General features: G+C 52.7%; 1 protein-coding gene and 3 long non-coding RNA genes across 5 annotated transcripts; 2 read left to right on the forward strand and 2 right to left on the reverse strand.

Annotated features, from left to right (window-relative positions):
- The first annotated feature begins 3,420 nt into the window (after positions 1 to 3,420).
- Positions 3,421 to 33,411, forward strand: CUNH12orf75 (chromosome unknown C12orf75 homolog). Of its 2 annotated transcripts, none has more exons than XM_063255499.1 (6): positions 3,421 to 3,445; positions 14,198 to 14,222; positions 28,845 to 28,880; positions 29,482 to 29,561; positions 30,411 to 30,448; positions 32,571 to 33,411. In XM_063255499.1, the coding sequence occupies exons 1-5, from the start codon at positions 3,436 to 3,438 to the stop codon at positions 30,413 to 30,415; spliced, it is 156 nt and encodes a 51-aa protein (XP_063111569.1). In that variant the 5' UTR covers positions 3,421 to 3,435; the 3' UTR covers positions 30,416 to 30,448; positions 32,571 to 33,411. The 2 variants fall into 2 exon arrangements, with proteins under 2 accessions (XP_063111569.1, XP_063111568.1); XM_063255498.1 differs by lacking the exon at positions 3,421 to 3,445 and adding an exon at positions 4,286 to 4,529.
- A 4,849-nt stretch (positions 33,412 to 38,260) lies between these two features.
- On the reverse strand, positions 38,261 to 40,037 carry LOC111757720 (uncharacterized). Its single transcript, XR_002792009.2, has 2 exons — positions 39,858 to 40,037; positions 38,261 to 39,408 (listed from the first exon to the last, which is right to left on the reverse strand). It is a non-coding gene; the product is annotated as an uncharacterized LOC111757720 (long non-coding RNA).
- Positions 40,038 to 58,110: 18,073 nt separating this feature from the next.
- LOC134477417 (uncharacterized) lies at positions 58,111 to 61,531 on the forward strand. Its single transcript, XR_010049482.1, has 2 exons — positions 58,111 to 58,322; positions 60,871 to 61,531. It is a non-coding gene; the product is annotated as an uncharacterized LOC134477417 (long non-coding RNA).
- Positions 61,532 to 61,559: 28 nt separating this feature from the next.
- On the reverse strand, positions 61,560 to 68,275 carry LOC134477416 (uncharacterized). The gene is made up of 3 exons (XR_010049481.1): positions 67,949 to 68,275; positions 65,963 to 67,175; positions 61,560 to 65,760 (listed from the first exon to the last, which is right to left on the reverse strand). It is a non-coding gene; the product is annotated as an uncharacterized LOC134477416 (long non-coding RNA).
- Positions 68,276 to 69,276: the final 1,001 nt, after the last annotated feature.

Genomic DNA, 69,276 nt, shown 5'->3' on the forward strand with positions numbered 1-69,276 from the left:
ACTGTCATATCCTGAGCGCTGCACAGCCGGTGTCTCCAGTCCTGGCAGGAAATGGGGTGTCTTCTCAGTAGTTTTCACCCGGGAAAGGGATGAGTTGTTATTTACTTTCCTGTGCATTAAACGCTCGTCATGGTGCTCATTTGGCGCTAGGTCACAGGTCTGGCCACTTGTCTGTGCCTTCCTAGCACAGGTAACGAGAGTCTGCCCCGAGTCCTTGGGAGCACAAAGCAAACAGCTTTGATCTCGTGAGCACACTGCAGAGGGGCCCGGTCGGTCTTTAAACTGCAGCAACATCTGCATTTATGGGAAACACCCGGAGCCGGGCACTCCATGGAGACAGAGAGCAGGTTAGCGGTTGCTGGGCGTGGCTGCTTACAAGGTTTGCTTTTGGGGCAGCAAACCTGTTTTGGGGCTGATTGCACAAGACTGAGAGTGTATTAGATGCCACCAAACTGCACACCTTAGAAAGGTTTGTTTAAATTGTATAAATTGTTCTTCAATTAAAAAATGTAAAGTCATGCGGTGAGGACCAGCTGTGCTGACCAGCGGGCAGAAGAATCGGCAGGCTGTTTTTGGCAGGGCACTGGTCACGCTTCTTGCTGTGAAACCCTAGGCCGATTGTTCAGCCTCCCGCTCCTCCCCACCGGGGTCTCCTTGCACCTTGGGACTCTGAGCCCTGAGTCCTGACATTCTGGAGTGCCTATGTATGACTGAAATGCAGGCCCAAGAGACCTTCAGAATCATTCATCCAGCAGGTGCAGGTAGAGTAGCCACCTGGAATCCCAGCACTCTGGGAGGCTAAGCTAGGAGGACCACAAGTGTGAGCACAGCCTGGATAATTTAGCGTCTCAGCAAGACCTTGTCTCAAAATTAAAAAGAAAGAAAGAAAGAAAAAGGAAAAGGCTGGGGACGGTAGCTCAATGCAGTGCAAAATTCCAGAGTTTAAGATTTAATCCACGGAACAATAACCACAGCCTTACAAAAAAAATTGAGTCTCACTTGACAGCCTTGCAGTGCACCCTTGCTGGGACATAGCCAGGGCAGGTCTGCAAACACTCACACACACACGCACACACACACACACGCACATGCACACACTGGGGAGCACATACGTTATTAAAACTCACATCACCACAGTAGTCCTCCTTGATCCCCATGCAGACATCCCCAGATCCCCAGTGGGTGCCTGAAGCCATGAGCTCTTTTTTATATGTTTTTTCCTTCTGCAAGCAGACCTCTGGCAAAGTGTAACTGGTACATTAGGAATAGTAATAGATCAACAACAATAAACAGTAATGCAATAGGACTAATAAAAAGATTTGTAATAACTGTAATCAAAAGTATGTGGAGAATCTCTCCTGTTTCCTCTCTCTCTCTCTCTCTGAAGACACCATGTCACACTGTCTGTCCTTTCCTTCGTGATGACAGGAAATGGTACCGTCCTGGCCAAGGAGGACAGGGAAGTGTGCAGGCTCTTGTGGCCTTTGTGGGGCAGCGGGTGTGTGAAAGCCCTTGGTCCCTGGCAGAACTCTGCGTGGATAGATGTGGCTGACAGCTGGCATCTTGCAGACTGCTCACGGGGGAAAAGTAGAAAACAAATGAAATCAAGGCTGCAGGCTTTCTGTGGAGAAAGGCTTTCTGCTAGAGGGGGAAGCCAGGCACCGCCGCTGCTTCCTTGTCCTGAGGAGCTGCACTGCATCCCGCACCCCTTCCCTGCCTGCTGCCAGCTCAGCTCGTGGCTGAGGACAGAACTGCAGTGCGGGGTGCATCTCACCCAGGAGCTGCCGACATGGGCCTGGCAGGAAGTGGGGCGTGCAGTGGTGATTTTCATTTGATGGATTCTTTTCAGAAACACGCAAGGACCGTGAAGTTTTGTGTGTAAAATCAATCCCTAAAAAGGGAAACAAGGAGACATCCCAGATTTGCTCTTTACTCACCCTTTCCAAGAGGACTAAGGTCTGTTGCATCCTTGCTTTGTTAGGAATTCCATGCCCTCCTCCTCAGAAGCCTCGGGCTGCCCTTCTGCACATCTTCACCCCTGACTGAGGCTGGGCACTGCTGCAGTGATCTGACCTACCCCCCAGCTCTGCTCTGGCCTGCTCTGGAAACATTCCCAGCATGCTCCTGCTGCAGGGCCCTTGCATTTGCTGTTCTGTTGCCTGCAGTCTCTTTCCTTGGACTGTCACGTGTCTGATTTCTTCTCATCTATCAGCCCTCAGGGAAACACCCTCCCTTGGCCATCCTCCCATAAACAGTGTGGCACTTCTCTCTCAATCCTGGGCTTCTGCTTGCAGTAGATTGTTTTCTCCATCACCTTATTGTAGCTGAAATTATCTCATTTTATTTGATTTTGATCGGTCCCCTCCCAGTGGGGTTTTTCTGTTTGCAATCTAGCAAGCGGCGGAGTGGCTGGCATAGAGAGGGTGACAACAGTGGGTGAGAGAGTGGATGGGTTGCACACTTGGTGGCTTTACCCAACTATGGACACTGATGGGGCTCTGTGACCTCCAGCCAAAGACCACCAGGGTCACCCCTGAGTCGGGCTGGATGGGGTCATCGGAAAAAGAATTCCATCCGTGGGTATCACAGTAAGAGTTCCTCAAGAAAGAAATCCTAGGGTTCTGGTTCTTATTAGGTGATTTTTATTGGGAGTAAGGAAGCAGGACTTTTATTCTGGTTTGGATATTATGAGGAAGTAGGAACAATATCATCGGTATTCTTAATAAATCTTATGTATGGGAGGGGATTTAGCTCAGTGGCATTAGCACCTGCCTGGCAAGCAGGAGGTCATGAGTTCAATCCCCGTTACCAAGAAAAAAAAAAGTCATTTATAAGGCAGGAAGACTAAAATGGATTAAAACCAACCAGCCAACCAGCCAGCCAACCAATGAACAGTATTTAGTAAAGCAGCATGGTTTGTTTTTGTGGGGTGGGGATATTCGGTCCTTTTCGGTTCACGCAGAGACGCAGAGACCTTATCTTTTGTCACAACTTAGACCGACCACTGAGCAGCTTTGTTGTTGTCTCACTGGAGAGTGACCTCAGGGAGGTCGGTGCTGCCTGCGCCACGTGGAACAGGAAACAGCAGGGGTCAGGCCTGGTGGGTCAGGCCAGCCTCTGGATGTCCGGATCTGTGTTTCTCTTTCTTCAAGCGTCCTTACCCTGGTGAGCAGTGTCGGATAGCCTGGAAACATGAGAGAACGTTTCTTACGGCTGTTTAACGGCGCCCCCGCCACTCAGCGCTGGATTCGAATCCGCATGAGCACGGGACTAAGAGAGTAAAGGCCAAGGTAGAGAGAAGAACGCTTTTATTTGTCCAGGAGTTGATATCCCCTCAGGACATGACCGCATAGAGCTAAGCTGGCGTGGAGGATGGTGTGCTTCCTGTATCCTGGATGATAAAATTACCAAGTCCACACCGGCATCTTGAAGGTCATGTTCAAAGGTCAGCCAGGGCCCTGGCTCCAGATACGTTTTTCTCTCAACACAACTGTTTGGATTTGGGAACGTCTAGGAGCCAGGCTCTCTGGGGTTCCCTTGTACCCTGTATTCCTCTGCTGGCACCCTTGCAATATAGCAGCTAATTTGTTTATAATCGGCTGCCAGACGGGACTGTCTCCCACATGTTCCTGTCCCGGAACTTAACAAAGGACTTGGCACATTCTGGGTTCTCTATAAATACTATTGGGTTTAAAATGGAGCTTAATTCCGTTCTTGAATTCACCTTATTGAGTCCCTGTTGTGAGACAGGAGATCACTAAAACAGCAGAGTCCTCACCCCGAGGAATTCGCTTTCACCCCGAGTCCATTTAAGAATGACAGTCATCAGAGCTGGCCTGGGTGAGGTTTGCACGTACCTCAGTTATTGCTCTTACAGGTCTTGGGGCAGGGCGCAGGCTGGAAGCCAGCCTGACTTCAGCGCCTAGCCAGGCAACAGACTTCGCGGTATGTATTTTAAATCTGCCCGAGTGGGACCGACCTGGGGAAGAATTTAGGCCCCTCCCATCCCCCCACGGCGGAATGGGGGAAGCTGCTCTAGGTTTCTCTAGGTGAAGGAGGTGACACAGGCCTTTCGGGCGTCCCCTCCTGGCTGGAGGCGGGGTCTCCATCGCCCCGCAGGTGGGCGACCGGCCCCGCCCCGGACCCCCCCCAGCCCACTTTAAACTCCCGCCCCCTTACTCGCCACCAATGTGTGGCCGCGGAGCGCGCAGGCGGCTGCTGATTGGTCGGCGCCGCGGTTGCCAAGGCGACGGGCGGGTCCGGCGGGGGGGAGAATCCGGGGGAGGGGCGCGGGCGAGGGCGTCCACCTCGCGGGTTCAGCGCTCCGCAGCGGCTGCAGGGGGCGCAGGGGGCGGCTCCGCGTCCCCATCCAGCCCCGCGCGCCCCCCGCCGGGCCCCTGTTTGGCACCGCCCGCCCCACCCGGCTCGGCTCCGCCCCGGGACCGCGGCGCGAGCTCGGAGCGCGGTGGGCAGCGGCGGGGCGATGGGCTGCGGGAACTCCACGGCGGCGGGCGCGGGCGCGGGCCGAGGTGAGCGGGCGCAGGGCCGGGCGGGGGCGTCGCGCGTCCCGATCCGCGCGGGGGCGGCCGCGCCTGGCCAGTGAGCCCGCGGTGCCCGTGGGGTGCTGCGCCCTCCCCCGGCCGCGGACCCGGACTTTTCCGTGCTGGGGTGAGGATAGCGCCCCGGACGCACCCGGCCTTGTCCGTGGAGCGCAGCGTGGATGCGCAGACACGGTGCGGGGCTTCATTGTCAGTAGCTCTGCTGCTCCGGGTTTCCTTTGGACCAAACTTCGTCTTTGCCGCTCCCCTGTGTGGAGAGGGAGGCGAGTCCGGGCTCCTAGGCGGGCAGGCGCGTGTGTCAGGGGGCGTAAGACTGAGACCTTGCGTGCGACCCAGCGCTCCTCGCCGGGTGGGAGGTCTTCCCATCCGTCGTGAGTTGTCCCTGTGACCTGTGACCCAGTCTTTTCCGGTAAGCGCCCCTGGCACCTCCAGTTGAGAGCAGTCCGGTGCCACATCTCACCCCAGCCCCAAAGCCAGAAGCTCCTGGTACTGCAGTGTCTCAGGAGGGCGTGCACGCCTTGCCTGTTACTTTGTGACCTTGGGCCTGTTGCTTCCCCTCACCCAGACCGAACCTGGCTGAGGACCGAACCTGGCTTAGTTTAGTTTATGTGGACACTCACGCCAGTGGGAGTGGTGTGGAAATCTGCTTCATTCACTGGCCAAGTTTGTCCTTTTGGCTGTCTGTGGTCATACCTGTGGGACGTTCGGTTTGCGGAGAAGAGACTGAGACAGATGGTTTTCCAATCCCAGAGGTGTGATGGACCCAGGTTTATCTGTTATAGTAACCTTCTCCGCCTGGATTGAAGTGTGCTCCTGTGACCGGAAGAGGCACCGAGGAGCAGGTCATTAGATTCCCGTGACAGCTGGGGGGCAGGGGGCAGGGTGGTTAGTCCCTGTGCTGATGAGTGCAAGGGCAGGATTCGGATTTGAGAGTGGCCGGAGAGCTGTAGTGGAGACCTGGGCCCATGCCAAGGGAACACGGGAGTGGAGCATTGTCTCTCCGTGTACTGGGTGGTGTGGTCCCAATCAAGCCAGCGCTGTGAAGCCCCCCCCCCCCCACCGTTTAAAAAAAAACACCTGAGAAAAATTACCCACAATTAGGAAAGATGTGTGACAGATTTCTTTAAAAGTGAAGCTGGTACCTCAGGGCATTTACATTTTTGTGAATGAACTGCTGTGGAGATTAGGGGTGTGGAGCAGTTTCATGTAGATGAGAATCAGGGTGCTATCATAAACTACCTCTATGATGTTAGTGTAAGAATCGTATTTCTTGGGAAAATGCTTCTCTTTATGAGTACTTGATTGATTTTTTTAGGAGCACATCTGTTGTGCCATGGAGAGGTATAGTTACGTTGAAAAATGCTTGAAGTTCCTCTTCATATGCGTTGTGTGGCTTCTGTTTGCTTTCGCTTAGGAGGGACAGTGCAGGTGACAGCCTGGATTCTCTCTGTCAGCTGCTTTTTGGCGAGAGTGACTTTCTGTTCACAAAAGAGCAAGGTATTGACCTCAGACTGTCAAACCTGCCTGGTCACCGAGGCTGCGATCAGCTCCCTGCTCCTGCTTCTGCTTGGCGTCTGGCCTCTGCTATTTTCTGTCCGCTGATGGTAGGGATTGCTTTTCAGAAGGGAAACAGAGCAAGAGGAGACTGAAGGGTGATGCAGGGACCCCGCAGCGCATGGCTGTGAGCGCGTGCTCCGGGACCGAGCTGCAGACATGCAGGAACTCAAGCCGCGATGGGAAAAGGGGCACCCAGATGTCCCTGTCCTCCAGGAGCTTGCAGAGCACAACTTCTGAAGCATCCCGGAGTCCTGCGCTTTGGTTGCTGCCTTTTGAAATAAACAAGTGCAGAGACCGGCAGTGGGAAGAGCCCTGGCGGGGTCTTGTACTTTGCCTTGACGCTGTGCTGCTGGTGTTACTGTAGGCACCGATTTCCTTTTGCTTTTCCGAGCTTAGGTTCTTTTGTCTGTACGGGAGTACCCGGTTCTATTGGGCACGGTGTGAAACTCAGAATCAAATGGTGCTGGCAAGCGCTCAGATAGTGTAATTCCATGTCAGACTAAAAGTTGGTAGCCTGTTGGGGGAAATAGCTTCCCTTGGATATTTTTCTGCAAGAAAATGACAAATCTGCTTTGCCACCTAGCACATTGTGATCGTGTTTCCGAGCCTGGAACCAAGACCCTGAGCTTCATTTTGGCTCCTTTAGTAAGTCAGGTAAACCCAGACAATTGTTGACCCTGTCCGCAGATGCCTAGACAGTGGCCACGCTGGGCCTCAGGACAGTGAGCTTGGTTACTAGGGTGACAGACATGCAGTAAGGTACCCGGCCAATCGGATTGGGACACCACAGCAGCGTAGTAACACGGTGCAGTAGCTCTAAGGAGAGGGAGCCAGATCTGCCCTGTAATAGTTTGGGCAGATTTAGCGCAGTGTCTTTCTACCTGGGGCCCCGACATGTCCACCCCTGTACACAGGGCTTTCCGTAGAAACTTTCAGCAGAAAGGTGAGGCAGCCAGCTGTGGATGATCATAGGATGGCATGGAATTGAATCAGGGAAGCCTTCCTGGAGGAGGAGTGGAGCTGTTTGCCCAGATGGGGTGGTGAGAAGCCTTTACTCAGCATTGGTCTTTTTCCTGTCTTGACAGGATCATTGTCTTAAGGTACGAGTTCGATTTTTCCCAGCCTGGAACTATAGTAGGAGAGCTTGCCATTTTGTGCGGATTTGGGACATTTTTCCTGCATAAGTCTAGGCCGTGACCCTAACCTCTGGGGAGCCATCAGGATTAGAATATTCTCTCTCAGTCTCCTATTAATTATAAAGTGGAGCGTTGTGGTACAGTGTGGTGTGCCCACCCGCACCGAGTCCTTATTCTCCTGTTTTTCCTGGAATTATCCCATAATAAGGCTCAGAGATGGATAACTGCATTTTTACCTAAAGAAGTAGCGTCTTGATAGATACACACTGTGACTGAGAACTGTAAACCAGAAAATCCCTTAAAAGTTCCGACGGTCCCCCTCTCTGTAAGAGCCTGTTTCCAGGCAGACTAATTATTTTCCAGCGGGAGAGTTATTTTAGAAGTGCTTGGCTCTTGATAATCAGTGAGGTGTAGTTTTTGCCAGAGCTTTGTAACTGGCAACTGTCCAGCCATGATTTTTGGACAGTTGTCAGAATGTTTCTAACCAGAAGTGGTTCTTCTGCTCTTTATATAACAATAGTCAGAGGAGGAACTTGACAGTTATTCGTCGTATTTTATCAGCGTACCTAGGGACGCTGTAATCCTTCTGGGTCCAGTTATTTCGATGAGTTATTTCCTTGTCCTCAATTAGCTAGATGGCCTGCGTTCTCTTGGGATGCTGATGCCCTGGCCCGGCCTCAGTTGACTCTGCTGGTGGTTTGGAAATGCTGAGATGATGCTGGGTGCTCGGTGTGGGTACCCACCTTGCGGGGACACGATAACGACCTTGTCAACGGCATCTGAGAAGTCCGGTCCATCATGCAGTGCTCCCTGCCCTCACCTACGAGGGCAGGGAGCCAGCTGCCTCCCGGTCTCTAATCACGCTCAGCTCTCTGGTTTTCCCAGGCTGGGACACCTTTTGCCAGAGAGATAACGCTTTATTGCTTGTTTCATGGGTCCCCACTCCCAGCTGGAACCCTGAGAGCCCAGTTTGTGCACAGCTCTATCCTCTGCTTGTAGATTGCCCTCCGAACCTTTAGTGGGACTTTTTTTTTTTTTTTTTTTAAATTTCAAAACACCTGCTGAATGAATGCACGTATTTCTTCACTGAGGGACTTGGTCCCTGATGCCACCACTTAAAAGACAGGTTTACTGTGGATCCCACTTTTGCCCAGAGGGTCTGGCGGAGGACAGCTGCTCATGTCATGGTGGCCAGGAAGCAGCGAGCGAAGAGAGGAGCCGGGTGGGGGAATGAACCCACCCCTGAGTCTTTTGCTGTTTATCTGCTGTGCGATGTTAGGCAGTGTGCTTAGGCTGTCTGTGCCTCAACTGTAAAGCTGAGTGATAACAGAACCTGTGACTTAGGACGACATTGGTCAGTGTGTGCACAAGGCTTGGAACACTGCCTCGTGTGCTCCAAGTGCTCAGTGCACTGTTTGTGCTAGGGAAACCTCACTGCGTGTGCCCTGCGAGCTATCGGGAAAGGCATGTGTAACTGGTGGAGGAGGAGCAGGAGCAGGAGCAGGAGCGGGAGCAGGAGCATTGTGGATGTGTGCTAGGATTTACGGCGGTTGACTGCAGTCTCGGAGGCCCAGGCCCAGACCGTGGCTCCGGCCCGAGTTGGGATGCAGCCTCCCGGGGGGTCCCGAGGCAAGCGGGCCCAGGGGGGCTGCTATAAGGCTGGAGGAGGAAGCCAGGGGGTTCCCGCCTGGGAACTGCACCCCAGGCGGGCAGCAGCACGGGACGCTGTCCTCCTGATGAAGAGATGGGACCTCCGCTCGCACAGTTGTCACAGCTGTGAGGCGGGATCGGCAGGGTCTCCTCATGACTCACGTGCTCCGGGTGCCCAGGGTCACCTCTGCCTCCAGGGGAATAGCTCATGGAGCTGACCCCGGGGAGTTACCCAGTTCTGCCAGGAGCCACTTGCCATTTGGTGTGGCCCTGGCTGAAGCTGCGGTTGAGCTGCGAGATGCCAGCCTGTTCCCTCTGGCACATAGGAATCTGCCCCTAGCTTGCATTTCCCGGAAGTGCCCCTGGGCAGGAGCTCTCCTGGACTCTTCTGCACACCCTGACATGCTTCATATTTCTAGGACGTATCCCTGCCAGTGGCCTGTGGATCTCTCGCTCTCTTTTTCTTTTTAGCTTCTTAAAAATAAGCATTGCTGTGTGAAGTAAGGCGTTGTTTCACTGCTTTTGGCTGAGCTGAGGGTGACCTCGTTGTAGAATTGTTACGGGTCAGAGGAGCCCACGGCAGATGTCAGCGTGGAAGCGAATTCTGTTTCTTTTCCTGTAGTTATATTGATACAGTTCTCTGTGGAACTTTCTGTTTTCTAGAACAAAGAATGAATCATTCCTGCATGCTTTTATTACTTCTCATAAGTCACTGTGTTTCTGATCGGTGGTTTGTAAATCTGTAGGAATTTTTATAAATTTGCCACATAAATCATTTTACTTGCAGTGTGTGCGCACACGTGTGTGAATCACCACTCCCACGGGAGCATGAACTGCGACTTACTGTATAATTTAGCAACTCGTTTAGCAATGAGCATTTTCAGTGTATTTTGTAAATGCTGTAATGCCCATATCATACAGTGATCAAAAAGCCAGTAATAGGCTATTTTTCAAATGTAAAAATGTGTGCAGCCTCTTTTAAAGGAGATGAGGGGATGGGAAAAGTGGCCCTGTGGTGAGAAAAAGTCGTGTTTTCTTCGTGCTAGAGTTTGGACGTGGGAGGAGCCCCTCACAGTGGCACCTGTTCAGAGCTGACCCACTTTGGGGGTGCTCCGGGCCGTTCAGAGACATCCTGGGATCCCAGGGCCACACCTGCCTCCACAGCGCACACAGATGAGCTCTCAGAGGGGTCCCTGGAGGCCATGCTGCGACCCAAACCCACTTATTTATCACAGTGCCATCACTGCGGGTAAATCCGAATACAGTGCTGGGCGACTCGGCTTGCGTGCTGGCAGAGAGGGCCGTAGGTTTGCCACCATGGGACCACAGCGATGGATGCTTCTACTTAAAATACCCGACCGATAGTGCCCTACAGCTGGCTTGTTCCCGCATTCCCCAGGAATGACATTTCTTTGTGTTTATGGAGTGTATGACATGTGGAGTCAATTACAGGCCCCCCCCTAAAATCAATTTGCCATATATTTCTTTTGTTTACTTTTGTGCTATTTTCAGTGATGCTGAGGATTGCAGATGGGGTCCTTGCACGTACTAGGCAAGCGCTGTACCCTAGGGCCACGTGCCCAGCCCACAGAATTGGTTGGTTTTGGAGGAGGGGGAGGCTAGCATGAGAGGTTTCTGGGCCTGCTTGGTGAACCCAGGGAAGGAGTGTCCATATTCCTGGTCCCAAGATGCGCAGTTGGACAGGGGCTCTGCACACACGCAGTGAAGGATTTCAGAGAGGAGAGTGCACTGGGTGACCCAGGTGAGCACCTCGGCATGCTTGTGAGAGGCGGGAGCAGAAGGACCCCCTTCCATCCATGTGGACCCCTGGGCCAGGCTCAGGCTTCCATCCTCTGGGACTGTGACAGCTGTCACGCCTCGCCCTGGGAAGTGGACACAGAGGCTTCTTTTCTGCAGTTGTTGAGGAGTAGGTAAGTCAGCGTGGAAGGAGAGGGTTCTGAAAACTGCCTGCCAGGAGAAATGCAGCTCAGCTCAGCAGCTCTGTCATTCAGGAAGCAGCCACCGTGAGGCCACCATGTTGTTATGGAAGACACAGGTCACATGTCTCGGTGGTGTTTCCTCTGACGTGGCCCGAGGCCCCAGCCCTGGCCCCACCCCAGGGGAGACACCGCACCCACCTTACACTGTGGCATCGGGGTCCAAAGTGGGCGTCAGAGAGGCCCGGGTGCCTCTGTCCTCGGAAACCCACAGCTCCCTGGGCGCAGGCCTCTGAGGTTTCTAAGCCTGCCGAGCTCCACCTCCAGCCCTGGGTGCGGGGCTGTGAGCCCCAAGCTGCCCGGTCACAGCTTGGGGTTTTGGTGAGCAGCCCCGGCCACCCAGGGCAGTGCACTGGAGGGAAGAAGGCTCCTGTTATCCGTGTCACCTGGGAAACTCCAAGGGATGTAGGGGCTCCACGCCAGCAATCAGAGAAAAAGGCCGGCTCTCCTTCAGTGCTATCCTGGTGTCAGCTTACGGGTTTTGAATGTTCAGATACATTGGATTGCTTGCATTTTTTAAAGTAACTGAGCTGTTGACATTGAGACTCATGAATAAAATAATAAAATCTTGCTGAGGGTGTAAAGTAAAAGGTAAGCACTGTCCTGGAAAGATTTAGTGATGCCCTCAACACCTGGCAGTGTTTAAGAGGTGTTAAACATGTCGCCTTCCACGGGAAAAGTCCCCAGCTGTCCTCCTCCCTCCCGGTGACTTTGTTACTTAAACTGCGTGTGGTACTTTTCTGAGAGCCAGCCTTCCCCTCTCCATTTTTTAGGAAGATACTTAAAATGGTGACTATTATCCACAGAGCTTTGGAAACTACCAATAAAGTCTTGACACCCAGAAATGTTCCCTGTGCTTTTTAGTGCTTTTCTTGTTGGTACCGTCCATCTCTTTCTCCTAAGGCCCGTTATATTAAGCCACCAAGGCTATGTTTGAGAGCCAGCCTGTCAGGAAATGAAGTGACATTAACAGGGATGAATGGGCTCTCTCTCCCCGGGGCCCAGAGAGAAGTGGACCACTGTAAGTGCTGCTTAATAAATGCTGCCTCACGTGACTTGCAAACACAACTTAAATGGGATTGTGTGGTTACCCAAATAATTCTGGTCAAAGTATTTTTGCATAAATTATCTCAGAAATCTTGATCTGATCAATTACATAATTAAAGAAGGTGACAGAAACATTGTAGCAAGGGCAGTGATTTTTGTTTCAGATCTCGGAGTTTTGCCAAGGTTTCTAACTTTTTTTCCTGTGTGAACTTCCATGCTGTCCTATTGTCCCCTGGTTATATTAACCGCCATGTCACCCTGCTTCTAGAAACCACATTTTCTTCCCTTTTTGGAGATGGAGTACATTTTCCAATCACACAAATGTGCTCTAGGCAGCGTTTCTGAGTCCCCAGGGCTGCAGTCACTAGGTGGATGCTGCCTTTTCAAGCCAGGGCCCTTTCAGGAGAGAAAGGACAGCTGGCTGCGGGGCTAAAGTGACACCAGCCTCTCTGGGTCATTAAATGGGGATCCCAGCAGGAAAGGCCGTTCAGCAAGGTGAGCGCTGGCAGTTATTAAAGTCAGCTGATGGTGCATGTCGTTGTCTCTGCCTCCCTGGCTGTCACCGTGGGCGCAGTGTGTCCCCACCCGGGAGGCTCAGGAGCACAAAGCTCTGCTGACTGCTGGGTGGACTTTGGAGGAGGGCCGGCTGTGGTCTGCTGCGCCCTCGGACCTGACCGTCCACCCTCCTCTCAGGCTGAGCTGGGTGCCCCTGGCTCAGGAACTCAGGATATTTCTGCTTTCTTTTGCTAAGACTTAGGACTCGGTTTCTCTTGAGCTCTAAGCCTGCCAACCTTAAAGCCGTTCCCTATCTTTTCCGTGAAAATAAAAACCAGAAAAGGATATTATTTTCTTACAGGCTTCCTTTCAGATTCTCCGCGTGTTTTGACTGAAGTAAAATGCTGATGCTCACAGGTGTTTGGTGGCGCTGTGCTACACTGGCAATGTTTCTTTTCCCTTTTTGCCTCCTCCCCTCCCTCCTCCCCTCCTTCCCTTCTTCTTCAGTACAAGGAGCAAACCCCAGTGCACTCCCAAAGTGATAGCTCCAGCCCCTTTCTGCTTCTTAATTTTTATTTTGAGATGGGAGCTAAGTTGCCCGCTATCACCTGGACCTTGTGATGCACCCCCACCCGCCCCGGAGCGGGGGCAGCAGGTGGGCATCGCTGCACTTTTGTTTTTAAATTTTAGCATTTTGGTTTAAATGCTCTTAGATTCCAGTGTTTGTTCCCTCCCCCTTTGACTTTAATTATAGCATCACAGAAATAGTTCTCTTTCTTGAAGAAACTTTTTACTAACTTTATTACAACGTTCAGGTTTAATCACAACCCTAAAACAATGTATTTGCGCCATAGTTTTGATACTCTGCACGATGAGCTTTTGGTTTGCAGCGTTAGGCACCCTAAGATAACATCGAGGGTGCGCGGCTTGCAATTTGGAGAGTTACTTTCCCTGCATTTTCCTTTACCTGGTAGCACATCTTCCTTTGCTTTCAGATGTCTGTGGCTTGCAGAACTTCCTTGAATTTCTGTTTCCTCGAAAGGAAACTGAGCTCTTAGAGGCGCCTGCTGACACTGACTTGTGCGTGTGTTTACCACAGTCCGCCTGCATCGCCACAGGAGTCTTCGGGAAAGTGCTCTTCTTACTTTCATTGGCCCCGGAAGAAAGTGGGTTTTAAGAGGTTACAGTAAGCGTCATGTCAGTCTCTGTCCTCTTGATGCACACCTGGGGGGAAAGGTGCAGCTGCGAACAGCAGCCGAGGACAGCCCTGGACAGCCGAGGACAGCCCTGGACAGCCGAGGACAGCCCTGGACAGCCGAGTTAGCGCTGCCCGGGACTCCTTTCGGAGCGAGCCTGCTGTCCCCGAGACTTCTGGACACTTCCACTTCGTCCTGTGATTTTGCAGGCGCTTTGTGACCAGCGCAGGATGCTGACTTAGAATAATGTGATGCGGCATCAGTGTAGGAAGCATGAAAATGCTCAAACCTCCAGCTGCCTCGCCCAGGAAACGGGCGATGGGAGTCAGTGAGCTCGGCCACTTCTTTGGAGCCAGCACCATGCAGAGGCATTGGTCAAAACGGCAGAACTTGAAACCCACGAACTGCATTTCCTAATTTCCTTGCCCTCCCCGTCCTGTTCCGAAATCATGTCCCAAAACCTTGTCTCTTTGAGGATATTCTCAGTTAGGTGTCGGGCTTCATGTGCTTGTGACAGTGCTTTCACGCTGATGCAAACCTGTCTCTGTTTTTCTCCCCAGGCCCTGCAGGAGCAGCCAAAGACACGTGAGTACCTGCTCTGACCATGTTGTCTGCTCTCTTTCTGTGACCTCCTGAGACCTGCAGTGCTGGCCGAGAGGAGCTGGCAATCCTTCCCGCGCTAGCACGTGTGAAGGTGTGGCCTGGCTGGCGAGGCTGTTGGAAGACTCTTCTCAGGTGTGACTTTTCAGTTTAACCTTCCTCTTGTGCTGGCACTTTCACTAGAATCTTGGGAGAAGGCAGCGTTTACTTGTGTTTCTGTCTCGCCAGGAGCGAGATTTCTTCTAGTTAGACGTGGCTGAGACTGAAGATTGTATCTCCCATGACTGTGGGGTTTGCGGGGAGGGAGCAGGAGAGGCGGCAGCCAGGCCTTGGCCTCATGCATGCTGATTGCTTTCAAGCTGACAGCCAGACACTTGTGTGACTATGGACAGTCATTCGTGTGGTTTGACTGGGGCCTCCCAATACTCACACTGGAAACTTTGCCCTCACTGTTGGGTGTTGATGGTATCTAGAGCGAGGATTTTGGGGGGAGAAGGGGACTGGATGAGGTCACGGGGTGGCTTCAGTGCTGTGACAGGAAAGGGAAGAGACCAGGGCTTGTGTGCAGGCCCTTTCCTACTGTGTAGAGCCCTCTGTCGGGTTACAAGGCAGCAGGGAGGCCTTACAGACACCACACCTGGCCTTGGACTTCTCAGCCTCCACCTGAGGCTTCTTGCCCTGCATCCTTCCCCTCATCACGTGGGTATCGGTGCCTGGCGCTGGGATCAAGCCTCCTACCCTACCTGGGTCAGGACGTCAAGACTCATGGAGCCAGACAGCATCAGTGGTGTGAAGAGTTGTTTCTCCGGTGACGAGGCCTTTGGGGAGAACAGGGCGGGACCCACAGTGGTGCACCAGCGAGTTGTCTTCCCGTGGCTGGGAGTTAGGCTGGCGAGGGCTCTTCCCAGGGCCAGCGGTTTGATCTTGCAGCTGGGGCGGGGAAGAAGCATTCAGCTTTCTCACTGGTTTGCACAGATGAGGGGCAAAAGTCGCAGCACTGGGGGCTGGAAGCTGTCAGCAAACCAACATTAAAAATAGAGTCCGACTTTTCTATCACAAAGATGGATTCAGAGGAGATTTGAATGGATTTCGTGTTCTCTGGGAATGAGATATACATTTTATAAGTGACCTCAGGCACAAAGGAGCAGCTGCAGATGGCGTCCACGCCTGCTTGCTGTGGTGAGTCTGTCAGCAAACATGCAGCACCCGTGGGTCTGGCTTCTCCCTGTGCTTCGGCTCTGGACGCTGCTGTAGGTGAGCTTTCCTCAAGCCCTGTTCTGTGTTCTGGAGACTTCTGCACGGAACCTCTCTGACCTCATCCACTGCCCCCTGCATTGAGCACAGAGTCACTTGAGACTTGGGAGGCCACTCATTTGTTCCCTCTGCCTGTATATTATGCAGTTTGTCATTACTGTGACAAGATTCCCAAGGCAGCTAACTTTATAAAGAGAAAAGATTTGTTTCAGCTCACAAGTTTAGACTTGTGAAGTCCAGACAGCAGAGAGGAGGCGTGGGAAGGGCCGTTCCTCACTGTGTCGCTGCCCGGTATGGAGGGCAGTTTTGGGGGACGCACATACTGGAGTGAAAGGCTCACATCTTGAATGGGGTGGGGGAAGGGCTAGAGGATGAGAATGTCCCAGAGTCCCTTGGGGCATGCACCCCATGGTCTCAGGACCGGCTGGGTCCACCTTCTGATCACTGCCCCTTCTCCGTGCTGTGGATGGGCCATCCTGTGGACGCAGCCTTCGGCACATGGGGGCTCGGACACTGAGCATCCAAACTGCAGCAGCCTAGAAGGACCTTCCCCAGGGGGCTGCCCTCTTCCGGGTTTGCGTCTCTTTCCCTGCAAGAAGCTTCCCGCTCTGCCACGAGCTGCAGTGCCTTGCTCCCCTCACGTTAGACCTTTGCGATGAAGCAGCGTCCTGGGTTTTTGGTGTTTGGATGACAGTTGCCATGTGAATTCTTTCCTCAAAGAGAGACTGGCTTCATGGCTTCCTATCTTTGGAGGCATGGAAATTTCTAATAGAATGTGCCATGATTTGGCTCCAGAATTAATTACTCTGGAGTGTGAGACACAGTTTAGCGACTACTTCTTTAAATCTTGAGTTCTTTAAATTTAAATGTCCTCTGGCTATATCTCATTAGATGTTCTATTACAGAAAAGTAGCTTATTAAACTCATGACCCTTTAAACAATACATGCAGGCTGGGTGTAATCCCCGTAATCCCAGCACTCGGGAGGCTGAGGCAGAATTGGCACAGTTTGAGGCCAGTCAGAACTGCATAGCAAGACCCTGTCGCAAAAAATAAAACAACAAACACAAAAAGGACAAACATGCAGTAAATTTAACTGGAAAAAATTAGAGAATATTACTGCATTACTTTTCCTTGCCAAAGAAAGATATATTCAAATCTTCTATCTTTTAAAGTAAAAACTGTAGACTTTTAAGTATTGACTGTAGTGTTAGATGTTGTAAGTATTGACTGTAGTGTTCCATGAAAGAGTGAGCTAAGAAATTAAGATGACTTGACTATTTTATTATGAAGATTAAACTTTTTAATTACTTTATCTAAGAAATTAATTTCAAACTAGAAGAAATGACCAAAATAGCACAGTAGCTCTGGGGGGTGGAGGTCTTACACAGGGCAACCACCCTATTACACCGACCCTGGAAGAGTGCTGTGGGAAAATTATACTTACTTTCGGAAGCCAGAAATATTATAATTATTGTTTTACTCTGTACTAAGATAGCAGTTTTTTCGGAAGACCTGCGATTTTTTTCCTTCGTATTTATTTACTTTTTCTACAGGTAAGAAACTAGCATGTAATAGCAAATAAAATATTTCCATACAACAGGTTTATTAAAACATATGGTGAATATTTAAATATTAAAAAATTATGATACTAGAAGACATTGCCATTAAACTCTTCAAAACCCCCGTCACTTCTCACGAATGCATCCTGTCATTGTCATTTTCTGAGGTTGCCCTGAGAGTCCTCTTTTATCAGTGCCTTTCTTTATGAGGCCTGACAGAAATATGGCGAGTGTCACCACCGAGTGCCATGCAACAGAAAGGCAGCTCCTAAAAACATGACACTGTGTCCTCATCCACCGTATTCGTCAGATCTGGCTCCGCATGGCTTCTGGTTCTTCCCCAAAGTCAAAATGACCGGAAGGGGAGACCTTTTGAGCCGGTTTGGTACAGTGAGGCAGCCGGGACAGCGCGGCTGAGGACACTCGGCAAAGGAGACTGCAGGGCGGCTGCCGACAGCGGCAAGAAGGTGGGCTGCGTGCGCTGACAGGGAGTCCTTTGAAGGGGACTTGTAGTGACATAGTGACCATTTATAGTGACATTTTTTAATAAACAGACAGCACATGTCTTTTTTTTTTTTTTTTTTTTTTTTTGTCTTTTTCCTTTTTATCGGTACCAGGGATCGAACTCAAAACTGCCTGCTTGCAAGGCAGGTGCATATGCCGCTGAGCTAAATCCCCAGCCCCTATAGTGACATTTCTTTACTTTAATAAATGTAAAAAATTTTAAACATTTGTCATCTTTTTTGAACACTCTTTCATTAGATCATTGTCTATTGAGGACCAAAACACAGTGTGACAAATGCTGATTATGAAAACAGAGTTCAGTGCCGACCTGGCTGTGGCTGAGTTCCTCAGAGAAGGGGAGGGGTAGGGAGGGGAGAGGGCAGAGATTGCAGGGTTAGATGTGTGGATGGACTGACTGGCCAGAGAGCAAACAGAAGGGGGCATCTCTTATGCCAGGGAAGGCAGGAAGAGAGGATGATTCCAAGAGGCCAGGTGAGCTGGAGCAGGAGGAGAACCATTGTGTGTCCTGATGGCCCGGTGGGGTGCCTGGGGGACTTTGGAATCAGAGCAGACTCCGAGGAAGGAAGTGGGCAACACGCAGTGTCTCTACAGTGTGGCCAGTGAGGGTGGGAAGAGTGTCAGTTTAAAGAGGAAGCACATTTGAAAAATAGGCATTTTTGGTGGGTGTGGTCATGGGCACTTGTAATCCCAGCACTGGGAGGCTGAAGCAGGAGGCTCACTGGGAGTTCAAGGCCAGTCTGCACCACACAGCAGGACCTGTGTCATTAAAACCAAAAAAAGAATATACATTTCTACTACGGAAGAAATACCATAAAATGCAGACAGTACAACAGAGAATGAGATTAGCTACTATCCTACCACAAGACAACCACTATTCATGCTTTATACTTTCCTTCACCTTTTAAAAAATTATTTCTGCCTGATTCTGTGTGAGGATGATTTTGCATATTGAAGTCTGCTTTGCTTTTCCTGTTTATTGCTGTAAGTGAGGAGACTGGGGGGTAGAACCGGAGATCAGGAAAGCTGGGCCAGTCTGGGTAGGGGCTGTCTGTGGTGAGGAGACAGCAGACTCCAGAACAGGTTTAGGGTTCAGATCGGGGAAGGGGGACTTAGAGACGCGCAGCCGGGGTGAGAGTCCCTAGAGTTTCAGCCTGCACAAGCGGGTCTGTGTGTGGGCCACAACCAGCATTTCCGTCCCCCTCTCTGTCTCTTTAAATCTCAGCGCAGCAACAGAAAACAAAACAAGTAAATCCAAAGCGGTGACATCTGGCTGCTTTGAGTTCTTGCAGAAATCAACGATGCTTTCATTTTAGCGAATTCTCTTAGCTTTTTGGCACCGCTAGATTGAGTTGGGATATTTTTGTTCAGAAATGGCAGAAGCCCAGCTTAAACTGGTTTAAACAAACAAACAAAAAAGAATTTACTGGCACGTGCCGTGGAAAAGCTCCAGGGGTTTGGCTTTGGCCACAGCTGGATCCAGGTTGTCAAAGGACAGGAGAAACTCTCTTGGTCGCTGCTGACCTGTGTTGGCTGCGTGTCAGATGGTGACGGCTTGTTGGTTTTGTGTCCCACTATCCCAGTGGTCCCTCTGGAACAGGAGCTTCTCATCCTCGGCGCTCTGCCAGGCTCTTGGTGCCACGTGGGCCAGGTACCTCCTGGGAATCAAGCCCCCAGACCAGTGGAATGTAAGATTCCGATTGGCTAGGCCTGGGTCACGTGCCTTCTGCCATAGCCAATCCGAATCCTCAGCCTCCTCGACCCATCCACAAGCAAAGCTGGAGAGACTAGCGATTCCGAGTGGGAAAATCGGGTGCTGCTCCCGGGAAAGGGAGCAGTCGTCACAGTTTGTTCTGTGTGCCCATACTTGGCGTGGTAAAAACACTTCTCGGGGTCTAAGCAATATGAGAGTATGGGTCACATAAAAAGGCCTTAGACATACATTTAATGTTTGCTGTTGAAAATAATAGAAAAACCACAACCTCATGATGGAAACGAGATCATTCCAGCACTGCTCCCTGCTTAGGAAGTTTATGTTCTTTACGGTTCCTTTTGATAAAACTATGTTACTGTTGCAGAAGGAGCAAGTCTAGAGAAAAAAGGCGCAGATGAAGCAACATAAAACACACGAACCATCTGTCTCTTTAAAACACGAAATCATGAATGTCTGTTTTTAATTTCTCTGTATGACAGAAAACGGACCGCACAGGGGAAGAGGGCACAGAGGAGGTTTAGCAGGCCGTGTATTACACCGGCCGGCTGACACAGGGCATTTATGGGAGAGCAGGCAACGGAAGAGCTGGCAGGAGGCACCGAGATAGATTTGCACATCGCACTTGGAGGACTGAGTGATGTCGCGGGTCCCGTGGGAGTTTACAAGGCTCAAGTCACCTTGCAGGGACATCGGTTATGCAGCCACGTGGGCCACACAGCAGGAAATGTTTTGTGACCAGGCTCGTCTGGACACGGACAGGTCCGCCTGGTCTCGGCGGGCATCCTTGGCTGGCTTTTATTTAAAATTTAGTTTCTCCTTCACCTGGAGACTTCTGTGGATTTCCCACCCCTGAGGCACCAGGTCTGCGCGCCCCTCCCAGCGTCCCTGGACTCGCGCTCCCTGTTCGTCTGCGCAGGCGCGGACGTTGCGCATGCGCAGGCCGGCTGCTCATAGACGAGGGATTGGGCGGAATGTTCCAGAAAAGCTGCCATTGGGCGGCAGAGGGCCCTCGATTTACAAGTCCCTAGCTACTTACCTGCTCGCTAACACGGTGTCCTCAGTGTCCTGGACGTGGTCTTTGTCGTTTCGCGGTGGCCGGGCCTCACGGGTTTCCCGCGCTGGGGCGCGGGTCGCAGTGCTGCGCTGGTGTCCCGACCGGCCCCCGAGAGCCCCACGGCGGGGGTCGCTGCGTCCTCCGAGGGCCTCTCCTGGCTGGGCGGGCACGCAGGGCGGTTTCTTGCAGGCAGGAGCCAGCGGGGCAGGAGCAGGACGGGTGAAGGCTGGAGACCCCAGGCGGAGCGGCGGGGAGCCACGGATGAGCGAGGCTGCTCCCTCCCCCACGACTGCTGGGGACCCCGAAACCACAGGCTTGGCGTTTCCTAGTGGGACCATCGGAGGGAGCGGTGCAGGCTGAGTGCTGCTGAGACCTGGAGGCACGGGAAGCATGAAACCCACAGTGTGAATAAATTCAAGAGCAACATAAAGGTCCATGTACTGCAGATAGGAAGATGGGTCTTTTGCAAACGAGAAGGGAGGGAAAAAGAGGGATGGGGGTGCGAAAAGATGGTGTGTTGTGCAGCTGTACGAGCTCCCCGCGGTGCAGGTAAGCAGTACTGGCCGCAAAAGCCGACTTGGAAGGAAGAATTATACTTTCAACTGGAGATTCCGGGTGGAGATGCAAGCAAATATTGTCAGTGAATAAACGTATTCCCAAAGATCATCTCAAGCGATAGCAAAAATACATCCCCGGTGCTCCCGGCGTGGTCTCCAGAGGCTCCCACACCACATTTGTGCTGCTCATAAAGCAAAATAAGTTCAGCCTCATTAGTGGCACTGCACACATGGGAAAGCAAAGGCCACAGGCTGCCTTTCTGCTTAGATCAGCTCTAGTTAGATCAGCTCTGTATTTAGAACGTCTGGTGGTGAACGAGGAAGAGACATGGTGTCTTTGCCAGAGAACTGCAGGAGTTGTGGACGACAGAGAGAAACGAACACTTTCTGAATTTTCTTGCAGGCTGTGGCTAAGAGGAGTTGGAAAATGTTCACTGGGGTTGCCGGCTGCTGTCTACTGCTTGTCACCTGTATTTGTCCCTTCACATGACAGGGTTCCAGTTTTTTTCTTAACCTTTAGGCCCCTAGGAGAGCTATTCTGTACAACACAAGTTCAATGATAAAAATGTTTTGATTACCATGTATGACAGAAAGAAAAAGTTTATATTAGATGTATTAGCTTTGAATTAAGATTCCTTTTAGCAAAAACAATATGACACTGTGCCTGCCTCGCCTGCTGAGTGTTGGGATGACCGGCATGCACCACCACACTCAGCTCAGCTGGTGGGTTAGGAGGAAAATACTGCTAGTGTTCTCTGTTTTACCAAAGTCAACCTGACAAGTGGCATGCCAGGAAAAGAAAATGCAGGAAAAAGAAAAACATGAAGCTGACTAAGGCCACCCACTGGGACAGTTAGATGGCAGAGGGACAGCTCAGGGCGCCTGTCAGTCCCTCTTCTGGCATCCTCACTGGGAACTTGCTAAACTCAGCATGGTGCTCTTCTTAAGCTTCGTAGATCCAGGGTGGATACTGATCCAGAGTCTCTAGGAAATTAAGCACCTCTCCGTTACACAGCAGGCTGTAAGATGTTCCGTAAATGGACCAGAAAGATTGAATTTCTCCCTCTGCACAAATGTGCTGTGCTAGAAGCCAGGAACCCTTTAGCAGTGAATTTTACACATGACCATTTAAAGCCAAATATCTACATGGAACCCCTGGACTGTTCAATCATGTTATGCTATGATTGTTGTTCTGTCAGTAACTGTTGCTCTCCTGGCCAGTTAGTTCAAGGGCAGCATGGACAATAAAATGAGACCCCTCCCATCTAAAAATCCCCCCTCCCTGAAAAACCACAAACCTTAAACCAAAAGCAATAGAAAAACTATCAGCTGAGAGGTGTCTTCCCAGCTATCCCAGATGTTGAAAGTGGGGGAAATTTGGGGTACTGGGGTTCACGCTACCTTCGACGATCCTGCTTCTGCTCCGATGAGGCTAACAGGCCTGTAAGCACGCCAGTGTATCTGGGAGATTGCTGTGATACGCAGTGGGTGGCCTTGACCTGGGCACGCTCTGTCTCCATGAACACCTGCTCTTTGATAAAAGAAGCTAGATCTTTGCTAAACAAAGAGAGGGCGGCTGGGGATGTAGCTCAGCAGCACAGCGCCTGCCTGGCAAGCACAAGGTCCTGAATATGATTCCTAGTACAAAAAAAAAGGAAAGACCCAATTTCCATTAAATACTCCATGTATTTTCCAAACTTGGTTCAAAATGGTTACTACATATTCCACAGTTTTAGGACATGGTCTTGTGGCTTAGGAGGTTTTCTTCTAAAATGATATGTGAGGATATGATTTACATATATTTCACTCTTAAATTTCTGATCAAGAAATGAGACACTGGCTGCACTGCAGAGAGCAGTTTACCACCCGTGAGGTTCCTGCTGTGCGCTGCTGGGGGAAAATGCATCACGCAGTGTGGTCTTTAGGGTGGGGCCTGGGTAACAGAGGACAAGGAAGTCCTTTCGGGCCATGTGCCCTGTCCCTCTTTGGACTTCAGAGACCAGACTTGCTGCTGGGATTGGTTCCGGATGCAGCCCTGAAATGGACAATGTTTCTGCACAAACCCGGCTGTCGGTTTGCATCCCTCCCTCGGACCTTTCGCTTCTCTGGTTTGATGCCTCTCCCTTCATTGCCTCCGCTGCCTTCATAACTGATAATAGGTAATTTGCGCAGTTAGCCAAGAGGTGAAATTAAACAACACTTAAACCTCAGCCTCTCCAGGCCCTTAAAAGTGTTCTGATAGGGACAGAGAAGTCAGCCTGCCTCTGGGCCTCCCCTCCCATCCCTTTGCTCCTTGATTAGCTGCGGAAGGTGGACACTAAGGCAGGCCCTGGCCCTTTTCGACCTATGGTCCTGATAGAGCCTTGAAGCTGTGTCAGATGGGGCTGGGGTGTAGCTCGGTGGCAGAGCACTGCGTGGCCTGTGAGGCCCCGAGTTCAGTCCCAAGCCCCAGGCAGGAGCGTGCTGTGCAGTGCAAGGGTGGAGTCCACTGCTTTGCATGCAGTTCTGCGTGAGGGATTCTGCAGCCTCGTGGCTGCCGTTAGGGCTGGGACAGCTGTTGTGGCCTCTGCTGTTTCCCTTGTCCCCTCCCAGAACCACTCCATTGGCCTAAATGCGACCCAAGGCAGAACTCGTGGTGAAGAGCTCGATTTCTTGCCTTACTATACCAGCCAGGAGCTCTCCATGTCCCAGCAGGGACCTGGAGCGCCGGGCAGGTGGTGGGTATGTGGGGTGCAGCGGTGCAGAGGGGTCCCTGCGCAGGAGTCACTCACTCCAGACTTCTCCCCACAGCTACTCCAGTTGCCCTCTGGTTCTGGGGTCCAAAGTCAGACCCATTCGGGCCCTGAGTCCATGTGGTCAGGGCTGTGGAGCTCAGTGTGGCCCAAGGCAAGGACGGCACAGTTGGCCCAGGAGCGAGGCGGGGCTGCTGCCGCCCAGCCAAGAGTCTTGTCATTGTCACTCCTGGGAAGGGTGTGAGGCTGAAGGCCAGACAGGCCAGAGAGACCCTGAGCCGGTCGGTGAGCAGCAGACCCTGGAGTCATGATTCAGGTGTGTCGGATGCTGAACGGGGAGTGTGGGCTTGCACGGGAGCAGGGGAGACTGGCAGGGGCTCCCTGCTGCCAGGACAGCTGGAGACAGGAGGGACTTGTCACCGCTGCAGAGCCTGCTGGGCCCTTGTCTCAGTGCTAAAGACACTGAGGAATGTGCTGGGCAGTTAGGGTCCCTGAGGAGCTCCAAGGTGGCCTCCTCTGTGGGCGAGTGGCCGTGGGGATGCTGCAGCCTAGGTGGGGTTCCTTCTGCCTCTTGCTGGGCACAGCTCCCTGGAGGCAGAGGCCAGGGTGGAACTGTGCCCAGGCTGCCAGGGCATGAATCCTGGGACAGCTCCCAGCTGGCACAGGGCAGCCTCCTGATGTTAGCCCTTCACCCTTCTTGATATGTCTTTATTTCTATTCATTTCATTTCCATTTTTGTTAGTATGCAATGACCACGCCCTGTGGGGGGTTGGTACATGCAGAGGGCACGTCTTAACTCCGTGCTTCATCCCCTTTCTCGTTCCTTCCTTCCCCTGTTCAATTGTTTATTGCAGTAAAATACACAGAACATAAAATTTTTGTGCATTTCTAAAGGAGGCAAATTCAGGGCCTGTGGGCCAGAAATTTGATGTGAGTCTTCACGGCGTGAAGGGCGCAGCCCTGCATCCCAGTGCCAGACCTGAGGCTGAAGGGGTCTGGGGTGGAGCAGGAGGGATGGAGACCCTGTCTCAAAAGTCCAGCCTCCCTGCAAAGCACAAAACCTCTGAAGCCTAACTCCCACTCCTGTGTAAAAACCCTTGGCCTGGCAAGTCCTGCATTCCCGTACCAGTGTGCAGGGGTGACCAGGAGCAGTGTCCACCTTGGTCCTGCTTTGTTCTGTGAATGCCCTGTGTCCTCTAAGCTCCTGTGTTGCAGGATTGTGATCTTACTGATGTGCACAGCCCGCCGTGCAGCCCAGCGCACCTGTGACCTTGACAGCACTGCACCCAGCGGTTCTTGAGAAGTTCCCAGGTGCCCTGTGAAGCCGCGTGGGGACCTCAGTCTGGCCTTGAACTCACTATGTAGCCCGTGCTGACCTCGGGCTCTTGATCCCCTGGCCTGTCCTCCTGGGATTCTCGGCATGCACTGCTACATCCCACACCCAGACCACTTAACAGAGAGACTTCACTGTCAGGAGATGGTAAGCAGGGCTCGGGGAGTTAGAGATGGAAGAGAGGACTGCAGGGGTAGCAGGAAGTGGCTGTCACTGCTGGGCCCCCAGCGACCCGACCCGGCAGGAGGTGGGGCCATCAGAATGGAGGAGGGAGTGTCTGGAGGCTGGGACCCAGGCTCTGAGTGGAGAGGGTCACCTGCAGATGCTGGCACCTCAGAGCCTGGAGGAGGGGCCGGTGGCACCGACGCAGTCAGGACAGATGTTTGTGACCCTTCAGTAATGACAGCTGTGGGCTGTACTGCAGCCACCCTGAGCTGCAGTGATTGGAAAGGACATGGGACTGTCCTGGGAGCACTGTGAGGGTGGCAGGAGGCTCTGGGAGCAGAGAGCTGAGCTGGGAGAGGAGAGGAGCTCTGCGCCACCCTCCCCCTGGCAGCTCATCCTCTCCCCTGTTGGTGGAACTCACCACTGCATAGTGACAAGGGAGAAGGTGGTCTTCAGGGGCCCAGCCCAGCAGCACCAAGTGTGCGGGATGCGGGGTGGGGCTCTGGAGAAGCGGGGTGTTGGCTTCCTGTCCAGCGCGAGTCTGCGGGCAAGAGCAGCTTTTGTCTTGGCTGGCTGCATAGTTGCTTCCGAGCTCCCTGATCTGAGTAATATGATCTAGGTTCTTTCTTGCTTGCTGGTGGCTTCCTCTGGCTCCAGGCGAGCATGGCTGAGGAAGACCCCAGGAGCCCCAGGGGGAGGAGGTGGGAGGGAACCCGGCAGAGTTTGGTTTTCCTGTCTTGCACTGAGCATCTCTGCTTAGGGGTGCCGGGGTACGGGGTACGGGCTCCTGGCTCCTCCCCTGATCCCCAGGCCTTACTGTGGTGGGAGGTTTGTCCTGCTCCTTTCCCCCAGGGTGAGGTTCCTGGTGAGCTGACCTTGGAGCCTTGGGACCAGTTAGTTCCCCAAGAGCACTGCCCCCCGCAGTGGCGCCTTCTGGTCTTCTGCTGGGTCCTCGATGTGGACCAGCCTCGTTTTCAGTGTCTTCAGCCTGGGGTAACTCAGTCTGCGGCTCTGCTCTCCTGGGAGGGTGCTGGGCGGTGAAGTCCTCTGGTTCTGAGTCCTGCAGCCTGGTCCTCAGGACCTCCTGGGCTGTCCCTCCTTGGACAGGGACAGTGCCGCTCTGCCTGCTGCTGTCACCCTGCTCTTGTCACTGGTGTGGGGGGCGGATTTTGCAGTCTCAGCTGGAAACTGCACAGCAGAGGCAGCCTCCCCTCCTACCCAAGAGGAAACATACCCTGAGCTGTGAGGCCCCAGGGGCGCTGAGGGGTTTCCCGCTGGGCCTGTGGTGTCCTCAGCATCGAAGGGTCCGGGGAGGTGTGTTTCTCTGACTGGCAGCAGCACGGCCTCACAGCTCCAGAGTCGGGGTTTGGAATCCTGCAAGTTTGGATTTGAATTCCGGCCCTGTTAGTTTTGGAACCTTGATCATGCTATCAGCGTTCCCAGGCCTCAGGTTTTCATTTTAGGATGAGGTCAGCTGCTCTCTTGCAGTATTGAAAGGAGTAACAGCTTCAGCAGGTGCAGGCTGGGAGACTCGGGTGCTCAAAGCTTTGGCGGGAGTGACGCGGGGTGGCTCCTCCTTTGGAGAAGCACCTTGCTGACCTCCCACTGGGGTTGTCTGGACTTCTGCATCTTTCTCCCCGAGAAGCTACGAGGTGGCCCAGACACAGGCATTGGTGTCGGATAGGTGGGGTCCGAATGGCGCCTCTCCTGTGGGTCTTGCTTATCTGTTAGCTCTGTGGCTGTCTGCACCCATTTCCTGGGCCTGACCTCCCCAAGCTGTGGTGTGGAAGAGTGCTGACCCAGGTCACTGGGCGGCACCGATGCTGAAGTCCTGGTCTCCGTTCAGACTAAGAATAACAGTTTGTAGAAGGTCTAGGGAGAGGCCCAGCACCATTCAGGGGGCCGATATTCAGGGGGGCAGTGTAACATACCTGGAGGGACAGGAGAATGTGCGTCCCAGAAGCCATGCTGCATTATAGCTAAGCTGAATTTCGTTATCCATGAAATAGGGTGGCTACATTATCATTTCTTGCTGGTTAAAGATGTAAGGTGATTAGTTTTATACAGGTTGATTACTTTTATACCGGTTAACACAGATTTTTTTTTTTTTTTGAGACAGAGTCCTGCTGTCTAGCTAAGGCTGGCTTTGAACTCGCTTGTATAGCCCAGGCTGGCCTCAAACTCACAGCAGTCCTCCTGTCTCAGCCTTCCGAGTGCTGGGGTTACAGGTGTGTGCCATTATACCTGACCAGGTTGGACTTTATAGGCTACTGAACAATTAATATAATAGGTTTAAAATGCATTTCTATTTTCTTACGTAAATTATGTTTTCAGTATAATTGCACAGAAGAGAAAGAGTTAAGATGAACAGATATGTAGGTGGGTGTGGAAAGAATCATCAGTGGGGGAGCTCATGAGGAGCTGCTCACGTCCGAGCCCACCAGCTGTATCTGGCTGTCTGATGAGAAACAGTCCCATCATGGTGTCATCATTTACCCGTAGAAAATGCTGTACTCATCCTCACAAGTTTGTCACCGTCACGTCCTCATCCCCTGTGGTAAAGGTTTATAAATCCATTTTAATTAAAAGCAGGAAGCAGCACTTTGGGGGCCACGTCAATAAGCAAGACACCCTTTTGAACGCAGAATGACTTTGACACCTCTGAATTAAAGGACAGTTTCACTTCAGCCAGAGGCTCAGGGGTTGATAATTATCTAGCAGATACAGGTTCTGTGCTCAGCGTGGGGAAACTGGGTCTCACGGTGGTGTCTCCCCCAGTGGGGGTCGTGCTGATTTGGTGTCCAGAGTGTACCAGGTCGCTGCTGGTCTTATCTCCTCCTCTGAGGGCTTGGCACTTGCCAGGGGTTCCAGTGAAATGCTCCAGGCAGCTGCATGTGCAGTGTGCACAGCTTTCAACTAGGGGACCACGGTTCCCCTAGAACCAAAAGACCCAGCGCGTCTGGCCTGCCTTCCTCCTGATGGACAGCCTTAGGGACAGCCTTAGAGCTACGTGTCGGGCTCAGCCTGGTTTGTGTGTTTGTTTCAGAAGAGTAACGTGCGTGCTCACTAGGGCCCTAAGGAAGGTTCCTTTCCTCTTCACAATATGCCGAGGGGTTCCCTTACTCAGGGGAGGAGATGGTTCGTTGTACAGTAGTGCCTCCCTGCGAGAGTATCCGCTCCTGTCTTTGTGTGTGCATAGAATGTGTGTGACATGGCTCCTAACTTCACGGGAGAGAAAAGCCAGCTGGCATTTCTCTTCCTGCACTGAAGAAATCCTTCGGTACCCATGGTTGTGCCACTGAACTGGTACAGGAGACACAAAATTGCAGCATGTAAGGACCGGGAAGGACTTGGCAGTCGGCTGGTTGACCACATACTTGATATTCGAGCTTAGGCAGCCTGCTCCCGTAGTTGGGCATCTGGGGAGTGCCTGGCACAGCCTGTGAGAGCCCTGGCATCCTGGCATCTGGCTTATGTGCTCTTCCCCATCCTGGCTGCCCTCAGTTTTTCCTGTAGTTCAGTAGCGAGTCTTTTGGGAGCCCCTCTGGGTTGGCACATTTCGTGAGCTGCAATCCTGTGCCACGGAAAGATGGTGGAAACTCTTGAAGTGGACGCAGCCCGCTTCCTCCCAATGAGCCCTTTTTTCTCAGCACCAAAAAAGAAGTCTCTGTCCTTGTCACCAAGTGGCTCATCACACCTGTTTTTGATCTTTTAGGACAGAAGAATCGATAACGGAAGATGACAAGAGGAGGTAGGTTTGGGGTTGTGGCTGGCGTCGTGTTGAGTAATCGAGGCTGCCCCTGCTGATTTTCCACCGGCGGCACATTGCCAGGGAAACAGGTTCCACTGGGAGGGTCTTCAGCCCAGGGGGCCTGGGAGGGGCTCATCCAGAGGCCACACGGAATTCTTGATAGATGTTAGCCATTTCCCGGGACAAGTCATTACCCGTGTTTATCACCGTGCTAACTCAAGACGTTCCAACTTCTTATTCCTCATTGCAAGTAAAATATCCGAGAAGTCTGAATTCAGTAAAGTTTTTTTTATGTAGCATCTTTCTAATTTGTATCCCTTCAGCCGAGCTGGGGGTACCCGCTTGTTTTCCCAGCACTGAGGAGGCTGAGGCAGGAGGATCACTGTGGGTTTGAGTGTCAATGGCCATTTGAACTACATGGTGAGACCCTGTCTCAGACAAAACAAAACAAAACAAAACAGAGTTACATTTCCAGGAACAAAGATAGTTTGGATTCAACTTTGAAAGACCATGTATTGTGTCAATAATTATGTAACTGTTTGGAATGTTGCCTCTTCTCTCTCGGTACGTACCATTGAAGTCGGTCTGCTTTGTCTCATAGAAACTACGGCGGCGTCTACGTGGGCCTGCCCGCCGAAGCTGTCGATGTGGGGACCAATCAAACCAAGACTGCCCGAAAAAGTAAGGACGGTTTTGGGGTGTGTGCTCCCTGCAGCTCTTTGCGTGTTTTGTGACAATATGAAATTTCTATGTCTGCTTAGCTGGCTTCTACTACCTCGTTTCAGGGAGCCGGAAATCAGTTTGTGATAGGCGTTCCTTGAAATTGCTGCTTGTGTATTAAGAGTAATTCCAGAGCACACGTAGCTTTTATTTGTAGCTGTGCTCCATGGGGAGTTTTAATTTCCTCTTGCAAAGCTCGCCTTCAAGTCAGTTCATGGAGGTTTTGTGGTGCACCAGGGTAGATTTCTGGGATGCCTTTTTTCGTTTTGTTTTGTTTTTGACTGATAAGGGGGCTGATGTGGAATTCAGGGGAGTGTGGTTCCCTTTCCTGGGTTGTAAGTTAGTAGCTCAGGTGAGTGAAGAGCTTTCCAGATAAGAGGCCCGGTGGACCACGGCCATGGGTCTTGCTTACGTGCATTTTAAAGTGAGGCTCACAGTGAGAATGCGGATCTACTGCGCACTCCACTGATTTATTATAGAATGTGTGGTTTTATTTTTCACTCTTTATTTAAGAGACAAAGGACACAGAAAAGAAAAACAAAAAGCAAAAGAGACAAACAACAACAACAAACTGCAAACAATAACAGTGTAGGTGCTCAAAACGAGATGACAGGGATTGAACGTAACAGTCTGCTGTGTTATGTGCTGTCCCTCGCTGCTCTGACACTGCTGTGGTCTGGTCCTCGTTGCTATTCCCCTGTGATGTAGAACAGCGAAAGTGTGCATCTTAGCTCGTCTGTAGTTTTGTGGGAAATCACAATGTGTTCTTTACAATCTGGACATTTAACTTTTCTCTAATTTTTCTTTAAGATTAGAGGACGCTGGCACCGTGGCCCAGTAAACGAGAGGTACTGTCTATTTTTCTAAACGGTTTTATATATTTGCTCTCGGTGATGAATAAAGGGTGGATGTTATTGTATTTCAGACAGTCGGGTTTGATTACGGGGGGCTTGCTTCCTTTTCCTCAGCCCTGGCTTGTGGGGCACAGTGGTCACGTTCATCGCGGGGGCCCGTGTGTCGGTGCTGTCCCCTGATGAGGGGTCTCATCCTGAGGATCACTATAGAGAGGTTACTGCTCTGGTCACCTGTCTTTGTGGCTACTTCTTCACTTCATTTTGTTTCCAATCCAATTCTGTTAGTAAGAGCAAGCTGTGTGTCTGCCAAAACCATCGCTCGGGGCGTCCCGCCTTCCTTGCAAAGACCCCCAAGGGCACGGGGCTTGAGAAGGGGCAGGTAGGGGCGCTCAGTGGGGCTGGCTCAGTGCGAAGGCTGTGGCAGCAGCCGGGGTGGGTGAGCAGCACGGGGACGCGGCCCTTCCCGGCCAGCGCTCCAGCAGAGCTGGGCCGTCCACACTGCGGCACGAGGGACAGAGGGACAGAGGAGTCTCGGCCCTGGGCCCACTGGGGCCCTGGGACCCCAGCTGTGTCTGTCTCAGTCCTGGGGAGCCACACCTGGCTTCACTGAAGCTCTGCTTCTCGGGGTGCCCTGCCTGCCGGGCAGCCTGTTTGGAAGTTGGTGGCCGTGGTTTGAGTGCAGCTGTTCTGCAGGCTGGCTGGGCAAGCCCTTCCCCCTTGTGGCCTGGCTTCAGAATCCGATGCTGAGGTGTAGGCGATTGTTGGGGTTCATGGAAATGAATGGAGGGTGGCTGCCGTGGTCTGTGTCACCATCATCGTCACCACCCCCATCAGCCTTTTGTTCGTGTCTGCGATTAGAACCCGGCCCAGAAGCACAGGGTTTGCAGTTGAGCCAGTGGCTCAGCTGTTGGGGAGGGTGGGCAGAGTCAGTGCACAGGAGGCTGCGGCTGCCGGGACCAGGACAGTCCTCGAGTGGTCCGCACGGCTGACTGCTCCAGGCAGCAGGGAATCTAGCTGGAAGCCCGCGTGCGCTGAGCGCCCCTGCCCGTCTTGGGGAACGGGTGCATTTCCAGAGCATGGCTCGGGGAGGAGCCCGGGGTCTCTGCAGCCACACAGAGCCCAGGGCCTTCTCTCAGCCTCACTGTCCTCTTCTGAACTTTCAGGATCACAGCCCGGCAGCGTGGCCAGTGAGCTGCGTGGCCTTCAGCCGATAGCAGTGACCCTCAGGCCGGCGATGTGTCACTGTGCCTCCAGGCCGCTGTCTTCTCCGTGCCCCTCTGCTTCTCCCATAGTCCATTTGCTCTGGTCTCTCTTTTGCCACCTTTGGGTCCCCTGCAGGGTTTTGTCAGGGAAGTGGCTGCCACAGGTGTCTACATGAAACCCTGGCAGGGTCACACGGCGTGCAGGACAACAAGGCCTTTTTGTGGCGGCCCTGGGGACTGAACCCAGAGCCTTTGTCCTCAGCATTTTAAAGTCCTTTTAAAACCTTGGAGACAAGCCTCCCAAGCTCCTGTGTAGCCCAGGCTGTGCTCCAGCTCTCGATTCTCCGCCCTCAGCCTCCCGAGGTCTGGAATTCCAGCCTGCAGCACACCCTAGGCTGGAGGGGAGGACCGTGGGATGCAGGGTCAGTCACACCTTTTCTTTCTTTTTTTTAAACCAACAAGAGTGTGTGAACTGAACTTACCCACTGGCCAAAGTTCCCATTTGGTTTGGTGATGAGGGGACTTCAGAATCTAAATTACTGACCCCACAAGGCGGCAGGTACTGGGGCTTCAGACGGAAGTGGAGTCCCCGAGCGCTGGGCCTGCCCTGGTCCTGAGCGTGCTGGGCAGGGACGCTGTGTGGCCCAGCAGTTCCTGTGTGTTTGGTGTTGCTGGCACGTGCGTGGCCAGCTCCAAGCGGGCCGACAGTGCCGGATTTTAACTGAGATTCTCGTCTCCACCTGGCTTTGTCACTCTATGTGAATGTTACCGTGCTTAGCACCACGCCAGCCACTTAATAATTTTAAATAAGTGCTGGTTGATGTTGGATATGTGCAGGCCCAGCGTCGATGCTTTAATGGCAGCCATGTGTCCTCAGGTCCGCTGATCTCTTCTCTCCTGTCCTCTCTGTGTAGTTTGCTCGTCGATTCAGAAGAGCTTTGGCTCCAGCGACGCTGTGCTTCGCACAGACGTTTCCGAGGAAATTCTGAACAGTTGCCACCCACCTGTCCCCGACCCTAAGGCTGTCATTAAAGCCACGGCCCAGGGTCCGTGCTATCACAGAAGGAATCGGGCTGACGCGCTGGTTTCTGACGCCGTCCGTGATCCCGTGTGGAAGAGGAGCAGCACCTGTCCTGGCCGGCGTGACTGCAGCCTCGGTGTGCTCACGGCCGCTCGGCCCCGTCGTGGCCGGGTCTTTCCCCAGTGCTCTTTTGATAGTTTTATATAACAAAACCCTTATTCTGTTTATAATTGAGGATAGTAGGGCACTATAAATGAATCACCTAAAGTGATACAAATTCTTATCTTTCACTGTTTCTACTCTATATTAATTTTTAGCTGTAAAATTGGTAACTGGATTCTTACTACCATCTCTCTCCCTTTAGTTTGGTTTTCAAATTTTATTTAAATGTTGGAGGATTGCACTGTTGGGAATGATGTATCACGCTTCAGTATTTAAACCTGTCGGATGTGCAGTTTGCTCGTCTAGAACACCTGTGGCCGACGGCCTCTTTGGTTTGGTCGGAGGCTGACGCAGCCACAGGTATCCCGAGCCAGTGAGTCTAGTCCTCCCCGCCCAGTCCTGCAGTCGCCTGGTGTTAATTCTGCGCTATTTTTAAGGATCTCCGACAGATGATTAGCGGGATGTCTGGGAAGTTCTTAGATTTGCTAGTGAGGTGTGTGTGTACACCTCTGGCAATGTAAATCACTCAGTTTACTAATGTATTTCAACAATTAAACATTTTTAGCCCTCTTTCCCTGGATTGCTTAATTATTTTCTAAAGAACAGTCTCATAGACGTCATGCATGGTACTGAAATATACAGATACACGGTATCAGTGTATAAAGATAAGGCCTACATTACTGTGAGGAAGGAAATTTGTTTGCCAGGAGAAAGGCCTTATATATTTCGGTGCACATAATAGCCACAGGAACATCAAATCAGTGAAGGAAAGAAAACTGACCAAGGAATTACGATCCGAGTGCTCTCACAGCGTCTCCACAAGTACAGCGTCTACAGGGGGACGAGCAGCAGTTTCTCTCATTAGAGAGAACAAACAGATTGAGTGTCGGGAAAGCTCCCAATCTTTAAAGAATTTTAGATTTAGGGAAAGTGGAAGGATTGCACGGGGTTCTGGGGCGCCTCCCCGAGCGCCCCCAGCGAGTCTGGCCGCCTGCAGCACCTGTCAACACTAAGCAGGTAAACAGAGACACATACCTACGGCCTGCAATTTGTTTTCCCGTGAATGCCCTTCTTGTTGGTCCTGGAATTGAATCCAAGATCACAGTGCCATCTGCTAGACTTCGTGCATTTATTTCTTTCCTGACACTTTCTTGGCTTTTGTTTCTCGTGGCTTTGATACTTTTTAGGTTCGCTGGTTGGCTGTTTTGGAGAACGTCCTCCAGTGGAATCAGCTTTCTTATGGTTGGGCCGGGGTGTGTATGTTTGGAAGAGGACCCGGAGGTGACATCTCCCCGACTGCATCTTCTGCCCCGTGTCTTTACTATGTCTTACCACTGGTGACATTTACCCTGATCACCTAGTGACTCTGTCAGCTTTCCCCACTGAGAAGTCTATAGCTTTCTGTTTCTAAAAACTCAAAAGTTAAAACTTCATTCAATTTCATTACAAATGAAGCGTCTTCCATCTACGGCAAGCCTAAACATTTCCCTTCATCTGGACTGCATTCCTGCTCAGGCCGCTGTGGTCCTCACGGGCTAATGACCCTTCCGCTCACCCACCTGGCCTCCAGCAAATGGTCAGCACCTTCACCGCACACTGCCAGCCCCCTGCACAGTTTAGAGAATAAATTACTAAAGATCTTTCAGAACAGTGAGAGGCATACCCTTCACAATGCATTCCGGAGTCAAACCTTCCCGAACAGTACATTTCTTTGCAACATTATTTTAAAACTAGAACAGAGAGATGGTCTCATTAAAGCCTGCTTGTCTTAAGAAACCTTGTAGCCAGCAGGTGCTCATTCTCAGGGTGAGCTAAGAAGCCTGCTAGGATTTACCTTAGGAGAAACTGCTGGAAACAGGACCCCTGGGAATCCAGTGCTGGGGAATCAGCCAGCCCCCCGGGGTGCTCCCAGTCCCTGCCCCGAGAACCGCACCCCCAAAAGCCCAGGACCGAGCCTCGTGCGGGTGAGAAAACAGGTGCAGCCTCACAAATGGGGATCCAAATTGCAAACTGTGCCCACCGCCAGAGTTAGAGGAATTTCAGCAGTGGCTCTGCGGAGAAAGCTTTCCTGGGTCTCTTTGCTTAATGCATCTGCGTAACCAAACAGCACCACGATGATGACGCCAGCGATGGACTTCCATGGGTGGTGCGGCTCTGCAGCGCCCACTTCTGACCTTCGCCCTTCTGCTGCTGTTGCCAGTCGAGTTCGTGCTGGGCCCCGCTGGGCACTGGGCACTCCGGGCTGCAGGACTGCGGGGCGCACGCAGCAGCAAGGCCAAGGTGGGCACAGGTCAGTTGGGAGCACAGAGCGGGGACAGGAAGGGCAGGGCGGCAGGCGAGGAGACCCGGGCCCTGACAGCGGGGGAGGAAGCGGTGTCCAGCAGCCCATTAGGGAGCTTTGCTGTCACCCTCACAGAGAAGCAGGCCCAGCGGCTGCTGCTTGCAGGAGGAGAGGTTGATCGGGGCTCTTGGTCTGGGCTCATGTGTGGCCAGGGTCTGAGCGCTGGGCAGCCAGGAAGCAGAGAGAGAAGGAGAGGCGGGGGACAAGGTGACCCCGCCAGCCAGCCAGCCCGTCTCCTACAGCAGTCAGTGACCAGACTCCTCCAGGGAGAGTCCACTGATAATTGGGACACTCCATGACCCAGTTGCCTTGTGACTTTGGGGGACATTGTAGGTCTAAACTGTACGAAGCGGACTACAGGGGCAGAGGCCCCAGAGCCCCGGGGACCTCAGTGTGACCTGTGAGCCAGGCTGGCTGGAGGGGGGCCAGGCGAGCTCCTGAGGAACCCAAGTCTGGGGGCAACGACTCAGGGCCCGGGTTCCTCTCCTGCCCTTCTGATTTCTCCGACAGCTGTTCCGTGGATCTGTCTGCCCAAGGCACGGCTCTGTGAATATGTGGCTCTCCCGTTTCACCGGTGACACGGAATGCCTGGAGCTTTCTGTGTGGCTAGAGGAGGCCCAGCAGGGCACATGCTGGGAGCACAGTGCCAGGGACGGCGTGCTCAGCTCAGCACCAGGCGCGCCCAGGGCTTAGCCGTCAGGCCCTGCCTGGCTTCACACCTGTCTCCTGCACCATCCATTACACACCGTGGAGCCCTGCTCGGCCATGGAGATAAACGTGAGGCATCTGCGGGAAGACAGGTGCACCTTGAGACCATAATCTTAAGCAGAATAAACCAGACACGCAAGCTTGAAGTTGCATTGTTCCTCTTAGGTGAGAAATCCAAATCTCCCGGGAGCAAGCCGGTGCAGCCCACCATCCTCCCTCCTCCGGGGCCCTGGCCTCCCGCGCCCATCATCCTCCACTCTCACCCGTGTTCCACTCTTTAACAGCTTCTCTCCCTCCCTGTGGCCTCACTAGATTTTTGGGGAAGAGGCCAAAGTGGTGTGATGCCCGGCCCAGTGAACAGGGCGGGAGGACACAGAGTCGTGGGTTTCCGTTGGATGGCAGGGCCGCAGCAGCCCTCATCCCATCCCACAAAAACCCTCGTGAAAGAACACTCCAGAGCTGCTGCAGAAAGAGGCAGGGACCGCGGCGTGTGTCCGCATGGAGGGGAGCGTTCTGGGTGGGGTTAGTGACAATGCATCATTCACTTCAATATTTTAAAAAGCTTTCATCCTCCACTGTATATTTCAGTTATATCTCCCAATTATAAAAGCCATGCTTTTTGAAGAATATGTAATTTATGGGAATCCCTCGGTGTGCATAGTACATTTAAGAATGCAGGTTAAAGAACTGTATATAAAATTATCCCCGATAGGATCTAAATGTGTGTATTATATAAATATATATACACCCTCTAAGCCAATCTCATGACTTCCTACACATTTATATATCTTGTGTATAATATACAAATATATATAAATTGTAAAAGTGCATCTATAAAAGAGATGAACACTCTTTCAGTTGTCACCGAGGAGCAGAGGGCAGCACTGTCCCCTGCCCGCGCCATCGCTGGTCTTTCAGCCCGGAAGGAGGGGTGTGGAGGGTGTGACCATGTGCGGGGTCCCTGTCCCTCACGGTCCGGTGACCTTCACGGCAGCTCAGCGCAAGGCCAAGCCCAGGGATTTCTGTGCATGGTCATCTTGAGTCCTTTCAGCAGTCTTGCACATTTTAGGGTGATAGAAGATAGGGAAATAGTGCGCAACACTTTACTCTTTAATAACACCCCAAAATCTGCAAGGAAGCTTTCATTCAGTGTTTGACATTTTAAGAACAGACGTCCCGTCTAGAAGGAAACGTGCGTGTGCTGCCCCCTGGTGGAAGCAGCTTACCATAGCCGCTCGAGTCCCCTCTGTTGGGGAGCAGTTTTCGTGTCCCCCATTAACTGATGGCCTCTGGGTCGGAGCAGTTTCTTGCTAAAAGGAAGGGGTTGAAAACTCCTCCCTGCCTCTCCTCTGTCTTTGTGTCTTTCTCTCTGTGTGTGTCTTCGCCACTTACTTTGCTGTGTAGCTTTGCAAAGTCGCGGCACTTCCCTGGTCTCAGTTTCTCGTGTGTTACATGGAGACTTTTATTTACACGCATCAGCCATTACGTGTGAAGCTTTTGCCACGTGCCGTGTACTCACGCGCTGAGTTCCACGAGCAGCTGGTACATAGGAACAGGTGGCATTTCCACTTACAATCGAGGAAGCCAAAGGTCCAGAGAAAAGCAGCCCCCTTCTCGAGAGGCTGGGGAGGCCCCAGGGTGTGGAGGACAGTGCCCGGGAGAAGCCTGGGGTGAGGTAAGGGTCCCACGACGGCCTCGCTGTGGACGGGGTCACAGGACGGGTGCTGTGACAGTGGCGTTGTCAGGGACACACGGACCCTTATTTACCTTGGGTTACTCTCACGTTTAATCGGTGCTGGTCCTGGCAGAGAGAAACGCGCACTGTATTAACAGCCAGCCCTGCTCGGGTGTCTGGGTCTTCCTGGACCTGTTCCCGAGGTCAGGCTGCCACCCTGCTCATTTCCCCGGGGTCGATGGCACCTCATCCCGAGGCAGAAGAGCAGGTAAATAAGAGGCAGCCGAGAGAGAAGCCCGCCAAATGTCACAAAGCCAACAGGCGGAGGTCACTCTGGCCCCTCAAGACCTCTGAGCACTTGCAAACCAGAAGGACAGGCGCGTGGCCTGTGTCCAGCTCCTCTGCATTGGTTTTTGACCCTGCCCCACTGGACACCTTGACACTTCCTCCACAGACCCTGCAGGCTCAGGGGCTTCCCCTCCCGACAGGTCCCTGCGTCAAGGGCTCCACGGCATCTGGACTTCTGTCGCCCCCAGTTAGAGAGCCTCCCCGAGCCCCAGGACTTCAGGAGACGTGAGCTCCTCTCCTGCGCTGGCTCCCACCCTGTGGAGTGTACTTTTCCTTTTAATAAATTGTACTCCTGCTGCTTGCTGTAGTCGGGGTTTGCAAGGGAATACATTTAAAGCAGGACACATAATTTATAGGATAATTGTATAATATTCATTCAAAAAGTCACATGCAGAAGAACACAATAGATCTGTCCACAAACTGAAGACTCAAAGAGTCCAGCTGAGGGCCTAGAGTCCATGACAATGTCCTGTGTGAGTCCAGCTGGAGGTCGAGAGACCACACCAATGTCTCATTGAGTCTGTATTGAGGGTCTGCACTGGGAAGGCCCAAAGGTGAGTGGTGGAAGCTAGAGAGTCTGTGCCAGGGGCATGCAGGAGCTGTGCCGGCAGCCTGAGGGATCTGCCCTGGAGCCAGGAGGTGATGCTCAAGGTAGGGACCAGAGCTTCCCCGAAGAGAACCACAGCCATTCGCAGCGACAGCCAGGACCTGAGCTCCTCTGATGATGATAACAGCCGAGCTCTTCACAGGAAAGCCGTGGTGACAGCTTCTGCAGGAGACTGACCAGCACACCTCCTCCCTCTGTTCTCCTTCTACATTGGCAGAAGTCCTCAGCTGGGCCCGCCACTGATTCGGTTCAGCTGCTGTTGCAAGCTGACCATTAGTTAAGCCACTATATACCCTTTCTGGGTGTCCTGCTCAATTCTTTGTTGAGGACTCCAACAATCTGAAAACCACCCCGAGAGGCCCCCATTTCATAACAATCCTGTTTCACTCCTGACTGTAGTGATGGAATAGTGGGGAAAGGAGATGGAAGGTGTTGGTGTATTATTCCATTTTCGATTGCTATAACAAAATACCTGGAGTTGGGTACTTTATACTAGGTCCACTCAGGCCATAATTTTAAAGGCCGAAGAGCATGGGCCCCTGTCTTCTTGGCTCTGGTGGGGAGCATCCAGGGAGACAAGAAGCAGAGGCCAGAAAAACGAGTTTTTCACAGTTCATTCTTGTAGGCAGTAATGGACTCTACAACCGTTCCTGAGTGGAGCCCTGACTTAGTCGCTTCCATGAGACCCCAACATCCTGGGGGCCAAGCTCTGGACTCGTGGGCTTGTGAGGGACACACTAAAGCCCACATCCAAATCACTGGCAGGTGTAGTGTTCCTGTATCAAACCATGGTCTGGGAGCCATGGAGGCTGGCAGAGTCTCCACCCATTTCCGGAAAACTCCCCTAGGTCCGCCTGCAGGGAGGGTCGGGGAGTCCGGTGCCACTGGTTCTGTCGGGACAGGAAGAGCCCAGTGAAATGCCATTTCCCTTTCCTGCTGAGCTCCGAAGCAGCCCGGAAGTGAGACAAAGTGTGAGGTGAATGAGAGCTCAAGACACCGCCTTTCCTTCCCTACCGAGGAGGCCGACTGCCCAGTGCTGGACGGGGCGCCCGGCCTCGGGTCCTCATCGGCAGTCGGCTGTGACTGTGGTGAAATGGCCCTCCTCCCTTCCCCTCCCTTTCCTCCTCTTCTTCTCCCTCTTCCTCTTTCTCCTTTAATCAAATCACACTCCTCGCACACCATTTTGGAAGCACCGATTCTTGGCACCTGGACTCATGCCCTCCCCACGGTGGCCACCTCCCCTTGGGCTCAGATGCACTCTGTTCTCACTCCCAGAGGGCTGCGCTGTGCCCTTCAGGTGCCAGTAGCTTGTTCTGGTTGTCACAGGAAGCAAACACACCTGTAGAGCAGCTTGGAGGACATCTTTCTGTTGCTAGACAGTGGGTGCCTCCACGCGCGCCATCCGCCTTCCCACCCAGAGTAGCAGAGGTTGTGCTTTTGGTGCCAGGCTGCCTGGCAGGAGGGAGACACACTGAGCATGCCCAGTTCTGCTTCAGCCTCACCAGCCAAGAAGAAAGATGGACGTTGGGCGGCTCACTAAATTCCTCCCACCGGAAACATGATGAGTGGGAAATAAGAGTTCCTACCCCAAAGGACAGGCCTCTGATTTGTTTTTTTCAAAAATCTATTTGACCCTGCAGCCAACATTAAGAAATTTCATTGAAAACACTGAATTCAATTTAGAGAGTGGAAAACCTGGTCACGCAGGGCCCATGCTCCCTGTGAGATGACCAGAGGCTACAGAGTGGTCCCTGCTCACTACCTGGCCTGGACCACATGTCCCAGGGCCAGAGGAGCCCCGGCTAGGTCACTTTGCCTTCTGGGCCCCAGTGGCCTCATTCGTAAATAAATCTAGACCATAGCAGAACTACCTGAGGGGCGATTTTGAGAATCGAATGATGTAACCTCTGAGTCTTTCTGTAGCCACAAGAGCCACGCAGGAGAGGGGAATTTGTGTCACTTTGAAAGGCAAAACCAGGCCACGCAGGCATGGAAGGGCAGAGGAGGCAGTGCCTCTGGCTTGGTCCCCGGTGCCTGGTTTTAGCACTGCTCAGTCCCCTCAGCTTCCAGGAAAACATTGTGATAAGCCAGCTGCCCAGCAGCCCTCTTTTCTGTAGTGGGAAGTCCAGGGGTGGCTCTGGGAATGAGAGGTCCAGTGAAGGGGGTGTCCCCTGCCCACAGTTTAAATCTTGTCTGGAAGGAAGTTGTAGTGAGGTGGGAAGCTCTGGGTTCTGGCTAAATACTTCAATGTCTGGGTTTTAAAATAGCTTGGAGCTGATGATTGCAGACTTCCTTGAGGTCCTCAGAGGCCAACTCAGCCTGATGGATCGCCTCTCCCCGGAGGCCCAGAATGATGGAAGATGCAGAGGCAGCTCATCAACTCCAAGTAGCCTCTCCACACAGAGGCCAGAGAGCACATGGGGTCCGCACAGAGATAAGGCGACCCGAGGGAAGTTGTTGCATGAAGAACACGCAGACTTCTACTGTGCAAAGGAGTCCCAGCTAGGAAGCCGGGGCCCCACAATGGTCGGAAGCTGTCGGGGTCCCCCCAGCTCAGCCCAGGTTTGCATGGAAGTGGCAGCCCAAGGATGGTGAGGACTCCTTAGAGACAGGAGCTGGGAACGGGAGCGCGCCAGCACAGGTGGGAAGTTTGGGTAGAAGTGAGCGCTGATGGGGACAGATGTCTGCTTGGTCATTCAGGCCCCGGCTCAGTAAGCCGTCTTCCCGCAGCTCGTGCAAAATGCCACTTTTGTCACATCCCAGCCTGAGTGTGCATACAAGGTGTGATAAAAAAAATAGGGTGGGTGTTTCAATTTAGAAACTTTATTACAGTGAAAGATACAGTGTGCTTTGAGTTCTTTTATTATTTTAATTTTATATCTCAAAACACTCCGCCTTGGCTTGCACACACGTTTCCCATCGTCCTCGTCACTTTCTGACGCCACTGTGGACGTTCTCTTTAGTCACGAGTGTCTTTCCTGTGGCTGCTGCAGTGTCCTGAGCTGATTCACAGTGTTTGTCTTTATGGTGGTTTTGCGGGGTGCCAGCTTTGGTGGGTGCAGTGGAGGGAGGCACTGGGGGACGCTTCTGTGGATAGAAACCGCTGCAGACCAGCACTGATGGAAAGTTAAAAAGAAGAAACCGCCGTGAATATAGACTGCAGTGTAAATTCAGAAAGCAAGGTAAGCGTGTTTGAGGCAAGGGAGGGGATTTGTCGGGGGATGAATGGAAATGTATCAGTGTAACGATTTTAAAAATTTAAAAATTCACTCATATTTTTGAACACTGTGTATTTGGGTTAATGTCTGGTGAGGTTCTTTCTACCCCCTCTGCCACTTGTCACTGTGATGGGTTAAAGTGTCTTCCTTAAAAGACAGGTTTTAAAATCCTAACACCAACACCATTTGGAAATTAAGTCTTTCCAGAGGTGATAAAGTAAAAATGTGGAGCTTAGAGGGAGCCCTAATCCAGTGCGATCTGTGATCATTAAGGTGAGAGCTTGGATCAGGGACAGTGGGGCTCACAGAAAGGAGCAGCGCGGAGCACTGGGGTGATGCACCTGCAAAGCAGGAGTGCGGGGCTGCTGGGCACAGCGGGCGCCCAGCAGAGGCGGGAGGAGCGCGGAGGGTGGGGCTCTTCCACGCGGTACCTTCAGAGCTGTGGCCTTCTCTGAGAGGCCACACCTCCCCCAGTTTGTGTTCTCTGCCAGGGCAGCTCTAGCAAACTAAGTGGGTGCTCCAGGACCTCCCTCTTTTTTAATTTTTAATTTTTAATTTACTTTTCCAGGTTCTTTTACTGATTGTCAGCTTCATCCTATTTAAGATGCCTGCTCAGATTCATCCCAGAGCAGATATTCTTTCTTTAAATGAGCACAATTAGACCCAATGTAAATGCTAAAATCACCTAAAATAGCATTTAAGAATCAATTTTAATAATTTAGAAACCTCATTGAAATATACGCTTAAAATGAGTTCCTTTTTAATTGCATTTTAATCTCGTGTCTGCATAAAACTGAACAAAAGAACCACAGAAACCACACAGATTCAAACATGTCACAGTCCTGTCACAGGGTGGACCCCGAATGCTCCCCAGAGGGGGTTAGACCCAAGGCAGGTCCTGAGGTCACAGAGGGTGCCCCGGAAGGGGGCTCTGTGACCCAACCCCTCCCCGCTTGCTCTTCTGCTTCCCAGCCCTGAGCTACATGACTTTGTTCCACCTCAGGTCCAAGACAATGAGTCCGACCAACCATAGGCTGAAAGCCCCAGGTTGGTGCACCAATATCAACCTTACTTCTTTATAACCTGATTACCTCAAGTGTTTTGTTGTAGTATGAGAAAGCTGAATGATAACACAATACCAGTATGTAACAAATGGAGACCTCTATCATTCAAATTGCTTTTAAATATATGGTGCATGGTTTGTGTAAACTTTCATCTAGAGTCCTGGATATAGCTGTAATTCCTGTGAACCTCTCATTGACTTATGGGCCCGGGGTGTTACGCTAATATTTAGAATCACTTTAGGTTAGTACTCAGCTAAGTACCTCAGACTGTGCATGGGAATCAGTTCTTAGGACACACGCTGGGGCTCTAGTACAGGCTGGGCAGGGCTCTGTCTTAACAGGTCAGCAGAGTAGTGACCGCCAAGCTGTGACAGGAGGATGTCATGGGCCATTTCTACAGGTAAGGTTTTGTGACAGTTGTGGAGTGGTCTCCATGTAGCAACACAAACCTCGAAATACTTTCACACCTACAGGAGCATTTAGGGCTCTGCCCAGGTAACTAGAAGATTAAATGTTTGAGTAAATATTCAAGACAAAGTAGGTTAGACGGCTTGGAAGGGCTCATGGCTATGTGATTGCAACAGGAACTGGGACTTCTAATAAATAAATGTCACCAAGTGTGTCAAGATGTATTTGGAAGGTTTTCCTTCCCGTGGAAACACAGTTCATTTAATTTGACTACAGATCTTGTTCATCAAATCCCGTCTAAGTCAACACTGAATAAGCATGGTACCGTCCTCAGTGTGAGTCCCTGCGACCTTTCCCGGGGATGTCGGTCTGTCCCAGCCTCTCCTGGGAGGGAGTGAGAGCCGGGTGGCAGTCTGTTAATCGGGGAGCCCAGAGGGGCACCCACAGACATTTGCTGCACAAGTGGAACCTCACACACTGGGGACAGAGCAGCGGCCCAGGCCTAGCACCTTGCTTACAGTCACATCCCCAATAAGCCGGGAGCTGAGACTGGACCTTGTGCTTAACGCTTGGTCACAGAGGACATGTGGCGTCCAGGCTGCCTCTGTGGCTGCTGCTCAGGGCGGGAAAGCCGTGGATTCCACCGCTGAGCGGGAACCCTGGGCCTGCAGGGCGACCCTGTGGGACCAGATGGACACAGCCTCGGACTCCGAAGGAGAGGACGCGCCCTCGCGCTCCTCCCTGGCAGCCTATGTGGCCCACACAGGTTGGTTCTGGACGGCGGTCTCTTCCCACGTCATCTTCCCCAGGGGTCCGCGCTGTCACGGTGGCCGAGCTGGGTCCTCGAGTGGCTCTGCAACCGGGGATTTCGGTTTATTAACTGATCGCCCAGTCATTCCTTGTCTTGTGAGAAAGAACAAAGCGAGCTGGGTTCCTGGCTCTAAAATGTGATGGGCAGTGAGGAGGTGGCCCTGCCCTGGTCACCGCGCCAGGCCCTCACTGGCACCCACACTTTGCGCTGCTGTGCCTGTGCTCACATCAGCAGTGCGCTGTGTTCCTGTCAAACCTATCGGGCCAGGTATTCTTCTCGCTGTGACTAAATTACCAGTGATGTACAAACTGATGAAATAGAAGCGCAGACAGTTTTAAAAATAAAAATCAGACTGAATGTTTCAAACACAAATAAAGAGGTGCTTGGCTGTGCATGGTGGTAGCACCCCTATAATCCCAGCACTGGGGAGGCTGAGGCAGGAGCATTGCCCGGGATCTAGGCTGGCCTGGTTTTGAATTCTTTGAGACTCTGTCTCAAAACAAATAAAAGCACATTAAGAGGTGTTTAAACATCTTACTGTTGAAATAACTGTGGGACTGAAATATAAATAAAAAGTTTAGGAAGATTCTGAAATTAGATTTGTTTCACAAGCATCTTTAAGATCCTGTTCCATTTTAAATGAATAAATAGAATATTTTGATCATGTGAAATATCTGTTGATTTATGCCAGAAAGCAGAAAAAAATGGAACTCCAGTGAGCACAACTTCAATATTAAAAGAAAAACTCCTGCCCAAAGACCCAAAGATCACAATATTTATTCATGCTTTGTTCTCTCTCTTTCTCAACAAATGACTAGTGTCTTCTCAATTGTAATAGCAGAATATTTCATGATATTATGCATAATAGGCTATTTCATGAATAGGTGGGTGTTTTAAGCTAAAATCTCAGTGTATGCATACATCACTTAAAACTGGTGCCCTGGTTTAACCGCCTTCCTGACGGCTGATAACTTCAGTGCTCAGAGGGTGGAGTCTTTCCTTGTACACATAAATCGTGGTGAGCAATTTTTAGAGCTCTCCAAGATGCAAATCATCAGAGGCTTTTAGCTCCACCTGCAGTCAATCGTGGAGAAATTATAGAGAGAATAAGGAAATACAGGCCAAAAAGAAAAAATGAAACAAAACCCAGCAACTGATCAACCAAACATGCACATGACCAAGCCTTTTGAGAAACCTCTTGGGCAGCAGAATGAGGCTTTGAACTGTAAATTTGAGGCCGGGCGAGGCGGGGTGACGGAAGTGGCAGCTGTGGCTTGGGACATTACTGACTTGGGACAATGGCTTTGTGTCCCTCACTGTGGAAAGAGACAGAAGCTGTATGGTTAGGACGGAGCCAAAGCCCTTTGCGGATGAAGAGCTGAAGAAGAGAGGTGGCGATTGACCGGCCTGGACGCTCATTTCTCAGACCTCCTCCCAGGGAGGCTGACCCTGGAGGGCAGGAAGGCCAGATCCTGGACAGAGGGAACGGGGCCAGGGCTGGTGACCCCAGGCTACCCCCACGCAGAGGTCATCTCCCTTTCTCTCCTGGACTCACCCTGGCTGACATGGACTTGGGTTGGAAATTCACCCCTTCCAAATGCCAAATCAGATACTACACGGGGACTCTGCCCTCAGGCCCAAATAGGGAGTGACTCAGGTTCTTACCCTTAAAAGAAACGGTAAGGATCAGTGTAAAACGTAGCAGAACAGCAGGTTAACATGAGCACGGCAAGGACCAGTGCAGACTGGCTTTGAACTCACTTTGTAACCCTGGCTGGTCTCAAATTTACAAAGATCCTCCTGCCTCAACCTCCTGGATGCTGGGATGACAGGCGAGGGACACCAGGGTTTGAGACCTTGTCTCAAAAAAAAACAGATGGCCCCACGAAGCTCGTGGCCTGTGTTCATGCTCTCATGTCCTTTCCCACATTGGACAGGGCCGATCTGTGCAGTTGATTACGTACTGCACAAATCACCCCATGTGGCTGATAGGGTTAGGCGTGAAGGTCTCGTGGCTTCCTCTGTGCTCTTTCTTGGTGGATTTCCTCTGGGAAAAGCAGTCACTGTGTTGCTGGAACCCTCAAGCCAAGCAGGGAGGAGAACTTAGGTCTCTTGTAAACAAGTTCCAGGTGCATGGACCACGCAGCAGTGGGCCCCGGCCCCAGCCAAGCCTTCAGGTGAGTGCAAATCCAGCCAACATCTCCCCACAGGCTCAGGAGAGACTGGTGCAGACCACTGGGGTGAGCCGCCCCAGGGCTCCTGACCCACTCAGACTGCGTGAAACCGTACTTTTGTTGTCGTTTGGGAGGAGCTTGGTGTGCCTCAGGAGATACTCGTGCACTGCTGTTTCCTTGCTTGAATCCCTGGGTTCTTTTCCTTTTTCTCTGACATCGGGCTGTCAGGTGTGTATCAGTGCAAAAGAGCCCATTCCCAGGCCCGCATTTCCATGCACTGTGGGCACTCTGCCGCTTTCACGGTGCCTGTTTCAGAGAAGGTTTTTGGTGGTGAGAAATACTTTTCTCACTGCTTCATCTTTCTACCCAAATGCTGGTGCGGGGAGCTTACCTGCCCCTCGGGAGAAGGGAGGACAAGCCAGAGGGTTTCAGGTGCGGGTCTTTCTCGGTCACCTGGGAAACCATACACAAGGACGCAGCTCGTACTGGCTCTGCGAGGAAGGCTGAGGTTTTAGTAATCAGTGAAAGGCTTCTTTTGTCAGCAGCAGAGTGTTTGCTGATCCATCGTGGTGAGTGACTTCCTTTCCTGCCCAGCGGCTTTTCGGATGACCCTAAAGCGGTGCATTGGACATGTGCAGTTGAGACCAGACTTTCAGGAAAGACCCCAGGCAGCCTGCGGACGCTCTGATGAACGTGTTTTTCTCTCTAAATTTTCCACATGGCCATTTGTGTTCATTTCTGAACACAGAAATATTTGTTCAAATTGTTCACTTTGATGGCTGGGAATATAATGTTCACTAGGATTCACATTTCTGCCCTGCCGGCCTCAGCATCCGGGCACTTTTCATGGGAGGGGAATATAGGTTTTGTCTCCACCTGATCGCTACATCTGATGCTCTTGTGTCTGCTTCTGATGTTTTGTTGGGGGTGGGCGGGGCCGCGGTGGACTTGAGTTTTCTACACTAAAGTGTTCTTGTGCCTTCCAGTGAAACAGGAGCTGCCCTTTCCTCAGGGCGTCCTGTGGGCCAGGCCCTGCGTTAAGTGACCAATCTGCTTTGCAGTCTGCCTGAGCAGGACACACTCGAGGGGCGTGAGCACCATCATGGAGACGTGGAAACCAAACCCGGGACTGGTACAGTGATTTGCCCGAGGTCCTGTGGTTCAGCAGTGAAATGCAGATTCGTTCCTTAGGTTACAGGCACAGTGAGGTCACCCTTGCCATGGCAGTGAACCATCTCTGGCTGATGTCTTTAACCAGCGCTTCTGGAGCTGCTGTTGGACCAGCTCCTCAACACCAAGCATTGCTTTTCAAAGAAGAGTGTAAAATAGTAGCCATTATAACCCTGAGCATGGGGACACCAATGTGGGTCATTCAAGCAATTCTGCTCTTCTCCAGCAAAGTGTAGACTGAGGAGGGTATTTGTACCGTCTTAGTTACTGTTTTGTTGGTGGGGAAAAATACCTGATGCCTTCAAGTTAGAGGAGGAAAGGTTTATTTTAGCTTACAGTTGGTAGAGGTTTCAGCCCATAATCAGTGGCTCCCAGGCAAGATGGCGCAGCTGAAGGGCATCACAGAGGAGAAACATCCAGGCAGGAGGGAGCAAGCAGCCAGCTCCCGTACCCCTTTACAGTAAGTCCCTGGTTTAGGAACAAGTTCTGTTCTAGGAGAACGTCCATAAGTCAGATTCATTTGAAAGTCTGGCAAAGTGAGTCTTATAAATACTTCTGATGCAGATAAACGATGTAGGGCTTAAGGAAACCAAACACACCCAAGTACAGTAAGTCCGGGCTGTACTGTCCTACTCTACGGTAAGCACACTGCAGCACAACTGTGACAATGTCCAGCAGACACACAGCCTACTTCTGTGATGTGTTCACGTCTACAAATGTTCATAACGCAAGGTCTGCTCACACTTGTGAAACTTCTCCACTCAAATGTTCATAAGTTGGGGGTTGACCGCATCCCCTTAAGAATACAAGTCTTTCGATGGGTACCGCACACATCCAGGATGAGCCTTTCCATTCTCCGTACCCAGAAACACGTTAACCCAATCAGCAGACTTATTTAGGCACAGTGCCCCCTTAACCCATATTCATGCACCATAGATCCAGTCACTAGTGAAAAGCCCCACCCAGGAGGGCATGAGGCTTTGGGGGAATACCTAGATACAAGCTATAACACATACTCCTTCTTCTCTTGAGGAATGTGTGTGTATGTGTGTGCAAGTGTGTGCAGATATGATGGCTCAATGATAAGACCTTTACTCAAATACCCTTGCTAACTCTCTGTTATGGCATAGATCTAAACCCTCCCACACCCCCAGGTATAGGAAGATAACTGTATCAGGGGGTGCTCTGCTTGCCAGTGGATTAACCTCTAGCTGTGTTTATGTTTGAATGTGCTGCTGGAAGGTAGGGCTTGGCTGAAGGTGAGTAACTGGCAATGTTTCTGGGAAGGTGTAGACTTGTCCCCAGCTTCCCTCTTCTTTCCCTGCTTCTCGGCTACTTGGCAATTGGCTACTAACATTCGCTCTGCCTTGCCCCTCTGCCATACCATGTCTGATTCTGAGACATTTAACCTTGACCTGAAACTGAGAGTCAAAATAAACCTCTCCTCCTCTAAATTACCAGTGTTTAGTATTTTGTCCCAGGTATGGGAAAATGGCAGATGCAAAAATTGGTATCAGGAGTGGGGTCAATGCTGTGACTGTACCTGACCATGTGGTTCAGAAGCCTTTGGAACTGGACTTCAGGAAGAGTCTGAAAAGGCTGGATGCTACAGAAGCTCTAGAATGTTGTGAGCAGTGCTTGATGTGTGATACTGGTCAGAGCTCATAAGGTCATGGTCAGGAAGTTTCAGTTGGGAAGAAGGACTCCACCAGCAGTTGGACTAGAGACTGTTTGCCTATGTTCCATCTATGTCCTGATGCTTTGTGGGAGACCAAGATGAAGGATGGTGGACCAATTGATCTAGAGAAGAAAAAGACAGCCCAGTGGTCAGGATGTGCCATGGGCACTGCTGGTTACTTCTAGTAAAATTTATAATGAGAATCAGGAGCAAAAAGCAAATTCTAATGATGGGAAACTTGGCCAGACAGGAAGCACCTATAAAATGTGAATGGAGCAGAATGTGCTTCCTAAAAAATTAGCATTAAAAGGAAGCCAGCCACTTAGCACAGGACAGTCAGAAAGATTGCCTGAAGTCCTCTCAGAAACTGACCAGGTGCCACTTACAGTAGACTCAGGGGTGGAAAAAGTTAAACTCCTCTGTAAGACTTTGCTTTGAGAAGAATGCTCCAGGCCACTCTCCTCCTTCAGGTTACACAGGGAAGTGTTCCCCCATGTACATACACCCAGGCACTCAGAGGCTTCTGCAGTCTTAGTCCAAGAGACCAAGCCACTGCTCGAGCTGGTGGCAGGCCTTGGCATCACTCTCATATTGCTGGTTTTATGCACATGCAAGAGTTGTAGGATCAGGGAGGCTTTCACCCAGGTTTCAGAAGAAAGTCTGGAAGGCCAGACAGTGAGTATGCTCTTCAGAGGACCGTGCACAAAGCTGTGAGAGCAAAGCCAAAGGAACAGTGGACACCCTAGGACATTGGAGATGCCAGGAATGTAGACTACTTGCTGAGGAAAGTCACAGGCACTTAGTGTGGCCAGCCCGAGAGAATGTCCATGTGACCTGCAACCAGCAGTGCTCTTAGGGTTGGGTCTGCCTAAGCCCTTTGGAGCTCATATCTTTCCATAGCCTGCACTAAGAGTTGAACATAAACCTACAGAATTTAATATTTGCCTTGCTGGGCTTTTGTCTTGCATTGGTCCAATTATTTTCTATCCCTTAGATCTCCCTTTTGGAATGGGAATATTTACTGTGTATCATTGTATGTTGGAAGAGTTTTGATTTTTACAGGGATTCCATTGTGAGACTTAGAGCTGGCCTTGAGTATTAGAGGGACTTTGGACTTGGAATTTTCAGTAATGCCAAACTTGTTAAGATTTTAGGAACTCTTAGAGAGGGAGTAAATGTGTTTTTCATGAGATGGACATGAGCCCCATGGAGACCAGCAGTGAAATGTCATGACTGAAATCTAAAATGTCCCCCCAAAGTCTCAGGCGTGTTAGGAGGTAATTGGATCGTGAGGGTGCTGTATCATTAGTGGATTCATTCCCTGGTGAGCTCAGGTCTGAATGTTTGGGTAGGAGCTGGGCCTGAGTGGTGAGTTGGGGCACAGGGGTGTGTGACTTGGAAGGGCTCATTCTTGTCCCTTTCTCTGTCTGCTTCCTGGCTGCCAACGGTTGGGCACATTTTCTCTGCCAGACCCCTCCACCGTGCCTGGGAACCAGCCGACCAGATATCTGTTGGAACTGTGAGCCGAGAGCCTCTCCTGGCCTTCAAGTTGTGGATGTTGGGTATATTGTCCTAGCAAATGCATCCTGGCTACACTGGTCACCTCTCTGAGTGCTGGTGATGGCTGCTTTGACTCCTCTGCCTCACCTGGGGCCTTCTCTCCTGGGGGCACCGCCCAACATTTATAGCTGACCGACCTGCTCTGCTCCCACCCTTCCTAGTGGCGGGGAGGTGTGGTCCTTCAGCGAGGGGCTGTGGAATCAGGCTGCCTCAGTTGGCCGCCTGGCTTTCCTCCTGCTCACTGCGTATCCGTGGGCATGATGTCAGCCTCTCTGAACTCCCCCTCCCCATATGTGAAACGGAGACCCCACTTCTGGCAGCGAAGCCTGAGTTGGTGATGGATTTGTGCAGTCAGTCCACAGCATCATCTGGGAAAGTGAGGCCTTTTCTTTCTTCGCTCCATGTCTCGGAGACAGAGGGGACGTCTTGCCTGGAGACTGGCAGCTCCATCTTTCCTGGTTCTCACAGATGATGGACAGGCAGGGCCTTCAGCTGCAAAGCACAGGAGTTCCTCTGGGCTCCGCCACCCCTTCCTCTCTAATTAGAGGACGAGGTATGTGCCATGCTGGCCTGGAGGTTCCAGGCGCCTCTTGCTCCCCTGCAGCTGCGTGTGACGTTGGTGTCACCCCACGGGGACACCCACACTGTGCTGGCTCTGTTGTCATCCTCCACACAGTTTCCCCTGGGGTTAGGACAAAATTCCAAGTTGTGAAAGGACACTGGAAATAAAAACAGGCCCAATTCTCATTCCCTGGCTGGAAAATAGTCACAGGGGCTGGAAGACATCTTCAAGATGTTGAAAATCATGAGCTGTGAGTGCTAACAAGGGCTGTAGTGCAAGTTCCACTTTACAGAGAGGGAAACTGAGGCCTAGAGGGCGGGGCAGTCTCGTGCTAGCAGAGACAGAGCAATGCCCTTGGTTACTGGCTCTGTGGTTGCAAGGGTGCCACCATGTCCCTGGCTGGCATCTTCTTCCCCCCTCCATGCTGTGGGTCAGTGTCACCCCATCGGCATGCTGTTGCTATGGAGACGAGGAGGCGAGGCCTGTCTCGCCCACACCTGGCACTGAGTGGCTTCAGCTCCGTCACCTCATGGACCCTTGGCCTCCCTGCACTCCCTCCTCCTCATCCCCTGTCCTGGCTCCATCACACTGTCAGCTCCCAGGGAAGCCCCAGCTTAAGCCCCGCCTTCCTCTCACAAGCCCCGCCCTCTAGGGTATGGGGTGGGGTTTGCTTGTGGTTCTTTGAAGTTTTTGTAGAACCCAGAGTCATACCTGCGGTTCACGCATCGGGGATGACTTTGACTCCTGCCGCTTCTTTCAATAAATGTGCCAGTAACGTGCGTCTAAACCTGAAGTTTCCCTCTACAAACCCGAACAGTATGCCTTTGTAATAAACGCCTCCCTCCCATTTAACAGGGATCATCCTAGCTGGGAGGAGGGGTGCGTGCTTATAATCCCAGCACCAGGAGGCTGAGGATGACGATTTCAAGGGCAGTTTAGACTCAGCAAGATGCTAATGGATGAGAAGAGGGACCAGGAGGAGAGGGAGGGGGAGGGGGAGGAGGAAGAAGAAAACAAAGAAAAAGCCATTGGCTGTTCTTTCATGGCTTTAAGTCTGTGCCGTCTTCCGTGTTTGTGGGCAACTGTACAGTCTCCCTGCTGTGCCCCTGGGGTGTGGCTGTGGCTGTGGCTGGTGGCTTCGCTTTAGAGGAAACCAGCGGTGGCTTGGACACTTGACGACTGGCATTCTCTGTTACAGCCTCTCCTCCCACTTCACAGCTTCGTCTCAGATGGAAGAGTGTCCAGCCTTGGTTTTTAAATGGCTTTTTTTTTTAACTTGAGGGTTGGAGGTAGTGGGTGGAAAACCAGGCAGGGCGGAGGAGGTGTCTACTTTCTAGTCTGGTCTCATTTCAAGGACTCCTTCTGCTCTGCCCTGAATATTCTGGTTTCCCCATTTTTCTTTTGTTAGTGGTTCTGCCCTGTCTGTTTATCTTGGGAATCCTGGCCGTTTTCAGTTTTTTTCCAAAGGGAATGGTCTGTGCTGCCTCCCGTCCCAGCTTGGCGGTGTGCTGCTGCCCTGGGGCTCGGAGCCTTCTCCCCAAGCGGGCCCAGGCTCCCTTGTGTCCACAGGGCAGGGCGGGGTAACCAGGCGGCGGGATGCAATCCCATGCCAGGATGCTTTCCTGGCGGTGGAGCTGCGTGCACAGGGTTAGAACAGAGCATTATGATGTGGGTGACCGGGGCCTTTAGGGTTCCTGCTGCTTGAGGTGGAGCTAGAAGGGAAAACGCCTCACACTGGCTTAAGTGAGGTTCGGGGGAGCTTCTGTAAAGGCCACCTGCATGGAGAACCAAGATGCTTGGGGGCTGGGATTAGGGCGTCACTCTGGGGCTCGGGCAGTATGGGTCCCTGCCTCCCCTTTCTCAGGGGCTCAGGCTTCCCATCGAGGGTGAGGGCTGCCTCAGTGGTGAAGACCCCGTCACCATCCGCACTAACCTGAACTCTTGGAGGATTCATTTTCCAGGTGGACATTGCCCGACTCTAGGGTTAATCCCGTCAAGTACTAAACACAGTACTGGGCTAAGTGGCACTTTGAACAGTGACACCTGTCTCCTGTGACTGACTTCTCTGCTGTCAGTGCCACCAAACGTGGTCATCACCGGGTGGCATTAACACTGCCAGTGATGAGGTCTTAGCTGGAAGCTGTTGAGCTTCACTGTGCGCATTTAATCTCTGTGGCTTTTTTTGGACTTAAAACTCCCATTAAAATCACCTTGGGACAGCTACCTTCAGAATTTCTTCCTTCAGATTCTTGAAGGATGATGCTGGACTCAGCCCAAGCTACAGATGTTTTTCCCTCTCGGGTTAGCTGCCTGCCTGGGGATCGGCCAGCTGTGGCCAGAGCTGGGGTCCAGCAAGTCCACGGGAGCCTCAGAGGGGCCGAGAGCTCTTCCCAGGGTGGGGGCGGGCAGAAGAGCCTTCCTGAGCTCCACCCCACCCTGCCCCGAGCCCAGCACTGCAGGTGGCCCGCCTGCCTTCCTCCTGCGGCTGCTCCTGGCTCGGGGCTCAGGCTCGGGCTCAGGGCCCTTCCCTGGCAGGCTGCACCCGGCCCACTTCTGGAATCCATCTGCCCGGCGGTGCTGGCGGTACATCCAGTGCCCGGCGGCTGCCAGCGGGTGCTTCTGGGAGTCCAAGTGCCCACTGCACTGTGCCCGCCTCTTGCTGCATCTCCCTGCCTGGCTCTTAGAACGGGCTCTGATCTAACCAGCCCCAGGGACTGAGCCCGTCTGCCCGGCAGGCCCCGCAATCTCGGGCCCACCCACCACGGGTGTCCATGCCCGGGGCACCGCATACAGCTGTGCAGCTCAGATGTGCTGGGTCCAGCTCTTCCACACGACCCCCACCTGTCACATCAGGCCTCTTTGCGTACATAGTTTTGAACTTTTATGATGGAAAATCTTACATGTGAAAAAATATTCAAGGTCATCTGGTAAATCATTATGGGCTCACTCCTGAGTTTCAGCAACGATCAAGTCGTGGCCAAGCTTATCTCCCTGGTGTCACTGGGGCACAAACTCTGGAGTCAGAGCGCTGTCGCTCTAAGTGCTCCAGTGTGCACCTCCAGAGTGAGAGCTGCTTGTCTTTAGCATAATCATGAAACCATTGCACACCTGAGCATATTATCAATGATTAGTGACTATCGATTAATATCGGATAATCTGGCCAACGTTTGTATTTCCAGGTGTCTCATAAATGGTTTAAAGTTGTCTTCAGCAGTCTGAATCGGTATACAAATGAGGTGCATAGATTGAGATTTGGTGATGATCTCGCCGATTTCTGTCTGTGTTTCTATTTTTCCCCCTTGTAATTTATTTCTGAATGAAACTGGATTGTCTGTCCTGTGGCATTTTCTGGTTGGGACTTGCCCATGGACCTTCGCCATGTGACCTGGCATTTGGGTAGAAAGTCTTGGTTTTTTTAAGATTTCATGTCTCTCGGTAAGACCACTTCAAAGGTGGTGCCAGCTCTTCCACTGGGCAGGGCTGGTCAGGTTGTCTCTTTTGGCTCATGTAATAGCCACTCATGCTTGATGCAAAATATATTAATGGACGAGGGCTTACAAAAACGGTTAGCTTTGCATTCTGTAATGGCTTCTTCATTTCTTAGCACACTTTTGGAAAAAGCAACTTTACCTCATCTCCCATTTGGGTCTCCAAAGGCACAGAAAAGGCAGAAGAAATGCCCCGTCACTTCCTTTACCCTCCTGCTTTATGACAGCCTCCAGCCGTGAGCTATCAGGTTTTTTGAGAAGTGTTATTAAATTAAAATTAAATAAATATATTTAATATCTTTAAAGATGAATATATAGAGTATATTTGGTACGTTTTAATGCATTCTGGTCTTTCTCTGTGCGCAGACTTTGCCGTCTTCAGCCAGGAAGGCTCTTCAGATTGACCTGAGCCTTTGTCCACCTCCTCCCACCTTCCGTATCGCAGGAGCCTGGACTGAGCCCTTGTCCCAAACCCTTGCACATTTAGCACAGTGTGCACACAGCGAATGTGTAACAAATGGCACCTGCAAGCGTTATGACTGTTTCTAGGAATCTTAGCCCCTTCCTGGCCCAGCGAGGTTCCCTATGTCCCAACATGCCCTGGCCAGCTCTGACATTGGGGTGAGCAGCCCCATTTCTTTTTCTGTCTTGTACCTACATCTTACCACCTCTCTCCTCTCCAGTCCAGCTCCCAGAATGAGGAGGAGGAGGAGGAAAAGGAGGAGGAGGAAGGGGAGGAAGACAAGGAGGAAGAGGAGGGGGGAGGGACACACCTCATTTGTGAGGCTGAGACCAGGGAGTGGCCCCTCTCCTTCTGGACTGCCGGCCCTCTCTCTTAAGGACGAGCTTTGCAGCTACCTCACCCTCCTTGGGGTCAGCAGCCTGGGCAGGATGAGGGTCCGGAGGGGCTGCGGGTTCTTCAGGTGAGCCGAGCCTGGGCACGTGTCATTTTGGCTTCCCTTCCCAGCTCTGTTCCCCGCACGGCCTTAGGGCCACTCACCTGATGTGTCAGTCCTTGTGTGGCTCCTTTTCCTGCTTCTTGAATCGCATCCATCTGCTACAGCTTGGATGTGCCTGCCGCCCAGATGCTCGCGTTCCAGAAGCAGCTCATGAATCTGGGCTGTGGGAGGCGGCTAGGTCAGGAGGGCGCCACCCCAAGAGGAGCCCATGCTTGTCCTGCTGGCTGGACTGGTTCTGGGGAACAGACTGTCCGGGCGCCTGACAACTCCTGAGTCTCTTCTTCTGCATGCAGTCATGTCCTGTTCTGGTCCTCTGCCGTGCAGTGATGACGCCAGGCGGCCCTTGCCGGGACGCTGGAACCGTGCAGCCTGGACCCTCCAGCCACGGAACCGGGAGCCCAATGGACAGCTTTTCTTTGTGCATCACTCAGTGCCAGATACTCTGTTAGAGTGGCCCAGCGTGGCCTCACACCCCAGCCAAGGAAAAAGCAGTGGGACAAGCTGGTGCCTCAGAGATGCCACCCGTCACCTTCGCCTCCCCGCCAGCCACGTCCACCAGGTTCCATCCCTGCTCCTGCCATGCCTGCCCCAGGGGACCAGAGGCTCTTGCTAAAGGACAAGAGGTCGCCTCGAGGGGTGGTCGCAGGGTATCGAGTGGAACAAGCCAGCCATCCAGTGCGTTTTTAAAAAGGCGTGGTGCAGGCAGAAGGGTCCTTCCGTGCCTAAACCCTTTAAGCGCCTGGCCAGAGGTCACCTGCCGTGTCCTGTGCTTCCCAGCAGCTCTGCAGGCTGCAGGTGTGGGTCTCCACCTTGCGCATGCGCACAGGGAGGCTGGGCTTGGCAGGGCCGCCTCTCCGCCTTCGCTGGGTTGCAACGGCCTTTCCCTCTCCCCGGTCCATGTCACGGCCACTCTGTAGAAGTGCAGCCAGCTTTAGTTTAAACCCCATTTTTTTTTTCTTGCAATACTGGGAAGTGGATCCAGGGCCCTCACTGTGAGCTACATTCCCATTCTTTAAAAAAAAAATTTTTTTTTCAATACTGAGACAGGGTCTTGCTAAGTTCCCTAGGCTGGGCTTAATGTTATGATCCTTCTGCCTCAGCCTCCTAGAGTGCTGGGGTGACAGGCGTGTGCCATTATGCCCCCACCTTGGGCCAGGGGCTGTGAAGACAGACTGCTCACTGCCTGTTGCCTGGTGGGTGGCAGCCGCGATGCCACCTGAGCAGCCACTTTCCCAAACTATGCCTGGCATCATCCATCGCTTCCAGGGAGCAGGCCCTCAGCGAGAAGGAGAGTGCACTGGTCTGTGGCAGGTGTGCATACGTGGGCTTGAACATGCTTGTGCGTGTGTGTGCGCATGTGTGTGAGTGTGTTCACCGTGGCAGGTAAGGAAGTGAGATCAGGGCTTTCTGTGATTCTGTTTCCATGGGAACTGGACCCCTCGGGAGACGCTGAAGCTGGGGAAATTTGTCCCAGGTTTGGGCTGGCCTGGCCTTTCTATTCCTCTAGTGGCCAGGATGGAATATTTGTCCCCAAATTCATGTGCTGGAATCCTAGCTGCCAAAAGCAGTGGTGTCAGGGGAGGGCTTTGGGAGGTCGTCATGCCCCGAAGCAGAGCCGTGTGAATGGGGCCGGTGCCCTTATCAGAGGGACCCTAGCGGCTCTCTCCTGTCCTTCTGCTGTGGGAATGAGGGTACCAGGCACCCAGAGCCCGACTGGGCTGCCACACCAGTCCCGTGCTTCTCTCGCCACGGGTCTGTGGCACCCCATGCTGGCAGCCCCTCGTGGTGGAGAGACACCAGTCACTATTGCAGGGACAAGGCCATCTCGGAGGGGACCTCCAGGTGATGGCTCCCTGCTGGCATGAGTTGCTTGTAGCTGAAGGGATATAGAAAACACAGTAGTTTGTAGGTTAAGAAATGGAGGTGTTTTTCTACCCCTTGAGGCTAGGATGGCTTTGCAGTATGGTCTGAGCAGTGGGACAGCAGTGGCCGAGATATGCAGACTGAAAGGTCTTGGGACCTGCTCTTTCCTGCAGGGACCGCCCAGAGCAGGCGAGGAGCCCAGGCTGGCCCTCCGCAGGAGGACGAGGCCTGTAACCGTGTCTGCACTGTCCTGGTCCCGCTGCAGGGGTCCGGATGAACCACCCGCAGAGCCACAGAACCATGGGAAGTAAGAAGCGTGCGTGTTCAGCCACTGAGCGTGAGGAGTCATTTGTCACACGGCAAGCGGTCATCGATGACGAGGCAGAGGCGAGGGTGACATTTGGTCTGACTCTGAACAGAATGCCATGGATTTGGGAATCTGATTTCATTTCATCTCCCTGGTTTCCTAGATTTCTAGTGGAAAGCTAGAAAAATTCATGGTTTCCCTCCACCCCCCTTTTCAGAGTCTTTTACAAAGCACCCTTTCAACCAGGCTTTTCAGCTTGGAAAATGGAATACAAAGAACCTTCACTGTTTGTATTTAGCAAAGAAAAGAAACTCGTTCAGAGCAGCTGTGTTTCCAAACAGAAAACAACCCGCTGCCGGGTGGTTATCTGTGTTCAGAAGAGAGCAGGGTGCTGGGCTCCGCTGAGCTTTCGGAGGAGTTTGCCAGTACCAAGTGCTGCAGGGGATTCGGTGGAAATGGGCTGAAAGAACCCAGAAAAAGCAAAACATAAGAAAACGTTGGCTCAGCGCCTTCTGGCTGCTTACTGGAAAAATATTTGCACAGTACGTAGTTCTTAGCACCAACGAGGGGCTTGATAAATGTTTGCTGAATGAATAACCGAATACAGGCCTGGGAGGAATACAGTATTTGCTACTGTGCTTGGAGGAAATGTCCTTCCCGGCGGCCCAGGCTGCGAGGCTTGGATGAATCAAACTGGCTTGAGAACAGAGGGGCAGCAAGAGCGAAGGTTTCCGTTTCTGGGTGCCAGGGCCTTGACTGTAGGCATCGTCTTTCCCCTTCTGTGCTTCTGTCTTCTCTGTGGAAAGTGGCCATTCTGGAAGCCCAGGTTTGGAGTTCAGCACGGGGCAACAGAAAGGGCCTGGAGAAGAGGCACAGGGATTACATCCTCCCTGCCTCTCACCAGCTGCCTGTGAGACATAGGGTCTTTGCACCTCAGTCTCCAAATCTGCACAGTGGGCCAACACTGCTCCCTTAGCGTTGGGAGAACTAGGGATTACGAACAGAATCTCGTAGTTGAGATGCAAGCGCTGAAACACTGGAAACAGTTGCTTTAGAAAGGACAGCGTGTGGGCGGGGTCCAAATAGGGAGAATGGGGGTGCCCAGTGTCCCCCCAACAGTCTCGCGTTCCATCTCTGCCTCAGACTTCAATATTAATGGGGTACTGGGGAAGCCCTGCCTCTCTGCTGCTTCTCTTAGTGTCCCGGCTCTCTGCTTAGGGTTCCAGCGGCTCCTCTCCCAGGTGCCCGAGGGGACGGAGCGTTTCCCCAGCTGCTGCCTCAGATGGAAGCGGCCCCTTCCGTATGCTTCTCATTCTGAGCTACCGAGCACCGGTGTTGCCCTGCCGTGTGTGTGTGTGTGTGTGTGTGTGTGTGTGTGTGTGTGTGTGTGCGCGCGCGCGCGCGTGCATTGTCCACACTGCAGATGCCTGCGTGGGGCTCTGCATCACGCCGTGGCTTCTTCCCCGTGGCTGTGCCTCCTGACTGTCCTCCCAGCCCTTGGTTCCCACTGGCTGCCCAGCCGTCTCCCCCTTTTCCTGACACCGGATCTCCCTGAGGTGGCTGGAGCTGAGGAGCTCTTGGGTGCCCTGCCCCCCTCCAGCTCCTGCTGTGCTGATTTGCGCTCCTCCTCCCTGCTGTCCCGCCATTCACAGGAAAGGCTGCCTCTCCGCAGGAGGGAAGGACTGTTCCAGTCACGGACGCTCCTTTACCACCTTGAAGCTGCCTTTGTCCCCTGTGGCTGTCCAGGGCCCCAGAGGGTTGGGGGGCAGTGTGGCCACCGTGGTGAGGCAGTCAGGTGTGGGTGATCGGCTCTGGGTGACCCGGATGTGGATTTCTCAGCCTCGGGTCCTTTATCTGTGAGTCGAGCTGTTCTGCCCACCATGCAATCATGGAAGGGTCAAGGACAGAGCAGGGTACACAGGCCCAAGGTGGCATTTGCTCATCCCTAGTTTTGTTTTCTTACCCTCTGCTGGGGTGCTAGGGCCCCCCCGTTCAGCCAGGGTTTTGATAACTGGGCGGCTTGTACCCCGAGGGGGTGTGGGAAGAATGTGGGGTGGTGCAGGGCGCACGCTTGGTGGCGAGAAGCCAGAGTGGCTGATGGGCAGGTGAGGGCCGATCCGCCAGCAGAGGTCAGGACAGACGGCTTGGACAGGCTGTGGGATCTCAGTGAACTGAGGTCATTTCCTCAGAATCCTTGAGATTTCTAGAATGACTTATGCAAATCCAAGTCTGTAGAAGTTACATGAAATGGGTTGAGCTGGACTGTGGCTCAGGTGGACAGTGGTGGTCACTGCTGAAATCGTAGCTGCCCAGGAGTGGCGCCTAAATATGCCCTGCTCTCCCTGTCTGCCGCTGCCTCCTCGGGTTGCCAGAGGCAAGGGGACTGGGGGGTTGAAGTCAGGGAATGGCACCTCTTGGCACAGAAAGACTGAGAAAGATGGAGGACGGGCCTGGGGGAGGGGTCATTTCCTTTGTCACTTTGTGCAAAGCTCTGAGCCTCGGTTTCTTACAAAGTGGGCATCACACTCTGCTGCTGGTCTGCTGCCCAGGGCTGCCAGGAAGACACAGGGGCAGCGCTGCGGTCATTTGCTTGTGATGGCGACCTTGCTTCTCCTCCTGTGCTGTCTCCCCTAATTCCCGAGCAGGGCCCAGGGTGGGGGAGCCCAGGGGGCGAGACCAGGTGCGCTGAGGGCCAGAAGAGTGGGTGTCCGCGGTGGCCCGGCCACACTTTCTAACCGTGGGCTCCCCGGCAGCCTCCCCAAACTTAGCTGCTGTCTCGCTTTGGGTTTCCCTGAAAGCAAACCCTGAGACAGGCATTTGAGTGATGTGGTTAATCGGGGGCCAGTCCTGGGGTGCATGAAGAGGGGTGAGGCAGTCAGGGAGGAGGGAGAGATGAGGGCGGGGCATTGATGGTGGACAGCCGGGTCTCGGTTCTGCGGAGGCCTCTGAGGGACTGCGGGACGCATCTCTGGACTGTTCCGTGCAGTCAGAGGGTGCCACTGGACAGGGACACTCAGGAAGTCATGCAGATCCCCTCCAAGGTGGGCTGGGGAGATAGCAGTCACCAATGCATCTGCTCTGGCTTCCCAGGTTGTGTGATGAGGACCACACCATGGCACAGGGCGGCCACGAAGCCTGCACGCTGGTGGACAGAAGACCTGCACGCACACCTGATGCTGGCCATAGGAGCCGGTCAGCAGGAGCACGCAGAAGGAAGTGTTACTCATCCATTAGGGACAGGAGCAAACGGGACTTGGAGTACAGAGACATTGCTGGATCAAAGGGACGGTTCCTAGGGGCCACGTAAGCCTGAATCAGAGCCTGCCCTTCCCGGGGGTCTCCTTCCATGCAGGGACATGCACTCAGGGAGCTTTGTCCTCCTGAAGGCTGCGAAGCCCTGTAAACAGCAGTGTTTGAGTGCCAGACTGAGCTCAGATGCCGCTGGAGCTGAGTCTCAGGCAGGTCCTCCCGAAGCTCTGATCCTCCTCGGCTCCAATGTGTATTTTCTCAGTCTCCCAGGGCCTCCCGGTGGGTGCCGCGGCAGGCCTTCATTAGAGATGCCTACGTGTCTGCCTATTTCAGGGGCGGCAGAACGGCTCCAGACAAAATAAAATACGCCGTAAAACTCCAGACGCCTGGTGCGTCAGGTTGTGTTTCCTTAAAAACAAACAAACACAAATATTTTACAATGCCCTCTTTGCTATCCTGCTGATATGCACATACACTAATAAAATGCATAATTCAAAACCTAGTGATGGTAAATACATGGCAAAATTTCACCAACTTAAGCAGTGTGAAGTGGATTTTTTTGGTTTTGTTTTACTGCATGTGTGCGTGTGTGTGTGCGTGTGCATGTGTGTGTGCTTGTGTGTGTACATGTGTTTTGGGGACTGAACCCAGTACTCCATGCGTGCCAGGCACACCCTCTGCCATGGAGCTGCACCAAGATGACTTACACCAGGTGGAAGCATGCAGTTCTGTGTTATTTAGCAAATTCACCCTGTTCCCAGCCACTGCTGCTACCTATCTTAATTTTGTGACCAAAAAACACCCCTGCCACTTCCCAGCTGGCCTCTGAGAAGTGAGGTGCAGCCCCAGACTTAGGCTCAAAGGACGCCCGCCCAGTGTGGTAGATCAGTGATTTCAGTTGCTTGATGGTAAAGATGAAAAGAAAAGTCCAGGGACACTTAGAGATACCCAAGGTATTCAAGATGGCGGTCACAGAAGCACACAGGGCACTTGCCCCACTCATTTCCTTTATCCCCAGGAGCTCAGCTGTTCTCAAACCGGTTTTCTGGGCTCAGCTCATGGATGAGGCCTGCGGGTGTGGACCTGGTGGCCTTGGTCAAAGATAGGTAGCAAAGGCAGGACCAAAGGCCAGGCGTTTCGAGCAAGCCTCCGAGGTTGCAGTGGTGAGATGCCGGAAGAGAGCAGGGAAGGCGGCTCGGTATTTCCAAAATCGGGGGCTGGAGGAGGAACGGGGAGCGGAAGTGCAGCCTGTGTCCCCTTAGCAGCTGGCGCCCCAGTCATACAGGCGGAGAGCAGACTGCCCGGGTGCTGTGTGTGATAGATGGCACCAGAGAGTGTTCTAGGAGAGGGTGAAACAGAGCGAGGTGCTTTGAAGGAGAGCTTTGGGCTTTAGGTTTCTGATCTGTCATTCACGAGAGGTCTGGGGAAAATCTCGTGCACGTGAATTTCCTCATCTTTAAAATGGGCCACCCCAGCCCCACCTACCCACAGGAATGCGTGTGTGACTACAGCGTCGGGACCTCCTCCTCCTCTCACCAAAGCCTGGCACACTGCTGCTAACCCCACCTGTCACTCTGGGCCCTCCGGATAAGCACAGCCAACAGGGAAGACGGGTGCCCGAGCTAGAGACTGATTTTAAGGAGTTTATTTATGTGGGGAAAGGCAAAGCCACAATCTGTGGGGCAGCCTAGCATGCGGGTGTTGGGGTACAGGAGACGGCACCCCAGAGTGCAGTGATTTGACACACTAGGCTGAAGTAACTGCTGCACTACTCAGGTCTCTGTGGCCTTTCCTCCTGTCTCTCCGTCCTCTTCTGTCTGCTTTTTCTCCTGAAGCATAGCAAGGCCCTGGGTGAAGTTTTCTTATCTAACTAAAGACTGGATTTCCCAGAGAGAACATGATTGCCTTCAAAGCTCCTTATGACAGTGCATTCACCAAGGGACAAGAAACCCATTTCACAGGAGAGAATGAAATCCACGCTATGAGGCAGGAGATTAGGGCACGGGCAGCTGACTGCACAATGCGGCGTGGCCTGTCAGGCACAGACGGCTGTCAGGTCACGGCTGCTCTGAAGCTCTGTGTGGTGGGAGCTGGCCCTGACATGGCCTCTGGCTTGGTCACCATCAATTTCTTGTTCTTGCCGCAGTCTCTTCTGTGTGCAGTGTGAATATTCTCTTTTCTGTGGAATCCTTTTTCTTTTTGAGCATTTCTTTTTCTTCTTTTATATTTCTTTATTCTATCTTTAGATATCTATCTTTAGATAAACTTTGACATTCATCAGCTGTCCTGTCCAATCCTTTGAACAGGACAGGAAGGACTGCTGACCACCACATCACCCAACAGCACCTGGAGCCCAGCGGGTCCTTGTCCCAGAGCTCCGTTCTCTGGGCTCTCTAAAAGTGTCCCTGGTCCCCACTTCTCTGTCCGCTGTGGAGGAGACGTTCTTTGACCTGAACCACCTGGCCCTCCTTTGGGTTTCACACTTTGTGGCTCGGGTTCCCGGGTGCATGTGAGTGAGCTCAGCACACCCTTCGCTCCTGGCACTCTGCCTGTCCTCAGTGTGTTCCTGTGAATTTGCTTATCAAACCTTCAGGGGCAAAGTGTGGTCTTCCCTGGACTGGACACTCAGGCGGGACTTCTGAGTTTGAGTCTTGAGACAGATGTCCTCTAAGGGAACACTTACCTTTGCTTTTAAGCTCTTTGATGGATTGGATGAGGTTATTGCTCCTTCACTTAAAGTCGACTGGCCACAGACATTAATCACATCTACTAAACACCTTCATGGAGATGCTGACTAGTGTTTGGTCAGATATCTGGGCACCATCGTTAGGCCAACCCTTACCTCTGGATACATGGAAAGGCAGACATGGGAGGAGTCCATCCATAGCCAGAAGCCGAGGACTTGGGGACTCCTTCCCTTGCTACAAAGCCAAGGACTCACCTGGCTCGCTGGGCCTCATCTCCTCCCTTGGTGACCTGGCTACGCGTCCCGTGCTCACCCAAGAGTGCGCTCAGCATCTCCCAGCTGGGTGGGTTCCAGTGTCGTCTATAGTGCCATGGGCCCAGGTACATGCATTCTTTGTTTCTGTGTTTTGTTGCTATAACCAAATACCAAATTATTCGGCTCATAGTTTGGGAGACTGAAGAGCAGGGTACCAGCTTCTGCTCGGCCCCATGAAGACCCCTTGACGGGTCGCAGCACAGCAGGGAAGCAGGCAGGGAAACAGCCAACATGCGGAAGAGACAAGGAGCAGGAGGGGCTTGCCTGCCCACCCTAGTGAGAGCTGACCACGGCCCCAGGAGGCCCACGTCAGCCCCTTCTGTGGGAGGTGTCCTCAGTGCCCTGACCACTTTCTGTTGGTCTTGTCTCTCACAGGTTCTAGCAGCTCTGTACATCCCTGTCCTGTGCAGACAGACTGCAGAGAGGCGACCTTCCTTGCTCCCAGCTCACTGCGTTTCTCTGATGGTCACTGCCGGTCTCTGCCCCTCTAGAGGGAAAGCCCTGGGCTGTGCCCGCCTTTCCCCAGGGAGTAGATCCCCCTGGACCTGCAGCTGAGCTTGCGGAAGGGATAACATCTCATCCTCCCTGCCCTCAGAGGGTAGTGGACTTCACCCTGTCCCACCCTGACCCCTGCCCTGGACACTGCCCACCTGGGAACATGGGCAGCCGCTAAGCAGAGGTTCTGCAGTGTTGAGGACACGAGCTCCTGTGGTTTGTACCCAAACAGGCTGTCTCTGTTTGACCTCTTGTCACTTTTCTAGAACTAAATGTAGCCCCACACTGGCCGGCTTTCAGAGAATCCCCTGGTTCCACTTAGCGTTTCCTGCTGGCCTGGCGGTGCTAGGCGTAGCTAGGTTAACTTGGGCCTCACACCTGCCCTGTGCGAGGACCCTGACGTGCGCCTTACTGGGCATTTGACCTGGGCCACGCTTCCTACTCTGTCCCCCTTAGGAACCCGGGACACGGGGGTGCTGTCGCCTCATGGCAGGGAGGTGGCCGGGTGGGAGAACATGAAATTTGGCTGACAAGCAGGGTGCAAATGGAATGAACTGCTTGATTGTAAAGCTGTCGCCGACCTCTCTCTGTCCCCCGCCTGGGTCATGGTCCCCCTGCCCCCTTCTCACAGTAGCCCTGTCTCCGGGCAAGTGCTCCCAGGCCTGGGCAGTCACAGTGCCGCCCTGTCCCTCCCTCCCCATGCCCCGCCGCACTGCTCAGCCATGTCCTCCGTGGGTGTCTGTCCCCAGGGTGTCCGTAAGGCCCTCCACAGCTGCCTGTGCCTAGAGCACGGGGCTCCTCGGCCTCCTCTGTGCCTCTCTCCTGACTCCTGTCTGCAGCGACAGGGCCCTTGCATCCCATGCCCCGGTGTGGCCGCGCAGCCCCAGCAGTACCGACCTCCACCTGGTGCGTGTGCCTTAAGGCCTCCTTCCCTGAACTCAGTCTCTTTTATTCCAGGAGAGTTTGTGCCCAGCTGCCGTGCACTTCCTGCCAGCTATGAGCAGACTCTAATTTGTGTCGGCCTTCACTGTCAGGGCCATGCCACCAGATACCAGAGTGCCTGCCGTGCCGACGACGCCAGGGCTGAGAAGTGGAAGCCTTTGTCAGGAGCTGCACCTGGGTCTGCCTCGCTGCAGAGCTTCCTCTGTTCGAGTGAGGTCCACGTGGTGGGGGGTGGGGCTCCACTGTCTCCGCTCCCAGAGTGGGGACCGTGTGTCTTACTCGGCTTGGTACAGCTGTAACACAAAAGCACAGACCATGTCACCGAGAAAGACGACTGGCTCACGATTCCACAGGCTGGGAAGCGGAGGAAGGTGGCAGGTGCTCAGGCTCCAGGAGAACGCGGAGGGGAGGAAAGGAGGCTGGGGCAGGCGGGGCAGGGGCTCTGGTTTAGCTTTCCTGCGGTGCTGGGGGTTAAAGCCAGGACCTTGTACACACCTCACACACGCTCTACCAAGCGGTGCACCCCGCCGGACTCAGGCTTTGAGCAGACACAGGACCCCTGTCCACTTCTAAGCAGCAGCACTGGTCCATGCATGGGGGCCGGATCCCCCTACAGTGGCAATTCCTTTTCGAGGTGGGTGTGGGAGGGGCGTCCCGCCAGGGCGCCAGAGTCCGGCTGGGTGATGCGACTTGGCCAAGGTGGCCGGTGCAGGGCTGTGGTCCAGGCAGAAGGAGGCTGTGATCCCGCCCTGAGACAGCCTCTCCTGGCCCTCTGTCACCTCCTCCTGGGCTCAGCCTGACTGTGTCGGCCCCCGGGAGCGGGCAGCCTAGGTGCAAACACTGCTGTGATTTGAGGTCAGTCACCTGCACCCTGCAGCCGAGTCCCTGCAGGGAGCCCAAGCCGCACACCCGTGTGAGCACCGTAAGAAGCCAGTGCTGGGTACCAGCGAGGGCTGCGTGGCCACAGCCAGGTCCGTGTGCTTCTCTTTCCTTGCTCTCAGTTGGCAGACAGATTAAATGACAGCGTGGACGGCGGGCATCCGGCAGGGTACAGCTGCTCAGACACGGCTAGTTCCATCCCTGGGGAGGCAGTGAGATGGGGACAGCCTGGGCTCAAGGCCCGAGCCTGCTGCTCCTGAGCCTGTGACTCCACAACTCTGAGACACAGGCGTGTCTGAAAATTTAGACAGTGGTAGTTCTCAGCCTCAGGAGGTTGTGCGGGTGAGAGGAGAGATGCCTGGAGGGGTCTGTGGGGCTGTTAGCGGCATGCCCGCGGGGAATGGCCTGGGCTCCAGCAGTTTCTCCCGGAGAGCCGTGCACGACTGCGGCCTGCGGGGGGCAGCGTCCCCACATGAATCCGACTGGACTCCGAGCTGTGCAGCCCGACTGCCAAATTCAGGGCGGCAGGAAACAAGATACGCAGCGCGTGCTACCGCGGCCAGATGGCAGAAAGTACCAGAGACGCAGATGGCCAGGAGGTCGGGGGCAGTGGTTAAAAGCAGCACTGATGGGTGGGCGGCTGCAGTAAACGAGTCCGGAGAAGAACACCAGGAATTAAAAACACGAGCCCGCGCTCAGTGTGAAGACAGAACACAGCGCCCCGGCTCTCTTTGGGCATGGGGGGGGGGGGGTTCCTGGAGTCCAGTGACCTGGGCTCTTGGTTGTTTGTGCTGTTTGTGCCAGAGCTCAGCACAGCCCTGGAAAACACCTGGAAAACATTCAACACAAAGGTCAGCGATCAGAGTGGAGTACCTTCGGGCTTCTGGGAATCTGGTCCCTGACGCCAGCCCATTCCCTAACTGTGTAGCAGGTTCTTCAGGGCACAGGGCCATCTCTCCGTGGGATCTAGTCAAGCTTTGGAGCCGACCGAGCCAAGACCAGCCAGGGTCACCTTCGTTCTCTGGTGTCCACCTGCCCCAGAGTCCCTTCTGATTTGCCCCAGGCACCCTGTGGGCCGTCTTCCTAGTTTCTCTGGCATCATGGATAAAGGAGGGCATCGTCCTCCATCCTTGATGTGCCCACTGTAGTTGGCCCGCTCTGGAGACTAACAGTGATGTCCACTATCTGGTGCCTCAGGTGACATTTGGAACCGTCACTAGCCATCCCCAAACACCCCAAACCCCTCCTGCTGTTTGCCGTGGAGAGCCTTCATGTACGAATACACGGGTTCATGTGGTTTTTGACCTCAGTGCCCGAATCCCTGCCTGATTCTGTGCTTTGCCCTTCTTGTTTAACCCTTGAGGTTCCCGGGTTACACAGGAAGCCGACCTGGTTACTACGGCGGCTCACCGGCGTCCCATTGACGGTAGGAGAGGGCCAGAACCGAGTTTTGTTATCAGCGTCTCCGCTGGAAGCTCAGGGCTGTGGGCCTTCTGTGTGTACCTTGTTGTCCACTCCCGTGAGACTCTCCCAGAGTGGACACTTAGAAACGGAACTGCCAAGGTATGGGGGTGACCAGGCAGAACTGTCTGCCCTACTTACACGCTCCTCTTTTAAGTTCAGTCCTCAGGTAACGGGTCGGGTTCTGCACCATGAGCTGCCTGCCCCAAGAAGCGCGTAGCCCCGAGGTGTGAGCGGTGTCACATCCAGTCTTCTCTTCTCCCTCTCCTTCTGTGGCTTCTGTGACCTCGGGCAAGTCCCCTCACCTCCGAGACCTGGCGCTCTTCGTTGTGTGGTGGGGCTAGCAACGGCCCGGACGCCCAGGCGGTCGTGAGTAAATGATTAATATCTGTAAAACACCCGGAGCAGGTGCCTGGAAGGCAGCGAGCACAACGCACTGCTTTACGTCGCTGTTACCCCAGCTGCTCTGACTTGGGGCCTGTGGGGTGGGGGGGGCAGAAGTCACAAGGTGCAGCTGGCTTATGGAGCCGAGGGATAAACTTCACTGGTAGATTTATTTACTTATTTATGTAAAAGAGAAAAAATCAGAAAAATCAAGAAGCAAACAAAGCAACAACTGAAACAAACTGACAGCAGCAGGAACAAAACAACAAAACAACAAAACAACAGAACAACAGAACAACAGAACAACAGGACAACAGTAGCTCTAGAGGTGTGCAACACTAGATGACAGGAATAAAACCCAGTAAAACAGAACAGAACATTGGGTGTCAAATATAAGACAGAAGGAAATTCCCCACAGTTGCTATGATGCCTATGTTATCCTCCAAATAGATGTGCAGACTCCCAGCTCCAGGCCTGCGAAGTCAATCAAATAATACAAGCATTAAGTTTTATTTTCCTTCAGTTGCTGTCATCTCAGCCTGACTTCCTCCGATCAGTCTTGCCATCTGGGTGGGGTGGGGGCGAGGTGGGGTTGAGGTAGGGTGGGGGTGGTGTTTCTCTTCTCGTCTCCCAGCCCGTGTACCCGCTGGCTCACGGGGAGGCATGGTTAGCTTCTGGACTCTCTTCCCGTACCCCATGGTGGCTGCTCCTGGCTCATGAGGAGGTGTGGTTTCACTAGTAGATTTTGTTGAAATAAATTAAGTAATTTAACTGATAAACATCTAAAATATTTTCATATGGAAATAAATAGAAGTACTATGGAAAATTCAAAATTAGCGTGAAATTGAGAACACAAATAGAACTTCAAGAATTGAATACTTGGGGCTGGGGATTTAGCTCAGCCGCATAAGGGCTTGCCTTGTAAGCAGGCAGTCGTGAGTTCAATCCCAAGTACCGATAAAAAGGGAAAAGACAAAAAGAAAAAAAAAAAAAGAATTGAATACTTGCTGAGGGCAGCCAGGGAGCAGACCCTGTATTCCTTCCCTGCCGCTCCTTACAAGTGGATTATTCAGCGGGAAAGGCTG

This window comes from Cavia porcellus, unplaced genomic scaffold (assembly GCF_034190915.1).
Source record: "Cavia porcellus strain 051 isolate PalLab524CR breed Dunkin Hartley unplaced genomic scaffold, mCavPor4.1 scaffold_8, whole genome shotgun sequence".
Taxonomy (NCBI): domain Eukaryota; kingdom Metazoa; phylum Chordata; class Mammalia; order Rodentia; family Caviidae; genus Cavia; species Cavia porcellus.

Excerpts from the sequence above, each read along its gene's own strand:
- CUNH12orf75 (XM_063255498.1), top strand. The coding sequence starts at position 4,484 with ATGGGCTGCGGGAACTCCACGGCGGCGGGCGCGGGCGCGGGCCGAG. Across the intron at positions 14,223-28,844 it reads GCAGGAGCAGCCAAAGACAC|GACAGAAGAATCGATAACGG; the intron begins GTGAGTACCTGC and ends TTGATCTTTTAG. Across the intron at positions 28,881-29,481 it reads ACGGAAGATGACAAGAGGAG|AAACTACGGCGGCGTCTACG; the intron begins GTAGGTTTGGGG and ends TTTGTCTCATAG.